Raw genomic sequence first — 72,089 nt, forward strand, 5'->3', positions numbered from 1 at the left:
GCTGTTGTTGTTGTTGTTGGTATAAATATAAATGTAAATTGTGTAAATTGCGTAAATTATGTTAATAACAATGGCAACAATAATTTACATAATTTACATAAGTATTAAAATTGTTGTTGTTCTTCTCCTTATTAGTATTAGTAGTATTAGTATTAGTATTAGTATTGATATCGCTGTACCAGGAGATGCCAGAGTCGAAGAAAAAGAAGAACTGGAAAAAATTATGAAATATTGCAACCTGGCCAGTGAAACTACTTGGCTATGGATGAAACATGTAACAGTGATACCTACTGTCATTGGTGCGCTTGGTACCATGTCCAAGAATTCTACTAAACACAATCAAGAAATTGTAGCTTCCTGAAATAACACCAGTGGAACTGCAAAAAACTGCACTACTCGGAACATCATATATTTTAAGAAGATACTAAAAGAGATAGTAATAGTAATAGCAATAGTAGTAATAGTAGTAGTAGTAGTAGTAGTAGTAGTAGTAATAATAATAATAATAATAATAAATAATAATAATAATAAAAATAATAAAAATAATAAAAATAATAAAAATAAAAATAATGATCACCCCACTGGTGATGAAATATGAAATCCAGCATAGTGATCTTGTTTGCTGTGTTGTATTGATAATAATGATGATGATGATGATGATGATGATGATGATAATAATAATAATAATAGTAATGGCAATGCTACATTTTCCATGAAATATCCTTCAATGTATATCATTTTTCTGAATATTTAAAGCAAAACTATTAGAACAGGTGTGTCAAACTGGCAGCCCCCGCAGGCCACGCCCACTCCAGCTCCATGAATGGGAAAAATGTTGCGAAATGTCATGTGACAGCAAAGTGACGCCACAAGTTTAACATCTGTGGCTTAGAACATCAAGATGGCCTCATGTCTTAAAGGCTTCTCTAGTCATTGCTTGCTTGCTTACTTACCAGTTTTCTTATATATGAGGCAAAATCAGCTGACTGGCACTCACATGCACAATGGAACTGAGCTAGGGCAACGGCTCGCGTGACAACATATATGGCTCTGCGTGCCACCTGTGGTACCCGTGCCATAGGTTCGCCATCACTGCCCTAGTACATTGTTAAGTGCTATTTTACCTCTGAGATTAAAAACGAACTGTTCAGAAAACATGTGGTTCGAGTTTTAATTGTTCTGTATCTTCTGCCAGAAGGCAGCAGTACCAAAAGATGGTAAACAGGATGAGAGGAGTCTCTGAGAATAGAGATGATAGTATGGAGGTGATTGGCCACTGTCGTCTTCTTAGGTGTTTTTTCCCCTCTTCCAGTGACAGACATAAGTTGTTCTTCCTCTAAATCCCAAGTGAGACTGACCCTGTTTCATTCTCGGGGGGGGGGGGGGTTGACCTGTGTAGGCATATTAAAGAAAACCAGAGCTCTGCAAATGCTTCACATCAGATATTTTGCAATCTATACCATATATTAATAATTTGTTAATTTGTTAATTTGTTAATTTGTTAGTTAGTTAGTTTGTTTGTTTATTTTATTTTATTTTGTTTTATATTTTATTTTATTTTATTTTATTTTATTATCATTATTATTTATTAGATTTGTATGCCACCCCTTTCCGCAGATACAAAATATGTCTTTGATTTTTTTTAAAAATCAGCCAGATTTTTCTTCCCCAGTCTTGGGTGTGGCTGTTTCAGACCCTTCTCCCAGCAGCTGCACCAACTTAGAAAAAGATGTGGCTGGCTTTAACAATTGGGAGGAAAACAACACAAAAGTGTTTTGTATGCTTCATGTTCTAAAGCAGTGATGGCAAACCTTTTTCCCTCATATGCACATACTATTACGCAGTAATGGGCAGCCAAAATTTTTACTGCCACACTGTGGGTGTGGCTTATTTTGTGGGTGTGGCTTAATGGTCATGTGACCGGGTGGGAGTGGCTTGAGCAATCATCACCGTTCAAGTGAACTGTTAAGTCCTCGACTTACAACCTTACCAGTGTCGCTCACAGCAGTGACAATTTGCTTCGCGTTTCCCATGCTCTCCTTCCTGGGTTGCCCCCCTCCACCTCAGGCTGGGTAGCTAGGTGAACTGGTGCTGCCAGAAGCATAAATGCTGCCAGCACCGCTTCTACCCACGCCTTCTGTTTGCAACTCATGTGGAAGGTGGCCGTGTGAAGCTGGAGGGAAGTCAGGCAGGAGAGAGGGAAGCTCGTCCAAGGCCAGGAAGGAGGAAAGAGGAAAAAAACAAGGAGCGCAGACGCAGCAGCAGCAGCAGGGAGAAAAAAGGAGAGCCGAGCCGAACCCAGTAATCCCGGAAGTGACAGCTTCCAATTAGCTGGAACTGCGCACGCATCTTCATTTCTGCTGATGGAACTGCGTTTCACCCCATCCTGCCTGCTGCCCACCCCTGCCCACACCCATAATTCAATGCCTGGGGAGGGTGAAAATTGCCTCTTCTGCCCCTCTGGAGGCCAGAAACAGCCCATTTCCCAACTTCTGGTGGCCACGGTAGGCCCATTTTTCACCCTCCCTAAGCTCCAGAGGCTTCCCAATCCCCGAAGACCCTCCAGAAGCATAAAATGCCCTCCCAGAGCCTCTGTGTGAGCCAAAAATCAGCTGGCTGGTGTGCACATGTGTGCTGGAGCCTAATTAGCTAGGACAACGGCTCATGTGCCGGCAGATATGGCTCCTCGTACCACCTATGGCACCCATGCCATAGGTTCGCCATCCCTGTTCCTATTTTGTAGACTTTGCATAGTGATCTAGTACGGTACTTGAAATCAACCACTAACTTTTTAATTGCTACATTATTGATTCCAATGGGTTGCTATACAGAGAATTCTGCCTGAATCTGCATCGTTCCTATTCTACATCACGCTGGCCTGAATTTTGACTTGAACCCTTGCTCCTTTAAGCCTACCAGCACGTCCATGAAAGCTCAGCTTTAAAAATGGTTAGATTCCAGATGGCAATCACTAATGATAGTGTTGAAAAAAAACATCTGTGTCCATGAGAACCACTTCAGAATATTGTAGTCACTTTGATTATTGTGTGTCTATGACTAAGAAGCGGGTTTATTTATAGCAATATGTGCTCAAAGTCTGCATCTTCATAGAGAAACTTTAATATTCCAAGCAGTAAGGTTTACACGGTTCCACATATGCTCATAGTTTACATCAGAAATCAACTTGTATTATGAAGCAATGATAAGCAATTAGTGACTTTCATGTGTGCCTGAGTGGGATGTGGGCAGGAATTGGCAGCAGGCAGGATGGGGTGGAATGCATTTCCACTGGCGGAAATGAAGATGCGTGCACAGCCTCCAGCTGATCGGCAGGTTCGTAAGGTGAAAAAAGTTCGTAAGAAGAGGCAAAAAGATTCCAAATCCTGGGTTCGTATCTCAAAAAGTTTGTATGATGAGGGGTTCGTATCACGAGGTACTACTGTATTTTGAGTGTTCGGTAATAGTAAATAGATAGTACAGTGATACCTTGTCTTACAAACTTAATTGGTTCCAGGAGGAGGTTCGTAAGGTGAAAAGTTCTTAAGATGAAACATTGTTACATAGAAACATAGAAGACTGACGGCAGAAAAAGACCCCAAGGTCCATCTAGTCTGCCCTTATACTATTTCCTGTATTTTATCTTACAATGGATATATGTTTATCCCAGGCATGTTTAAATTCAGTTACTGTGGATTTACCAACCACGTCTGCTGGAAGTTTGTTCCAAGGATCTACTACTCTTTCAGTAAAATAATATTTTCTCATGTTGCTTTTGATCTTTCCTCCAACTAACTTCAGATTGTGTCCCCTTGTTCTTGTGTTCACTTTCCTATTAAAAACACTTCCCTCCTGAACCTTATTTAACCCTTTGACATATTTAAATGTTTCAATCATGTCCCCCCTTTTCCTTCTGTCCTCCGCCTTTGTGTTTTCGGCTGGGGGGGCAGGAGGGCCGGCCTGACACCCCGCCCCCCCAGCTCTTCGCCTTCCGCCGGCCAGAAGGAGGAGGAAGGGGGGCATCTTGGCCAACCGCTGGAAAGCCAGGGGGAAACCCCAGGCGCTTCAGCTGGCAGTTGGGAGGCGGGGAATCTCAGAGGGAGCGGGAAACAAATGGGAAATCCCATCGGGTGTAGTCACAAAGCAGGGCAATCCCTACATCAGTAAGTGAGCGCAGGGACCCGGGCTCGTGTTTGTAAGATGGAAAGGGTTTCTAAGACGAGGCAAAGAAATCTTAACCCCTGGGTTCGTATCTCGAAAAGTTCGTATGACAAGGGGTTCGTAAGACAAGGTATCACTGTATCTCTTTGAAGCAATGAGAGGCCAGGCAGATTTTTTAAATGTACAATTGCTATTTTAGATTTTAAATTATTAGATTTGTCAATACATATTGTTTTTCATCACTGTTGTGAGCTGCCCCGAGTCTGCGGAGAGGGGCGGCATACAAATCAAATCAAATCAAATAAATAAATAAATAAAGTTAGTTGAGAAGGTTTCTGTGCATACACATGGTTAGCATTAAAAATCAGTTTAATTTGACCTTTACATGTGGACCCGATCTGTAGTGCCTGACCACACAATTGTAATAATTTCAGTTACTATTGGGAGTATCAGAACAATAAGGAACAATGATCAGAAAAATGGGTTTTCTACATTGTGGTGATTCGAATGGTATGAGATATTTTACTAGTGCTACAATTTGAGCAGAGGGACCTGATTTCGAAACATCTTCCAGAGGAGAAATACATTTAACTAAAAATATCTCATGGTGGGAGTATGTGGGTTTCTTTTGGGTTGGGGGCAGGTGGCAAAGTGCTGCGAACAATTTGTCTTTCGTTGCACAAATTACCTGGGAAGTTTCAGGCATCCCAGGAGGCTTCAGAGCGATGAAAAGATATATAACAGAAAATACGATTATCAGTAGGAGCATATTCAGTATCTCCCATAATAACATAAGCTCAAGAAGACCTGCCAAGAAAAACATAAAATCTCAAGCACTAACCTAGAAAATGAAAAATGTATGTGGCAAGAGGAGAAAACTTTTGAAAAATTGAAAAACCAATTTCAGCACTACATTAAAACTCCCTTCCTATCTTTATGTAGGACATAAAGTTTCATAACAGGCCAAAAGCCAGAATTATGTAATGGCTTCCTTTGTTTCTCAAGCTAGTATAGATTAATATATAGAAGCCATAAGAAATATTCACAAATCAAATCCGCAAATACCTGAAGACAATGAGATCATCAAGAAAATATACGACTGTGCAGAGATGGACAGATTGACAATGGAACTTAATAATCAAAAAGAATCGGACTATTATGAAACCTGGACAAAATGGTACCAATGGACAAAAAAAAAGAAACTTAAAAGAAGCATTGAAATAAAACATCAAGAAATCTAAAAGTAATTAGAAGACAATATCGATAGGAATGTATATACGATGTAGATTCATCTGTAAATATGACTATGTACTTTTAAAAAAAGGAAAAAATTAATAAATACATATTTTAAAAAAGAAATATGCACAAATCTAAGAAGGGGAAAAATAATTTTCATGTTCATACTTTTTATATATAAAGAAAGGAGGAGAAAGACATCAAGACGTTTTATGCTTAGCCAGATTTCAATTATTTATTAAATCAGTCTTGTGAAAAATTTAAACCTATTTTTCCTGTGATTAAAAGAGAAACACCAGAATGCTGTTGCCGATAATCTTCATGCCTGGGTCACAGGTGGACTCTTCCATGCTTGATTTATTTTATTGCCCAAAAGAGTAGGAAGACCTGAAAGAACGGATATCGTAAATAGTTTATTGCCAGCCTAGGTTTTAAAGAAAACAAACTCTAAATTGAAAATTTGACCTTAAAATTCATCACCCGTAACTTTAGTTTAGTTTCAGTCACCGAGTACGTTTGTCAAGATCAAATTCCTTCCAATCTGCTTATGTATTTTCAGAATTGCCCCAAAAGAATGAGAGCTGCTTTTGCAGGCACTTGGTTTTGCATTGCGATAATAAATTATTCAGAATTCAGAATACAATTGGTCAGTCTTCTCAAAAACTATCCCTCGTGTAATTCAGTTCTGTTCTTAAAACACATCTCTAAAAGAACACCACCCTACCTCAAAACTTGCTCAGTCTAGAAACAAACAACAAAAGACATTAAATGAATTAGTATGTTTTTTTCTCAGCAAAGTTGATAGCTTCAAGGCAGGATTATACAGATTCATGTATGCCAAGTGTTCTGGTACAAGCTCAACTTTTCCCAGTCAGATAACTCAGCACAATAAGATATCCCAAATCATTTTATTACAGGAATTCTCACACTAGCTCACAGTTATGATGCGATTCTTCTGCAGTATAATCTTTCCCATTGTGCAGGTAAAAAGAGGTTGAATTGACCCAGGCTCTATGTGGAGCATCTACATGCTGGCTGACTTAGTGAAAGAGTGAAGACAAAGACCCTCTGGAATGTTCTCTCCAATTACCCGCCATCCCGAGTCAGAGCCAATAGGAATATACAAATGTGGTCACATGTAGAACTACATTACCCAGAGTGCAATTTCACTACATTTTCCCTAATGCAATATCTTAAAGAGACATGCCTAAATACAGTCCAACTATCTCTGTCTCTGGGGACAGCACACCAAGTGTATCAGTGGTTATTGAAACGGATGTCCAATTGCCGCCTCTATGTTGGTTGAGGCAGGCAGGATTCCCTTGAGTACCATTTGTTGCGGGTCAAGGAAAAGGGAGGGGTTTGCCTTTTCTTTCTGCTCAAGATCCCCATGTACAATTAGTGGGCCACTGTGTGACACAGAATGCTGGACTCAATGGGTTTTGGCCTGATTCAGCATGGCTCTTCTTCTGTTCTTCTGTTCTTAAGTTCCCTTATTGGCTCAGATCCTGGCTAAAAAGAGGCTGGTTGTTTGCAGTAATGGGCCGTGCCCCCATGGGGGAGATGCAGTGAAGATACTAAGCCTATGCACTATTTATTGTATACGTAATAATTTTTTAATTGTCCTTTCTTCTCTAGTACCTTAGTATGATCCTTAGTTACTTTTAAAATAGGAAATAATTAAATAGTATGTTTTTACCCATGAATGCTTTAATCATTTTAATTATTATCTAGAACCGAACTTTTATAGCAATTAAAGAAAATTGAGCTTCTTGCCTAATCTGTTATCATACTGAACCTTGGGGCTTCAGTACAAAACCTTAAAATGTTGCTATGCTCTTCAACAAATAATATGTCTTGTCCTTTTTGTGGTTATTCAAATAATGTGACTTAATCAACTGGAAAAGAATCCAAGCACCTATTTGAAAACTTATCTTGATTGATAGGCCACTACCACCCGGTCACATGAACTTTAAGCTACCCCGATCACCTGATTGTCAAGCCACTCCCACCTAATCACATGGTCGGCAAGCCACTCCTACCCCATCACATGACCATCAAGCTACATCCACAAATAAGCCACGCCCACAGCGTGGTAGTCAAATATTTTGCAGCCCTTCATTGATTGTTTGTGACTATTTTTCTTGGTGGCTGCAGTTGGCAGGGGTTGCAGAATTTTTCTCTTTTATTCTACAGATCTATTAAGTCTAGCCACGGTTCAATATATCCAGCGTTGTTTGCTTTTTTCTATAAACATCATCAAGAAATTGATTATGATTGCTCAGTGGATTTTGCCATTATCTCAGCAGCTGTCTGAGTTCTTGAATGGGGAGAAGAGGGGGAAAAAACAATATTTGGGCACTAGATGCAACCCATCAGTAGTTCATCCACTAGCTAAATTAGGAAATGGAAATTAATCTGCCTGAAAGACCATCTGAAGGGGCAAAGGTAAGCATTTACAGAAAACACTAGAAATGTGGGAAATTTAAGGTAAAGTTAAGGTAAAAATGTTTGGCTCAGCTACTGGATATCCCATGCAGTGAAGGGCTACAAAATATTTTACTACCACACTGTGGGCATGGCATTATTTTGTGGGTGTGGTTTGCCAGCCATGTGACCAGGTGGGAGTGGCTTGACGATCATGTGACCAGGGGGGTGGCTTAAAGATGATGTGACCGGGGGGTGGCTTAAAGGTCATGTGAATGGCTTAAAGGTGGCCAACTTGATGTCAAGGGTTTGGGTTAAGGTTAGGGTGCCTGGCCTCTACTCACATCAAAGAGATACAATTTCCCTATCTATTTACTATTACTGAACATCCAAAATATACTATTTCATTCTATGTATATATGCACTACGTGTACATACATATTCCGCACAGGCACACAAACATATACAATATCTACTATAAAAACTGTATGTGTATGTACACAAACATATGCACACACAGCTCTTCTAAAATTATACACATACTCATTTACTGCAATAGGAAAAACATAACCAGAACCCAGAAGGGAAAAAAAGGAAAAAAATTCATTTTTTTCTACCAGTTCTACGTGCCTGACCATACCGGTAGGATTCTTCGGAGAGGGGCGGCATACAAATCTATTTATTTATTTTTGATTTGATTTGATTTGATTTTGATTTTGATTTGATTTGATTTGTTTGCCACCCCTCTCTGTAGACTCCAGGCGGCTAACAACAATGATAAAAACAGCATGTAACAATCCAATAATAAAACAACTAAAAACCCTTATAAAACCAAACATACACACAAACATACCATGCATAACTTATAATGGCCTAGGGGGAAGGAATATCTCAACTCCCCCATGCCTGGCGGTATAAGTGAGTCTTGAGTAGTTTAGGAAAGACAGGGAGGGTGGGGGCAATTCTAATCTCCGGGGGGAGTTGGTTCCAGAGGGCTGGGGCCGCCAGAGAGAAGGCTCTTCCCCTGGGGGCCACCAAACAACATTGTTTAGTCGATGGGACCCGGAGAAGGCCAATATTATTATTATTATTATTATCACTGATCCCATACTACTAGCTCCCTACCCAATATCCAATATCACAGTAGCAATGTTTACAAATTAAAAGTTAAAGTAGCGCACACTTTCCACAGAATGAATCCTATTGCATATTGCAGAACTCACTTCTGGGTCAATATATCTCAAATTGACTCCTGAATGTCCTTAGAAAAGTGCAAAACTGGTTTTAAAATACCTAAAGGTTTTCCTTGTTTTAGTAAATGCACACATGCCCATATCTTTTAAAGATGTTTTTATGAATGAATGAATTAAAAACAATGTGTTTTTAAAAAAAAAACAACCCCTCAGAGCTATTAAAAAAAGAAAAAGAACGTGTCTTAAGAAACCACTGGCTATATCTTGGACCATTAAGTATCTTCTTCCATCTCTCATGTATGCAAAGTCTGTCTCTCATTAACAAGCTGAACATTGCCATTGAGACATGGCAGCATCTGGCGCTGAATCTGCGAATACTGTAGAATTATTCATTGCCATGGTTACAAGTGTTGGAAATACTCCCCTCTGTTATTAGTGTAAACACAGATCCTTTCAAGACAGACTGAAAATCAGAGCACTTTAAACAATTAATGAAAATTATACATTGTCTAGGAGTGAAATTCACACACATTGGAGCTACACAGCTTTCCAAGGGAGAAAGAGAGAAGATACCCAGAAACATCTTTCGGGATGAAAGCAAATCACGATTTTTGGAAGATCGATAACTGGTCGATAAATGATATGCTAAGCTGTCAATTTACTGTGGTGCAGAAATGAAACAAAAAATAATCAATCCAAATGAAACAAATGAGAGAGAAAATGGGGGGGGGGAGATACACAGAAATGAGAGAGACCTGGAGGGAGAGAATGAGAGACAGGGAAAAGAGAGATGATGAAGTGGAAAGAAAGAAAGAAAGAAGGAAGGAAAGAAGGAAGGAAAGAAAGAAAGAAAGAAAGAAAGAAAGAGGAAAGAGAGAGGGAGGGAAAGAGAGAAGTGGAGAGAAAGGAAGAATAGAGGGAGAAAGGGAAGGAAGGAAGGAAGGAAGGAAGGAAGGAAGGAAGGAAGGAAGGAAGGAAGGAAGTAATTTCCCACAGAAAACATTGATAGCCACAAACCCACCCCTTCGTGACTGGAGAGGTTACTATTACTATTACTATTTAATATTACACCATTTGGTTCAGAACACTTTTTTCCTTGTTTTTCTCCTCTAAAATCTGGGTGTGTCTTATATACCAGTGCGTCTTATACACCAAAAAATACAGTATCCACTAAGGCTGCATTACTATTACTGTATGATTGTAACTTGTTGCTTGTATCCTTATGATTTATATTGATAATGATTGTTCCCTGATTGCTTATTTGTACCCTATGACCACCATTAGGTGTTGTACCTTACCACTCTTGACGAATGTATCTTGTTCTTTTATGTACACTGAGAGCATTACACCAAAGATAAAGTCCTTGTGTGTCCAATCACACTTGGCCAATAAAGAATTCTATTCTATTCTATTCTATTCAAAGTTACCAAGGTTGGAAAACCCTGGACTACTGGCTCATTCATGTCCATTAGAGTTCTTTCTTTTGTCTGCCTTATTCTTAGACCTTGTCCTCCCAACGCCTGCTTTTTTTTTTGAATATTTTTTTTGATTTTTTTTTAAATGTAAGACAGACAGCACTAACAACATTTAACATATATAGGAGCTACCATTGCTCCTCTTATTATAGAAGTCTTCCTAACACAAAAATGAAAAACTAATTCTATTTTAGATCAATACAAAAAAGTAAAACTTATCGATGAAATATCTGTTTGTATACAATACTAATTTACAAAGAAAAATAAACCTAAAATTTCAAACATTTTCTGTTAATTATATTATTATGATTAAATAGTTAAACTCAGTTAATAGAAATAATAACATATATAGGAGCTACCATTGCTCCTCTTATAGAAGTCTTCCTAATACAAAAATGAAAAACTAATTCTATTTTAGATCAATACAGAAAAGTAAACTTATCGATGAAATATCTGTTTGTATACAATGCTAATATGCAAAGAAAAATAAACCTAAAATTTCAAACATTTTCTATTAATTATATAATTATGATTAAATAGTTAAACTCAGTTAATAGAAATAGTGTTATTCATTGAATTTCACTATGAGTTGCATTCAAAAATATACATTTTACTGTTTCATACTTTATTTTGTTGTCATCAATAATCTTTTTTTTTCAAATTCCACCATTTATACACTTTTTCCCAAATTTTATAAAATTCAGATTCTGCTTGATTATTTAACGCCTGCTTTCCTACTGTGCTTCCCCGAAAATAAGACACTGTCTTATATTAATTTTTGCTCCAAAAGTTGTGCTACATCTTATTTTCAGGGGGTGCCTTATATTTCTCAAATAAGACAAATTCACAGGCAGAAAAGCTGACACCCCCCAAAGAAAGTGTACCATACGGTACACTGATTATGGTATGGTACCTGTCAGTATGGCACCCACACACACAAACAACGGCACTTATATGGTACAACAGTATACTCCCGCTATTGCAGCTTCCGGCCACCAGAGGAACTAGTCTACGCAGTGTAGTGGAGACTGTAATGGTGGTGAGACACCAGCAGACTGTGTCTGCTGTACTGGATGGTACAAAGCGATGGAAGGGGCCAGCAGGGGACGCCACATTATTACGGTACCGCTATGAACAGCTTTGAATGGTACCGTATGTTTTTCCACCGTACCGTATGTAAACTTGACTACGCCTTATTTTCGGGGGGTGCCTTATATTAGCAAATTCTGCAAAACCTCTGACATGCCTTACTTTCGGGGTACGTCTTATTTTCAGGGAAACAGGATAGCAACACTTATACCCTTACCTGGCAGATTCTCCCAGCAAACCATATCCTGCAGGATCTCAAATGAATCTCAGCATGACCGAATGAGATTGCACCCTGTGAGCTTGCCCTTAGTCAAAGTCAACTCATCTTGACATCAACAGTTTTTATTTCTCACCTGAATGGTAACAGCAACTTTCAGGGAAAATTAAAAGTTAAACTGGAGAGGTTAAGCATGCCTTATTGAAGCCGATAATGCTTCCTGACTCTTCGAACCATAGCCCCAAATCATTATAAGGATGATTAAACATGATTGAATTGCTTGAGGGAAAGGATTCCACAGTACAGGCAATTCTTCCCTTATAGAAAATCCTGTCTGAAGCCGAGCTCTTCCAACATGGAAACTGTTTCACATTGTCTAGATATCTTATTTAACCCTTTAACATGTTTAAATGATCGAAACATTTAAATATGTTAAAGGGTTAAATAAGGTCCAGGAGGGAAATGTTTTTAATAGGAAAGTGAACACAAGAACAAGGGGACACAATCTGAAGTTAGTTGGGGGAAAGATCAAAAGCAACATGAGAAAATATTATTTTACTGAAAGAGTAGTAGATCCTTGGAACAAACTTCCAGCAGACGTGGTAGATAAATCCACAGTAACTGAATTTAAACATGCCTGGGATAAACATATATCCATCCTAAGATAAAATACAGAAAATAGTATAAGGGCAGACTAGATGGACCATGAGGTCTTTTTCTGCCGTCAGACTTCTATGTTTCTATGCTTCTATATGCATATCACGCTAATCTGCTCAATTTTCTCTTGGTTTAGCCATTCGTAATCCATGTTTTATTGCTTTGATGTAAAATGGACCACTCTAGGTTTTCCAAGAAAATAACATTAAAACAAACCATGATTTGACAAAATGTGTGAATCCAGATGGCAATTCAGAGCTGGCAGGAAGGCCTCAGAAGGAAGGAAATACTGTATTTTTGGAATAAAGACGCACTGTATTTTTTGAATATAAGAGGCTGATAATTTGGTGCATCTTATACTCCGAATGTATCCCCTCCCCCACAGCCCTAAGTAGCTGCTAACAATCTTCCCAGCTCTTACCTTGCAGGCTCTTTTATTGTTTCTCTCTGAGAAGAATGTTTTCCAATCTCTAAGTCTTGGTAGGGCTTTTTTCATTGCTCTAACTTGCTCCGAATAAGTTTCTTTCCATCCCTAACCAGGAGGTAACAATGTTCCCAGCTCTTACCAGCTTGCAAGCTCTTTCATTGTTACTCTCTGTGAAGAATATTTTCTAAGCCCTCTTTGCAGATTTTTTTCCCATTGGTCTAACTTGCTCCAAATGTTTCTTTCCAGCCCTAACCAGGTGGTAACAATGTTCAAAGCTCTTACCGGCTTGCAAGCCCTTTCATTGTTACTCTCTGTGAAAATGTTTTTCAAGCCGTAAGTCTTCGCAGGATTTTTTCCATTGTTCTACTCGCTCCGATTGTTTCTTTCCAGGTGCTAATAATGTTCCCAGCTCTTACTGGCTTGCAAGCCCTTTCATTATTACTCTCTTTGAATAAAGTTTTTTTAAATTCCTAACCAGGGGATAAAATAATGTGCTAGCAAAGGACGCTAACCAGATGAATACCTGGTAAGCAGATTCTTTTCCCTATTTTCCTCCCCCAAAACTCTCCAAAAGTGTGTCTTATACTCCGGTGCATCTTATACTCTGAAAAATACGGCATATTACAGAGGTGGAAAATAAGTTGTTAAAATATGATGTAGGGGGAAAACAGAATCCTTCCAGGTTTCTATGACCTGAACTGGCTGGGTTAAAGTGATGAAATCTAGGAGAAACAATACCTTCTATTTTCCATCTCTAAATCAAATCACCATCTTGGAAAAAACCAAATGTGACAAGATAAGGTTGAAATCAAATCCTCGAAAGAAAAGCTTGTTTAAAAAAATCCTGCTGCCATCTGGGAAGCAGTTAAGAGACATAGATTGGAAGAAATTAACCTTCCCAAGGGACACACCAAGATGTTAGCAGCTGTCCTAACAAGAGCAGTTGTGCAGGCGCCTGATACCTGTATATTCCCCAGGGGCTTTTGAGCAGCAATGTGGATTAATTTTGAATGGATTGTGGTCGCAGGTGACTCCCCAAACCGAATGCTGTTCCCAGTTTAATTAGAAGGGTAGAACTACTTTTTTGTGCTTCATTGAACGCTGCCCCATTAATGAAGGGAGCAGGGGGGGGGGCAGGTGGAAGTAGAAGGAAGTGAATACAAATGGGTAAAGTCAGTGGTGATATCCATTTTTTTTTTACTACTGCTTTTGAGGGCATGGCTTGGTGGGCATGGCAGGGGAAGGATACTGCAAAACCTCTATGCCCTCCCCACTCCAGGGGAAGGATACTGCAAAATCTCTATTCCCTCCCCACTCCAGGGGAAGGATACTGCAAAACCTCTATGCCCTCCCCACTCCAGGGGAAGCATACTGCAAAATCTCTATTCCCTCCCCACTCCAGGGGAAGGATACTGCAAAACCTCTATGCCCTCCCCACTCCAGGGGAAGGATACTGCAAAATCTCTATTCCCTCCCCACTCCAGGGGAAGGATACTGCAAAATCTCTATTCCCTCCCCACTCCAGGGGAAGGATACTGCAAAACCTCTATGCCCTCCCCACTCTAGGGGAAGGATACTACAAAATCTCTATTCCCTCCCCACTCCAGGGGAAGGATACTGCAAAACCTCTATGCCCTCCCCACTCCAGGGGAAGGATACTGCAAAATCTCTATTCCCTCCCCACTCCAGGGGAAGGATACTGCAAAATCTCTATTCGCTCCCCACTCCAGGGGAAGGATACTGCAAAATCTCTATTCCCTCCCCACTCCAGGGGAAGGATACTGCAAAATCTCTATTCCCTCCCCACTCCAGGGGAAGAATACTGCAAAATCTCTATTCCCTCCCCACTCCAGGGGAAGAATACTGCAAAATCTCTATTCCCTCCCCACTCCAGGGGAAGAATACTGCAAAATCTCTATTCCCTCCCCACTCTAGGGGAAGGATACTACAAAATCTCTATTCCCTCCCCACTCCAGGGGAAGGATACTGCAAAATATCTATTCTCTCCCCACTCCAGGGGAAGGATACTGTAAAATCTCTATTCCCTCCCCACTCCAGGGGAAGGATACTGCAAAATCTCTATTCCCTCCCCACTCCAGGGGAAGGATACTGCAAAATCTCTATTCGCTCCCCACTCCAGGGGAAGGATACTATAAAATCTCTATTCCCTCCCCACTCCAGGGGAAGGATACTGCAAAATCTCTATTCCCTCCCCACTCCAGGGGAAGGATACTGCAAAATCTCTATTCCCTCCCCACTCCAATGGAAGGATACTGCAAAATCTCTATTCCCTCCCCACTCCAGGGGAAGGATACTGCAAAATCTCTATTCCCTCCCCACTCCAGGGGAAGGATACTGCAAAATCTCTATTCCCTCCCCACTCCAGGGGAAGGATACTGCAAAATCTCTATTCCCTCCCCACTCCAGGGGAAAGATACTGCAAAATCTCTATTCCCTCCCCACTCCAGGGGAAGGATACTGCAAAATCTCTATTCCCTCCCCACTCCAGGGGAAGGATACTGCAAAATCTCTATTCCCTCCCCACTCCAGGGGAAAGATACTGCAAAATCTCTATTCCCTCCCCACTCCAGGGGAAGGATACTACAAAATCTCTATTCCCTCCCCACTCCAGGGGAAGAATACTGCAAAATCTCTATTCCCTCCCCACTCTAGGGGAAGGATACTGCAAAATATCTATTCTCTCCCTACTCCTGGGGAAGGATACTGCAAAATCTCTATTCCCTCCCCACTCCAGGGGAAGGATACTGCAAAATCTCTATTCCCTCCCCACTCCAGGGGAAGGATACTGCAAAATCTCTATTCCCTCCCCACTCCAGGGGAAGGATACTGCAAAATCTCTATTCTCTCCCCACTCCAGGGGAAGGATACTGCAAAATCTCTATTCTCTCCCCACTCCAGGGGAAGGATACTGCAAAATCTCTATTCCCTCCCACTCCAGGGGAAAGATACTGCAAAATCTCTATTCCCTCCCCACTCCAAGGCAAAGATACTGCAAAATCTCTATTCCCTCCCCACTCCAGGGGAAGGATACTGCAAAATCTCCATTCCCTCCCCACTCCAGGGGAAGGATACTGCAAAATCTCTATTCCCTCCCCACTCCTGGGGAAGGATACTGCAAAATCTAATGTAATGTAATCTGTAGTGCAAAGGCAGATGACTACATTTCTTAGTGATTTGTGCAAACTAAGGAAGATGAAACACACTGTCTCATAGGTAAATGTGTTACCCACTTCTACCCACTTCTAGGAAGCAAAATCTTGTGCAGGTTTGGGCGCACACGTGCAAGATATTGCCAATTTTTAGCTTCTGCACAAAAAATTTCAAACTGGTTTGCATTTTGACAATTGAGACACTGCGTCCTCACAAGAGCCTTAAGACCCATCTATGTTACCAGGCACGGGGCAGTTAGATCTTGCCCCCTTTTCTCTGACCATTAAATGTTATGTGTGGATGTGATTGAGTGAGTAAATTGACTGCTTTTAATGTAATGGGATTTTAGATTATAGTTTTCACTATTGGATTTGTATGCGTATTGTCTTTTGGTACTGAATTTTGTGAGCCGCCCCAGGTCTTCGGAGAGGGGCGGCATACAAATCTAATAAATAACAACAACAACAATTATTGTTGTTGTTGTTGTTGTTAGATTTGTATGCCGCCCCTCTCCAAAGACTCTGAGCGGCTCACAACAGCAAAGCACAGTTCAAATCCAATGATTAAAAAACAGTTAAAACCCTTAATATAAAAACAGTCATGCACCCCAAACAAACCATACATAAAACGGAACGGCCAGGGGGAATCAATTTCCCCATGCCTGGCGGCAGAGGTGGGTTTTTAGTAGTTTGTGAAAGGCAAGGAGGGTGGGGGCAGTCCTGATCTCCAGGGGGAGTTGATTCCAGAGGGTCAGGGCCACCACAGAGAAGGCTCTTCCCCTGGGTCCCACTATACGACATTGTTTCAGCGACGGGACTCAGAGAAGGCCAACTCTGTGGGACCTAATCGGTCGCTGGGATTTGTGCAGCAGAAGGCGTTCCCGAAGGCGTTCCTGAATAATAATAATAATAATAATAATAACAACAACAACAACAACAATAATAACAATAATAGTTCTGACCACTCAAATCTAATCAGATCATTAAACCAGGAAGGCAGCAAGGAGAGAGAAAGGAAATAAACCTCGCAGCCTCTCACTAAGTATTTGGGACCCCATCTCTCTCTCTCTGTCTCTCTCTCTCTCTGTGTCTCTCTCTCTCTGTCTCTGTCTCTCTGTGTGTCTCTCTCTCTGTGTCTCTGTCTCTGTCTCTCTCTCGCTCTCAAATCGCTTTCAGCTGCTACCGCCTCCCTTAAACTTCTGGGTCAGAGGAAACTGCCAGTCCCCTTCCAGCTGCTGTTCTCAATAGGGCCTTGGTAGTAAAAAATTTACAACCTACCACTTGGTTCTAACTTACCTTGCCACTGGTTCACTTCCTCCATGCCGCATGGCCGTGCCACATGGGTGCACAAGCGTTTTGTGCGGATGTACATGCAGTGCCAAAAATTTGCAAAATTTCCCCCCAAATAAGCCAAAAACAAGACGGCAGTGCATGCGCTGTGCTAGGATCTGGCTTCTGCGCATGCGCAGAAGAAAAAAAAAAGCATTTTTTTTGGAAAAAAATAAACAATTTTTTAAAAAAATAAATAAACAATTAAAAAAAAAAAAGATGGTGACATCCATGGACTGGAACCGACCAAACTGGCTTCAGGATGTCACCAGCAGTTTGCTACTGGTTCGGGCGAACCAGGAAGAACCCACTTCTGAACGGGAAGGTGGCATACATCGAATCTAATAATTAAATGCTGTTAGAATGATTTGCATGCTAATAATTAAATGCTGTTAGAATGATGTGCATGCTAATAAATGGTGGACAAAAGCAAAAAGTGGCAGAGTCAAAAATGTGTGGAGACAACCACAATCTCTGCCCTCCCATTTCCCCCTATTTTTCTAACGCCTTCTTCTATCAGCTTGTCTCTCCCTATACAATAAGACAAATTGCTCTTGGCAGTTTATGAAATTAGACCCAGGGCCTGATCAAATTAAGCTGAGAGCTGCTGATGGTCCAATCCCATTCCAGGCAGTGGCTCGCCTAGTATTTCTAAATAGGTCTCTTACTCTCAGCTTCTTCTCCGTCTTTTCTTACAGATAATATCTTTCTTTTTCCAAGTGTTGCTCACTATGCTCCCTAGTGTCAGGGTCCCAAAAAGCATTGAAAATTAAATCAGAGTCCGAGGCAAAGAACAGTGGTACCTCTACCTAAGGATGCCTCTACTTAAGAACTTTTCAAGACAAGAACCGGGTGTTCAAGATTTTTTTCCCTCTTCTTAAGAACCATTTTCTACTTAAGAACCTGAGCCCAGAAAAATTTCCCAGGATATTTGAGAGCGGCATGAAGGCCCGGCCAGTTTCCTGACATTCTCCCTTTAATCCTGGCTTTAATCTCGGGCTTTTCTGCGCTGCCAGAGGAGCCTTTCGGTGGCGCTTAAGGAGGCTTTGGCAGCCCAGAGCAAATGGAGGGAGGCGCGTGCTCCTCCTCGCTATCTCAGAGTCCCTCTTTTTTTCTTTCAAGCCTTAAAGCTTTGGATTTTTTTGATTCCCCTCACCTTACCTTCTTCCTTCGGCAATGACTATCCTCCTCCTCTTCTTCTTCCTCTTCCTCCTCCCACCCAAATTCTGAGCTTTTATTTCTTTCCTAATGCGTTTGCACACATTATTTGCTTTTACATTGATTCATATGGGGAAAATTGCTTCTACATGCAAACTTTTCTATTTAAGAGGTTTTTGTCCTCCCCTGGACCCCAGAATTACTCTGCAAGCCTCCAAAACCCTCTGGTGTGCCCCATTTTTTTGCATAAACAGATCAGTTTTTCACCCGTTTTTGCAAAAAATGGGGTACACAGAGGGTGTGGGAAGTCTGCAGAGTGCTCCTGGGGGCTGGGAAAAGGCAGAAACACCCCCATTTTGCAAAAGCCAGGCTGTTTTTCACCCTTTTTTCAAAAATGGGGTGTGCAAAGGTTCTGGTAAGTCTGCAGAGTGCTCGGGGGGGCTGGGGAAGGCAAAAATGCCATTTTTGAAAAAATGTCCCATTTTTACACTTTTGTTTTGCAAAAACAGGGGTGTTTTGCCTTCCCCCAACCCCCAGGAGGACTCTGCAGGTCTCCCAAACCCTCTGCACACCCATTTTGTGCAAAAATGGGGTGCAGGGCCAGCGCTTTGGAAGGTAAAAAATGTGCCAAAATATCCACCCTCTTTTAGGAGGGGAAAGGGTGTGTCTTGTACTCCGAGAAATAGGGTACTTTAAAAATAGAATCAACAAGTAAAATGCTGGATGATAAAGGTTTGTTTTAAAAGCTGATAAAAACGGTAGCCTTCAACTCTCTAAAGAGGGATTTCCAAAGAAGATGTGAGTAATGGAGGAGTGGGGGGAGATTTCCCAGAAAGTTTGACGATCTTTAGCATTTATAAGCAAACCTACTCAGATGGTTTAATTGAAGAGATTTCGAAAGAGGCATTCTCTCGTGGAATGCTGCCAAGCCATAGAGAGCTTTAAAGATTATACGGTGGTACCTCTACCTAAGAACAACTCTACTTACAAACTTTTCTAGATAAGAACCGGGTGTTCAAGATTTTCCCCCCCTCTTCTCAAGAACCATTTTCTACTTACAAACCTGAGCATCCGAAACTGTAACCGGAAAAGGTGGGGAGAAGCCTCCATGGGGCCTCTCTAGTAATCTCCTGGGAGGAAACAGGGCCGGAAAAAGTGGGGAAAAGCCTCTGTGGGGCCTCTCTAGGAATCTCCTAGGAGGAAACAGGGATGGAAAAGGCGGGGAGAAGCCTCCATGGGGCCTCTCTAGGAATCTCCTGGGAGGAAACAGGGATGGAAAAGGCGGGGAGAAGCCTCCATGGGGCCTCTCTAGGAATCTCCTGGGAGGAAACAGGGCCGGAAAAGGTGGAGAGAAGCCTCCATGGGGCCTCTGTGGGGCCTCCTGGGAGGAAAAAGGGCCTCCACCCTCCCTGTGGTTTCCCCAATCGCACACATTATTTGCTTTTACATTGATTCCTATGGGAAAAATTGCTTCTTCTTACAAACTTTTCTACTTAAGAACCTGCTCACAGAACGAATTAATTTCGTAAGTAGAGGTACCACTGTAATTTCTTTGTATTTCATTCATATTTGCAGCCGATGCAATGCTTTCAGCAGAAGGGCGTGGGAATATTTCCCCCTTCCCCAGGGACCAACCTGATTGATGAATTTAGCAACAGTAAATTAGACAAATGCAGCCCTATGTCAAGGGTGTTTTGTAGATTACCAACATACACACATTTAATAACAAACTGCTGTGGGTAACATCATCGGTGCTCATCATTAGCACTGGTCATTTTACCTAGCTCGGTAATGAAACATCTGCATGAAAACAACTAATCTCAGAGAACACCAAAAACCCCAGAAATTCAACCCTGAGCTACAAATATAGACATCTATCAATATACGAAGGCTATCCAGAAAGTAAGGTCACAAGATTTTTTTAAAAATATAAATAATGAATATATTGTAACAAAAGTTACATGGATTATAGCATAGGTATTACATTATTTTTCCACATAATCACCATTCAGTTCAATACATTTTATCATCCGTGGGATGAGTTTTTTGATGCCTATGGGCTGCTAAGGTGGAACGGTGATGTGTACTCACCCCCGTGGCTCTGAGTGCTAGCGGAGTCCAGCGCAATTCTGCTACTGCATCTGGGCAGGTAGCAAAACTGTGCACCTGCGTGTCCGTGCGTGATTTTGCTACCTGCCCAGGTATAGTAGCAGAATTGCACTGGACTCCACTAGCACTGAGCCACGGGGGCAAGCACATGTCACTGTTCCACCTTAGCAGCCCACCTCTGCTTGTGTCATAGAAGTCTCCCGTCACCTTTTTCAGCCAGTTTGTCACTTCGATTTTCAGCTTGTTGTCGTCAAAAAGTGTTTTCCGCCAAGGTGTTCCTTCAATTGAAATTCCACACCCATTTTGTCACATGCTGTCTTGACATTACATCCTCTCCATAAACTGAAATGATTTTGCGATGAATCGCAGCAGCATTCATGCCCTTAGCACTCAAGTAGCATATTACAACTTGCACTTCAAGCTTGGTGGGAAACGGATTAAGGACGCTCATCTCTAACCTTCACCACAACGCCAGTTGATGATCTACTGACCCCTTCACTGCTCGTTCGCTTCCGCTGGCTTCGCTCTACACAATAGTAATACCAACTTCCCGTGAACATTTCCCGTGAGAGCTACATGCAGTGCTGGGCCTGACCCTAAGCGGTGGAGAACGCAGATCGGGTGGTGGCCATGTAGCACATAGCCTAGCTCCAGTGGCGATGCCAGGCGTGCACGCATGTGCACGTGCCACTGGTGCTTCCCCGGACTTACGTCTGCCCTGCCCCGCCGTGAGCGCTGCCTTCCCCCGCCATGAACCCCTCGCTCGCTTCTTGCACTGGCTTCCTCCACTGCCCATGATGCCGCCATTCACCCCAAGAGCAAGAGGCGAGCAAGGCGAACGGCGGCAAGCGGGTGGTCGGGGGGCAAATGGCAGCAGGCAGCAGCGAGTGGGCACTTACTTGTTTGCCCATTTCCAGGTTTTTTCGCTTCTGTGCATGTGCAGAAGCAAAAAACCCCAGAAATCGCGCTCACGCACACGCATGCACTCACAACAGGGGAAAAGCAAGGGCGTGCTCCCAGCCTGTTCTGGTAGGGCCGGGAATGGTAGCCCGCTCCTGGCTACATGCCTTGTAATCTTATTTTCCGGATAATCCTTGTACATAACACCTTACAGTTACTTCCTTTCAGAAAGGCAAACAATGGCATATCAACTAAAAGTGGTGAAAAGTTCTCCCAATCTTCTTTGCAAGCTTGGGAATCAGAGAATTAAATTAAGAAGGATTCTTAAACACACTCATTCTGGGAGACTCTGACCACTGAACAATAGGGAAAATTATCACTCTCAGGAATCATCAGCCATAACACTGGACATACAACCTTTGTTGTTATGTTGATAGCTATACTGACACTATTGTGTTGATTCTGTTATATTAAATGTTCACGCTGTTAATTATTTGGGGCTTGTTTTAGAAAAGTAGGTTTTAAATTCAAGAAAAGAAGAAAAATAAATAAGCCTGTTTGAACAAGAGCATGATAGAAGCAAACAGCACAAAAATAGGGTTGCTACTTAGGAAAATTAGTATTGGAGAAGACTCCTGAGAATACCATGGAAAGCCAGGAAAACAAACAGATGAATCATTAAAGAAATCAATGAAGAGTTCTTACTGGAGGTACAAATGACCAGGCTCAGAATATCCTACTTTGGATGCGTTATACGAAGATCCAGCTCTCTAGAGAAGGCTGTAATATTAGAGAAGGTGCAGGCAAAGAGAAGCTGTCCAGTAGCAAGTTGTATGGTCTCAGTTAAAGTGGCAATTAATGCACTGTTGGAAGATCTGAAAATTAGGTATAAATCATCCTGCAGGAAATCTATGTGGCCAACAAGAATTAATACCAATTTGATGGCACACAATCAATTGACCAATCAATTACTGCTCAATAGTGGAAAAGGCACACTGTATTTAGTTCTGGAGGACAGAAGGAAAAGGGGGGACATGATCGAAACATTTAAATATATTAAAGGGTTAAATAAGGTCCAGGAGGGAAGTGTTTTTAATAGGAAAGTGAACACAAGAACAAGGGGACACAATCTGAAGTTAGTTGGGGGAAAGATCAAAAGCAACATGAGAAAATATTATTTTACTGAAAGAGTAGTAGACGTGGTAGATAAACCCACAATAACTGAATTTAAACATGCCTGGGATAAACATATATCCATCCTAAGATAAAATACAGGAAATGGTATAAGGGCAGACTAGATGGACCATGAGGTCTTTTTCTGCCGTCAGATTTCTATGTTTCTATGTTTCTAAGTTAGTTACAACACACAGATAGATACTATTCCGAACAATAACATATAACCATTATAGGTGGTGTTGCATTTCCCTTTTGAGGTTGGGTGGAGAGATTTGCTTTTGGAGGAGGAAATTCAAACTTGCAAAATGTTCTCCAATCTTCCCCCAACATTTCAAAGGCTGGTGATTTGGAGCTGAAGAAAGAAAGACTTTTAGAGGCATCTTAGGAGTAAACCTGAAAAGTTAATCATTTGACAGAATTCATTGTCCTCTTAGTCGTCACTAAATTTCCAAATCACTTTCAGATTTCTGTTAACCCTCTAGCTGGTATACATTACTCTTTCCTACTGCAACCAGAGGGAAAACATGTTTTAATGGTCAAAACCATGTGTTCATGCCTGCATGGAAAAAATGTAGCTATTCCTTTCTTTCCACCCTAAGTGTAAGCACATGCGGCTTTAAGAAAGACAAATTCTACCCCTCCTTAGATTTTGCCATTTGTCTCCAATAGAATCACTTTGTTAGTGTTTGGATCAGATGCAGAACTTAGCCCATTCTTAGTTCTTTTCTTGGTGTGCACTTAATCTTGGCACAAAATGGCTGTAATACAGGTAAGTACCTCTACCTAAGAATGCCTCTACTTACAAACTTTTCTAGATAAGAACCGGGTGTTCAAGATTTTTTTGCCTCTTCTCAAGAACCATTTTCCAATTACAAACCCAGGCCTCCGAAACTGTAACTGGAAAAGGCAGGAAGAAGCCTCCGTGGGCCTCGCTAGGAATCTCCTGGGAGGAAACAGGGCCAGAAAAGGAGGAGAGAAGCCTCCGTGGGGCCTCTCTAGGAATCTCCTGGGAGGAAACAGGGCCTGAAAAACCGGGGGGAAGCCTCTGTGGGGCCTCTCTAGGAATGTCCTGGGAGGAAACAGGGCCAGAAAAGGAGGAGAGAAGCCTCCGTGGGGCCTCTCTAGGAATCTCCTGGGAGGAAACAGGGCCTGAAAAAGCAGGGGGAAGCCTCCGCGGGGTCTCTCTAGGAATGTCCTGGGAGGAAACAGGGCCGGAAAAGGAGGAGAGAAGCCTCCATGGGGCCTCTCTAGGAATCTCCGGGGAGGAAACAGGGCCTCCACCCTCCCTGTGGTTTCCCCAATCACACACATTATTGCTTTTACATTGATTCCTATGGGAAAAATTGCTTCTTACAAACTTTTAAGAACCTGGTCACGGAACGAATTAAGTTTTTAAGTAGACGTACCACTGTATTTTCTTTCTGCCTTCCCATGGTTTTTCCACGTAAGAGGAGACAAGCTTAAGACATCTTCTGCAGAAGTAGCATTTTCTCCCTTAATCTCATACTATCTAAGAGCAGCCTCAAGGTGTATATACCCTGATATCAGCCAGTGTCAGAGAAGTCAGGTGATCGTAGTGACATGAAACAGAAACAGGAGTTGGCAGTGGAGAAAGGAAATTTCCTGATGGCACAATTTTCTGCATAGTCCAGGATGGGTGGAAATACTTCAGTTCGGCAGTGGGAAATGTTCCTTAAACCCTATGAAAACTTAGCAACACTCTCAGCCCACAAACCAGCATATAAGCAGTGTAAAAGTTACAAGTAAAATGGGTGTGTAGCATGGACTGCTTAACTCCCATAATAAAAACTATTTTCTGTTCTATTCCACCAGTGTGACTGCAGGATCGTTGAATCAGGTTGCTAAAAATAACCACTTGTGAAGACCGTGAAACCTACGCGCAATGACCAAATTTGTATGCCGCCCCGAGTCTATGAAGAGGGGCTGCATACAAATCTGGGGCCTGGATGGGTATCAACAAACTCAAACTCAACCCAGACAAGACGGAGTGGCTGTGGGGCCTGCCTCCCAAGGACAATTCCATCTGTCCGTCCATTACCCTGGGGAGAGAATCATTGACCCCCTCAGAGAGGGTTCGCAACTTGGGCGTCCTCCTCGATCCACAGCTCACATTAGAGAAACATCTTTCAGCTGTGGCGAGGGGGGCGTTCACCCAGGTTCGCCTGGTGCACCAGTTGCGGCCCTATTTGGATGGGGAGTCACTGCTCACAGTCACTCATGGCCTCATCACCTCGAGGCTCGACTACTGTAACGCTCTCTACATGGGGCTACCTTTGAAAAATGTTCGGAAACTTCAGATCGTGCAGAATGCAGCTGCGAGAGCAATCATGGGCTTCTCTAAATATGCCCATGTCACACCAACACTCCGCAGTCTGCATTGGTTGCTGATCAGTTTCCGGTCACAATTCAAAGTGTTGGTTATGACCTATAAAGCCCTTCATGGCACCAGACCAGATTACCTCAGGGACCGCCTTCTTCCGCACGAATTCCAGCGGCCAGTTAGGTCCCACAGAGTGGGTCTTCTCCGGGTCCCGTCAACTAAACAATGCCGCTTGGCGGGACCCAGGGGAAGAGCCTTCTCTGTGGCGGCCCCGGCCCTCTGGAACCAACTCCCCCCAGAGATTAGAATTGCCCCCACCCTCCTTGCCTTTCGTAAGCTACTTAAAACCCACCTATGCCACCAGGCATGGGGGAATTAAGACTTCTTCTCCCCCTAGGCCATTACAATTGTATGCATGGTATGTTTGTATGTATGTTTGGTTTTATATATTAAGGGGTTTTAATTCGCTTTTAGTATTGGATTATTATTGTATATTGTTTATGATTGTTGTTAGCCGCCCCGAGTTTTCGGAGAGGGGCGGCATATAAATCCAATAAAACTTGAAACTTGAAACTAATAAATAAATAAAGTTCATCCATCACTTGGATAGGCTCTGGAGAAATTAAGAATTTGATCGAAACCTAGTTTTGTTTTCCAAGTTATTAAATAAAAGTTTCCAGTGCTGCCTGCTGATTAGGAAAGAGAACCTGGAGGGAGAGAAAGTGGAGGTGAGACACCTAAAAATATGTGGGAGATATCTTCTCCAGAAAGCCACTCAATCCTAGCAGCACCGTTACTGTATCTACACATACCTTTCCCCACTGTACACTATGTTTATTCCCTATCAACATGGAATGTATTAGCTTGTAGGTTCACCATTGTGGTCCTCTTGTTAGGGTTATTCATGAAGTGCTATGTTTTGAGCAATGAAGCATCTCTGTTCACGTAAAGCACACTTAAATTAAGTTCTACATAGATATGTAGGTTACATTTATATATATTTTTTAAAAAAGCGTTAAAAGAAAGTATAACTGCTGATAGATCTTTCAGAAATTTCTTGTGTCCCTTTTGAGTAGGTGCACACTGCTCAAGAGTACTTCCTTCTACTGCTACCGTATTTTACTCTTGCAAGTAAATTGTGCTCACAGAGTTTTACTTTTAATACACATGCGTACATAGATGTCTTGGGATAAATGATAAAATGGGCATCATGACACAAACTGATTCTGTAATTGTATGTAAGGTCAATAGATTGCACTATGACATCACATTGTACATTTTGTTATTTTTTTTCATCACATTTTGTACCAGACACCTATGCATATGTACCCAAAATAGTGGTAGCATTTATTACATTAAATATTTAACTGTTAAATAAAAACCCTCATTAAAGCAAAACTATGTCCAATTTTTAATGGCATCAAACAATTATACAAATAATCATGTGTTAAAGCAACATAGTTTGTACAGTTGGGTGTCTTATAGTTTTTATTACTCACAACACACAGCATATTTGATTTCTGAGCAAGGTGAAGAGAGGAGAAATTCCGGATTTATTTTTAAAGCTACTGCACTGGTAACAAGCTGAGCAGAAATAACACAACAGGGAAAAATGAACTGTCAGTTGCAATATGCTGGGTGCAATTTACCAAATCAATATTTCATAACAATACAAATCTATCTTAGTCAGCTTGTATCAAGTCTGTTCTGGATCTTTCAAAAGTAAGCATTGTATTTCCCTTCGTGGCTGTTTAAAGGACGTAGAAAGAAACATCAAAAGCGCCTTTAGAATCCATCTAAGTCTATGTTGTTCTCACAGGCTAGCTGATTTATCTCCCAGCTGCTTCTTAGATTCACCTGAAGATACTCAAGTTTGAACTTGGAAATGACACTGCCATTTTTATTGTCAATCAACTGACATTATTGACAGGCCTATTGTGCATGGCATGTTATAATAATCTCAGCAGCTGCAGAGGTTGAAATAACTCTTTGGACAAAACACTTACCGGCATGCTGGAAGGTACCACAAACAACACATAGATCTTCTAGGTCAGTGATGGCGAACCTTTTTTCCCTCGGGTGCCAAAAGTGCACGCATGCACACTATTGCACATGCTCGAGTGCCCACACCCATAATTCAGTGCTGCCCCACCACGCCTGCATGTGCGCATGATTCCCCCACCTCCATTTCTTGACTTTGCGTGGGCCCAGGAAGTCGGTCCTTTGCCCACTCCAGAGGCTTCTCTAGAGCCTGGGGAGGGTGAAGACGCCCTATCCCACCCTCCCAGAGGCCCTCCAGAGGCCCAAAATGCCCTCCCAGAGCCTCCATGAGAGCTGAAAATCAGCTGGATTGTATGCACATGCGTGCTGGAGCTTTGCTAAGGCCACGGCTCATGTGCCGGCAGATATAGCTCTGCGTAGCACCTGTGGCACATTTGCCATAAATTCGCCATCACTGTTCTAGGTCATTGAGAATTACATGATGAATGCTACATCTATATTCAGATTAGAGGTTTCTGTTTTATTATGGAAGCTAGAAACCATGGCCCTGATGCAGCTATCATTGAAGACAAGTACATATACGCAGTAATTACCATCCATGGGTATAATTCTATTCTTCGGTGCAAGCGCCACAAACAAAAGGCTAGTTTTAGACATGGATTTGCTTTACTGAATCAGGAGAAACATGATACCAGAAACACATTTGCATCCTAAACCTTCCTTTGTACCCCATGGTAACTACTTTTTATAGGATTCATGACTGCTCAGTCAACATCCATTCATATTAAGTACCATAACTTTGGCTAGGCTGCAATTGCAAATAGCATCAATGTCATAAACCCAAAATTAAATAATTACCCAAACAGCAAAAACTACTTTTAGTTCTGTACTTACTTTACTTTTGGAGGAATAAAATAGGTTGAACTGTTCAGATACTTCAATGACTTCTTTAATTTTTTAAAAAAATTCACAAAAACGGGGGGGGGGGCGTGCATTATATCCGCAAAATAAACCAATAAGATTTACTTTTTTCATTTCAATTTTCATATCATTGTGTGCAGAAATGTTCAGACTACTTTCCAAGTGAAAAAAGCTTTCAAAAAGACCAAACATAAGCACTGCAAATGAAGAGTTTTCGGTCTGGGTCAGGGTGACCCGGGAACAGAAGATTTGTAACTTTTTTTGCCCAGCAAAAACTAAGCCCCCCACCCCCCAAAAAAAATTCTCATAGAGAGAACCCCTGAAATGATGAGCAGTCATGAAATTTCAAGTTTCAGATATGCAGGGAAAATTTTTTACAGGGACTCAAACTTGGCTTCGGGTCAAATAGACCCGAAACAGAACAGCAGGGTTAATGAAACACAGAAACTCATTATTATCATCTTTATGATACCAAACCAGAATTATCAACTTGCTAAACCATTTTTTTAAATTCAAATTCAAATTATAGAGAAAAAAGCATATAATAAACCACAAAATGAGAGGCAGATAGCACAGTAGACAGCACATTCAATTTACTGTACTTGAAAGGATCTGATCCCTTTTGTACTATCACAAACTAAATAAAATTTGGTATTGATTGTATTAATTTTAAATTGCACAGGTCAAACACCAAGTTTTAGTCCTGGATTGAATTGCTGGTAGTATTACTGGTAGAAGAAAGCAACAGCAATACATGTAGTTTGCACATAAATCTGATGAAAAAGATCCTCAAAATATGGAAAACAATAGGTTTTCCAACTGCTAATAAAAAAAGCCTTTAAAAAGAAGTGAGGGTGCCTATTCAGGTATTGTTCAGCTTTTACTGACATGTTATATAGACTTGTTTTCACTTCAATTGACTGATACTCAAAATCAAAGCTTTTCATTTTGCATGAATTGCTATGAAATAAATATCCAGCTTTTGAGAAGGGTAGGAATGATCACAAAGTCTTTTAAATTTTTTCTGCACATTCAAACATAACAAAGAAGGTGTTGGCATATATTTTATTATTTAATTATATTTATACCATGCATGATTGAAGCTTATGATGTAATATCTGTTCTGTGTTAGCTGGAAACATCCACCTTTCCTTAAAACAATGTCTGCATTAGTTTTAGTCAAAATGATAGCGCAAAATGATAGGACAAATTCCCCTTCTCCATATCTTGTATACTTTTAATTGTTGCAAGTTGCATGAAAAATGAAGGAAACAACAGCTCTCTATCAGAAAGGCAATATTTTTTACAAAGCACACTTACACCTAGTACAAAGCAAAGGGTTCTTTAAAACGGTACCGTTGATCAGCAAACCCCATTTATTTTTTTAAACGAACTACTGTATATCATTTGTCAATTAAACTTTGTCTATTTTGAAGGATGCAGTAATGAAATTCTGACAAGGTAGCAGAATGGAGTGGGCTGTTCATAAAAAATGCACCAATGAAGATGTTCACCGAAATGTATGACTGATGCTATGTGACATGCTTATAAACAATGCATATGCACCCTGCAGTGTGCTTAGACTGCAGGAGAAGAGATATTTGGCAAGGAAAAAGGAAAATTTGTCTGAAAAATGCACTTCTGGTTGAGTGAAAGGGGATGGGTACAGAGAAAATATTGCTGGCCAAAAGCAAACTGAATGATGAAAGATAACTCGGATGTCATTATTGCTGGCATTAGGGCAAAATAAATAAGCATGGAATAGACAGCGTAAGCAGAGACAAAATGTAGAATAGCAATGTAAGAAAGTCATGCCAAAAGCAATCTGATCAGCTATGAAAGATGAACAGAATACACAAGAAGAAATGCAGTATCAAAGCAGAGAGCATTACATTTAGAATGCATTCAAAATGGGAAGCAGGTTAGTGACTATATATGAACGGAAGTGAAAAACAGATTTGCGATACATAATACAAATCCACTTTGAACAAGTGATACAAGCAATAATACTCACAACCTATCGCTGAGTAACACATCAGGTGTGAAGGGATTTTGTATAAATGTATAGAATACAGAGATGCAGGGCCACTGGGATTTTGATACGCTCTAACATGTTAAGATTTTGTGTGCTTCATTCAAATGGGGGATATTAGTAAGGTCGCTCCAAAATATGGGATATTAAAAAAGCAGTTTAATGCAAACTTTGGGATCATCTTAACTCATGGCTTTGAGAGAACTTAAATGGTATCAATGATGGAAGTGGATTAAATTTTAATTGAGAGTCCCAGGTTTGTTTTAATTCTCTGAACTCAATAACAAATGTGAATGAAATATTACTATATTCTAGAATTCCATATTTTCCCACCATTTTAACTTCTACTGCTACATAGGCATGGTTCCTAATGATATGCAGCCCCTGAGTTCAATATTTAAGAAATAACTTGCATTGTTTTATTTTATTCCTATCAGTTTAGTTATATTAATTACTGATTCTATATCTCTTCAAAAAATATTACTGCTACTTTGCCTAAAGATTCAACACAGAATGTCCTAGATGTCAAGCAAAATTAGGAAAATACAACAAATAAGACGATTAAAAACAATTTTAAAGCACAAGAGATGTTTTGCACATTCAGTAAGTGCACTATTGCTTATGACAAAGAACTCAGGTCACCGTAACTGTTGTGCCTGTAGCTTTGCGTGATAATACAACGCTCCTGTTGTTGATAGATATATATTTTCATATTTCAGGTTATAATAAAATCAGATTTGCCACCAAATTTGTTTGACAGGGAGTTCCACCTTGGCTCTTTGGTAATCTCGGGGGGGGGGGGGTTGAAACATGTATTACATGAAACATGTAATAACATCAAACACATATTGAACCCACTTGAAGTGACCAAATTGGATTTTTTTTAAAAAAAACTAGAAGCTCTGTTATTAGAGTAACTAAGGGGATTGGGCTGGATGAAATGGTGGTACTTTCTTCACATCTATTTGAGAATGTGAGTACCAGAATCAGACTTCATATATCAGAGTTATGGTATCCTACATTTGCCAAGTATTATATTTGTAAAATTTTGGAGTTTCAGCTATAATATTTGATTTTCTCCCCTCTCTTACAGTTAAAGTAGGGATGGATGGATTGCCACACATCACACAAGATGAAAGTTAAATCCCCCATGTCCACATTCAGAATCATGCTGTCCATAAACAGGTATTTTTTTTTACAACAAAACTGGAACTCCATGCAATTTACTCCCAAATTTTAGCGTCAAGTTTCATTGTATCCACCATCTGGTTTCAAATCATATTGTTCCATTGTAGCAGAATATATTCCATAAATATTTAAAAGACCTTATGATTATGATCTCCTCTTCAGAATGAGAATACGGTGAATAAAATTACACATGAACGCATATGTGGTGTCTGTTTACAAAAGGAGAAATTTGGAACATATTGTTGCACTATTTAGTGTATAAATATATCTATTTCTACTCTACCACACCCAAGACAAAAGCAATATAACTTTCTATCAGTAACAATGCAGTTCCTCATACATCCTATTTTCTTACAAAACATAGCCTCTCTACTATATTGTGGAATCAAACCTTTATTCACAAGCATTATCCAAAACAAAACAAACATGTTTTTGAGACCATGCTGTTAACAGCACAAAAAGCTTCAGAGTGAAGTCAGGTTCGGAATCTGACAGCTCCCTTGTATTTTGGCAATCTCATAAATTTCCAGATTAACTAGTAGTTTTGCTTCACCAGGCAAAACCATGGCAATTTGCTCTGATACAGAAGCATGCTGGAATTACCCTCGGAATCAGATATTTCAAAGACTTTGATGCAATATCATTTAAGTGTTCATAAATAATTCAGCAAGAGGGCATGAAAAATTAAGCAGAAATGGAATCTCCCAAGGATAAATTTATAAACAAAAATACTACCAATTCTGTGTGCTTTTTCTTCATTGCTAAACTAGTCAGGATGTTTACAGGGTAATCAGTTTGCTTCTTCAGTAACACCAATCATGCATTTGCTTTGTAATGGCAGGGCCTGTTTTAAATCTATTCCATGTGCTTTATTCCCATGACTGCAGATGGCTACAATCCACATCCCATTTATCCCAGACTAAAGTCAATTGAATTGCTGAAGTGGGTTGTGGATTTGTGCCAATAAAGAGCAATGCATGTACACTGAAATGAGAATGAACTCTTTGTGTCAAATGCAGACCACATTTTCAGCACAAATTTTGTATCCATGAGAGTAAACTAGGGGTGCACGAGGCAGTTCATACTACCAAGAGAAAAAAGTACCTCCTTCTGAAAATAGTTTCCTAAAAACATGTGATAGAAAATACTAGAGCTATACTAGAGTATGCATTTTCTAAAAACATATAAAATGTACTAGGTGAACAGTAAGTGCAAAGGGGTTAAAATGCCTGCTCTAATATAGGCTTTATATGTTAAATACAGGATAACAGTATAAGCATCATCCCTAATAGAATTTTAATAAAGTCTTCTTTAACAAATAAAAGTAGTGACAATTATTAAAGGATACAGCATCTTTGGGACTTGAAAAATCAATTAGCCAATTAAGGCTGCAGAAATACAGGAATCTCTGATTCACCTGCACAACTCTAAAGAATGCCTCCTTTTGTTTCCTTCCTGAATGTCTAAGTTAGGTTTGGCCCCCCATGTAGCATTAATTATTAAGAGGGGTATACAGCATACCAACCAAACTTTGTTTAGCATGCTTTTCAGTGTACAGTCTTAGGTATTGTTTATTTTTCTAAAATACAAATATATATATATATATTTAAAAATAAAAGTAACCTGGCAAAAATTAGCCGCATTTACAAGTTGCAAAATTAAACATTTGAAAATAATTAACTAGTTAATACTATGCGTGGAAATAAGGCCACTGAGCAGTAGGAATTACTTTAGGGTAAACAGGAATAAATTGAATTGCCTGAAATGATGGTTTAATCAATAATTAAGGACCACTTTTAAAAACACTGGTTGTAGCAGCATGTAGATGGAGTGTAATTGCAGATAGGGTCAAGATTTGACAGAGGTACTTCTAATTCAAAGGCAGCTCCAAAATTTTTAATTTTCATGTCACCAGAACAATATGACATTTCCCCATGCTAGCTTCTGCAGTTTTCCATTGCTTCTTTTCCCCACACAAGTTTCACGTTTGCTTGATTCCTTAAGGTGCCCTAGTCTTAAAATTCTAGCAACAGCTTGGCAAATTTACAAGTCTTATGTAAGGACAGATATTTGTTCATTATAGTCCTCTAAGACCTGCAGGAACCTTATTACTATGGCATCTGGCTGTAATATGGATTCAAATATGGACTGCAAAACTTCAGATAATCACCAAACAGTTTATAAGGGGCTATTATCTATAACTACTTGTTATTAACCAATGTTCTAGATTTCAACCAGCCAAGATCTGAACAATACACATAGGGCCTTTTAAATAAATATTACTTTCATGGCAACTATATTTTGTCTTGCAAAAACATAGAATCACCTTATGGCTTTTACATGATTTAGAAAGATTCTGTGTTATTATGGTAAGGAATAAATACTTGGCTTCAATTAATCTTTTTCAAGCTATGATTGTCATCAACTTATAAATACTGCTAGCAGATAAATGAGTTGCTACTGTACTGGGTCGTATCAACTGATACAAGAACAGATTCCTTCTTAACTTCCTTTTGCCAGATGCCAGTCATTTTAACTTCACAGCCATATGTTGAGACATCTACCTTAATACAGTGGTACCTTTACCAAAGAATGCCACTGCTTACAAACTTTTCTAGATAAGAATTGGTATTCAAGATTTTTTTGTCTCTTCTCAAGAACCATTTTCCACTTACAAACCCAAGCCTCCGAAACTGAAACTGGAAAAGGCAGGAAGAAGCCTCCATGGGGCCCCTCTAGGAATCTCCTGGGAGGAAAAGGTGGGGAGAAGCCTCCGTGGATCCCCTCTAGGAATCTCCTGGGAGGTAAAAGGGCCTCCACCCTCCCTATGGTTTCCCCAATCGCACGCATTATTTGCTTTTACATTGATTCCTATGGGAAAAATTGCTTCTTCTTACAAATTTATCTACTTAAGAACCTGGTCACGGAATGAATTAAGTTCATAAGTAGAGGTGCCACTGTATTTTCCTTATTAGCATTGTGCCTTTCCAATAGAATAAACAGAGAAAAATACTAACCTCATCCTGACATTACAAAAAAAACTATTACTGATAGGTTATCAGTATGTTTGTCAGAACCACATAGAAGTAGTCCTCAACTTACAACTGAAATCGCCCACAATTTCAGCAAGTCACCACATGGCTGTGCTGTTTTATAACCTTTCTGGCAGCAGTCGTTAAGTGAATACTACAATCACTAAGTGAATCAACTGTTCGCTAAAGAGCAATTTTTGCAAGAAATCAAAAATAAATGTCAGTTTCATGCAAATTGTCATAAATCGCAATCATTTGACAATGGGACACTGGCAAAAGGCCGTAAGTGCAGGCTGGTTGCTGAGCATCCAAAACATGGCCACATGACTGCAGAGGGTAATCAACATTACAACTCTGAATCTGGATCTTAAGCCCCATTTTGAAACTCTATCGTAACTTTGAAGAGTCACTAAGCAACCCTTCATAAGTCAAAAGCTACTTAAATATATTTCTGATTAATCATGAATACTTCAATCATAAATTATTCCTTGAGCTGTATTTATTAATTTTCAGAAACAGGACAAGATGTAGATGAAAAATTTAAAAAAGGGGAAAAACAAGACATGTTTAATTTCTTCAGTTATTCATAGAAAGGGGAACTTATCTATAGTTAAATCTATTATTTCTTCTTATAAATATGCTACAGATAAACAAAACATGTACCATGAAAATTCGCAAGAAAAATAAGGAAATTTAATTATTAATACTTTAACTGGGTCACCACTGTTTTGTTCTGTAATTAACTCAGATCACAAATGACAACTTTCTCTTTCCATTGCAACTTTAGCTCCCTGAGCTCTTATGTATGCACTATTTTTATAATAAAACAAGGACCATGGTGATAGACAGCATGCAAAAGGAGAGCATGCCTTTCAATGATATAAAACAGAAGAAACGTTTCTTATATATTTACTAGCATTAAAGTTCTGTGTCCTTTACAAGTTTCTTTCCAAAATATTGGTTACAGTACAAATAAAAATGGTTTCATCTGATGTAATTGCAGAATTGCCAATGAAAGGGCCTACATTAAAGTGAGCCACTCACTATCTTCATCCTATTTTTTAAAGCAAAATCAGGCAAAATACCAATCCCTTTCTCACCAAAAGGTGATTAACTGTCAAAATGATTTGAACAGAATTGCTCTGTATATCCTTGATCTTATCCTTTGGAAATTAATATACATGCCATTTAGCACTTTGCAGAAATGTGTGCATGTATGGTATGTGTATCCATGGGAATATACATGCATATATACATTAGGTTTGCATAAGAAGTGCACCTGCAACAACCCACAAATACATTTTGAGACAATACCATATATAAAGTATACCACCACCAGATAGTGCCTTCACATTCTAATAAGCATGCATTTTACATGGGAGATCTCATTTATTATGACAAAACCTATTGCCAATGTTTAAGCATGTTTAGAATGGATATTTCAGGCTTGAATATACAGCCACATAACAAATATAGAAAGGCTTTGATTTTTGCTTCTTTCACAGGATAATGGATGACATGACCCACCTCAAGTTTCTGACACATTATCTACAAACCATTAGAAACAGTTTTCTTACATTCTAGAACTTAGTGGTTGAGAATCAGAACCTATATATGTAATATTACAATCAGATACATTATTAGCTGAATCCAAAGATCACCCTTGCTTTAATCTCATATTTGTTTTTCTTAACTGGACATATTACAAATTCCCTTTGAAAATTTCAAAAACAGTTTACCGTAATCCAAGGGAGCAGCTATTTGGGATAATAAATCTAAAGTTCACTTAGAGCACAGAACATCCATACTTCAGAGCATGACCCATGAGTAGAAAAACCTGGCTAAGATCCCAAAAACATCCTTAACTAGTTCCACGTGCCTCAGGCAGAAAGGAAGAGGCTGTGTTTGATCCTCCATTTCTACTCTGCATAACAATTGATTTATGAAAGTGAAATTACTTGGAAAAAATAGCTTGTAATATCATTTTGATACACTATGGATTTAGTAAGGGAGGAAAAAGAGGGGGGAATCCCAAATGGCCCATTCTCAGGTATCTAAATTCACTTTTTGGAGCTTGAGCTTTACAAATAAACAAATCCTTTGTTTTTGCACCGCTATAGATAAAGTATTTCAATATAATTTAAATAATATAAGCAATTAAATTGTTACTATATTCCAAATTTGTATTTTTAACTTTTCTTCATTATGGCGTCTACTCCTTTCATGTGTTTTAGAATACCTATCTTTATTACTGTAAATACTAAAAAGGTAAAACAAATGACTAATGACTAAAATGTTGGTCATGTAAGTAATTTGTTATTTCTTAGTTAATTATACCAGTTCTAAAAGCAAATTTTAATTATAAATGCAGTAATTTCCAAAGGGAAATAAGTCTTTATGTATATAATAAGATACATTATGGAAAATTTGTATTGTTAGCACTGTACAATAACTACTTCAGTAGTACTCATATATTCTGTGGCCCTCAATATGTTTATTGTTGCCTGAGATTAAACAAAAACAAAAAAACATGATGGACTAAGAGTTTGTCAGTTGTTTTATTTAATAACTATAGAGATTAAAATTTAGGGAAGCAACTACTGTATTTTAAATATATCCCAAATTAAATGTTATTTCTGAAAATATTAATAAGTTGGCAGTGACAGCCTTAATAAGCTAAACATATTCTATCTTAGAAATTTCTAGGAATTAGGTTTGTAAAAAGAAAACACCACTGGAACTTTGGCTCTGATGCATGCATCATCTTGCAGGATCATTACAATAGAGTTTTTATTCTGGGGTGGTACAGCCTATATAAATTTTTAATTCTAGTTTACAGTATTATAGGGAGGCCCACACATTTAGAACCATAAAATTACCAAGCTATAAAAACTAATTTTGCTTCAACTCTAGTAAATACAGAAAGACATTTTAATTATTAAAAATTGTATCACTAGGAGTAACATATGCACCTATTTATACATGAAGTACAATTTATTGTATAAATGTTGAAGTTGCCTCTATTTTGACATGTAGGGAAGTACCCCAGAACCTGATTATTTTACGCATTGGAAAAATATTGATGTAAACATCTGAAAGTTCACTGGATGTCTTGAACATCTATTTATATTAGTTCAGATCCAAAGCAGACAGAAAAGCAAGCAAAAATATCTTTTCCCATTATAGAAACCCACCTAATTTGTTAATCAGCTACCTTTAATGAACTGAATCAGCTAACAGTAGATAGCACTCTCTATATATCAAATTAAATATCTGACGTTTTACTGCTGTTACTATTTTATTATTTTTGACACTTTCTCACAGTATTGGAGCAAGCATTTTCAATATAAGCCAAAAACATTTTAAAAAGCTCATATATATGGAATAACTTCATTTGGTCCTCTCTCTTCCACAGCTGTCTTAATACAAGTTTGCATTATTAATTCTATTCCTAATCAAATTTCTGCTTGCACAAAACGCATGGAAAAGTGGCCTTCAATGTATTTTAGCAAATGAGGAAAAACAGATACAAATGTTAAAAAAGTGCTCAAAAAGATATATATACACATATACATATACATGTACATATACATGTACATATACATACATATATATATACACATACATTTTTTCCACATACACACACATCGTATTTCAAGATGGAATTGAGAAGCATTTGTCCCTTGCATTCATCATTCATAAAAGGGGCACATGGAAGTGTCTTCCTTTAGATGAGGTCAAGGCCAAACTGCTTATTAGAGGGTTCCTGAAAAGACTGGGATGCCCATTATTATTTCCTTTTATTTTTTGGCACTTTCATGATATGTGGCTGTTTTACCTGTTGTCCCTGCTAAACTTCGGTAACTGGCTCGGTGTACAAGCACTTTTGAAACAGGGATTTTTGTTCTAGGGATTTCGCTTTTGGTAGCCTGGTGGTGTACAATGTGATGGCTATTACTGGAATCCTGGCCATGGCTACCATGTGGCGATGTAAAATGCTTGATACTGATAGGTATCTTGGAATCCTTGAGCGAAGTTGTATGGGTTTTGACTGGACAAGTCGTTGTAATCGGAGATAATGGCTTGCAACAAGTCACTGTGGTGGTATTTTCTGCAGAAGTCACAGCTGCTGTGTTTTCATCTGGATCAGTGTACAGATCATAGAGAGCATCCCCGCTGTAGCTGTCCCTGGGAATGACCTCTTTCTGAATACTATTAGTATTGTCTTCTTCAGGTCCAGGTGTAGTAGAATCCCAATAGCCCTCATCACCGCTGGGGACGGCTTCTTGCTGCTCCTTTTCTCTATTTTTCTGGTCTTCTTTTTGGTGATGAACTGGAATCTGGCTAAGACCAATGTGCTTTCCATTTGCTGACCCATCCTGAACTCGCCTGACAATCTTATCACCTTTGGAGGTCTCAGGGGATTCCTTCCTTCCTGATGTCCCCTGTGATTTCTCTTCAGTGTGCGACAATAAATCCCAGAACTCCTGAGTACCTCCCACCTGTTCGGGGCTGGCCATCTCCTCTCCTCCTCCCTGGTAAGTCACTACACCGGTAGGCTTCTTGGAGGGCCCAGCTTTGCCAATCCCAGGCGCGCTCCTCTCACTTCCACCTCCACCACTGCCACCGCCGCTGCCCGTGTCTTCCTCCTGGTCGGCAATAATGTCCCCACAGCCTGTAAGAGAGTCAAAGCTTTTCAATGAAGTCACGTCAGCAAACATCAAACAAATACGGTCAATAGACGGCTCAGAGGGTGGATCGAGAGAGGAAGGGTCAGGGGCTGCCGCTGCCGTCTCTTGGCTGCGCTCACACTTGGGTTCAACAGGGGGGGAAGACTTGACGGGGAGGTCACCTGTTTTAGCCGAGTCCTCCTGGATCTCTTGGCCATCATTAGTGGTGGATTCAGGAGGGACTTCTTTCTCCTGGGGCAGGATCCCGGGAAGCTCTTCTCCTCCAGAGCCACAGGGGGACGGCTGCGGCTGCGGTACCAGGTCCAGGGTGGGCATCACCTCAGTGGCCAGGGGACTAGTAGGTGGTTCTCCATCCTTGGTGACCAGTGGGGTCCAGACGGTGTCAGCTGGAGCTGCTGCTGGCCGTGCTGCTGCTTCCTCTTTGACGCACTCTAGGCTGGCCGTGAGGGAGCCCGTATTGAGGATGCTGGGGCTGGCCTGGCCCTCGTCGTCCTTCACCGCCTCGCCTCCGGGCTTCTCCCGGCGGGGCCACCTCATACTGCTGAAGAGCCCTTTGAGGACCCCGGGGCGCCCTTTGGCTCGCTCGCCTTTGGCGCCTTCGTCGGAGCGGCCGTTTTTGCGCAACAAGGAGAAGAAGCCGTGCTGTTTGTTGCCCGAGGCCGCCGAGCAGGAAGAAACGGCGGCCGGGGAAGCGGCCTCGCTGCCCGCCGCACGGCCGCTCTCGACGGTCCCCGACAGGCCCTCGCTCCGGCCGCTCTCCGCCTCCAGCACCTCGGCCAGGCCGTCGTGGGTCTTGCTCCTCACCATGCCCGTCCCCTGCCCGCCGCCTTCGCCGCCGCTTTTGCTTTTGCCGCCGCCGCTCCTCACCCCGAAGATACTCGGCATGGCGCCCCCGGATTTCCTCCGCTTAAATAATTTGAAGGCGGTTTTGTTCAGCTTGCCCGAGGGCGGCGGCGGTAGCGGCGGCTGCTCCCCCAGCGCGGTGGGTTCGCCACCATCGCAGTGCGCGTCCATGGCGGCGGCCGCGGCGGCGCTGCTGCTGCTGCCTCTCCCCTCCTGCAGCCCCCCGCGGACGCCTGCGCCTGGCTTCCGCCGCTCGCTCGCTCGCTCTGCTGGCTCTCACTGACAGCCTCGGCGCGGACGCCGCCGCGGCTGCTCTGCCTGCCGCCCGTCACCATGGCAACGCGGGCAGGGCTGAGCGGTAGCTTGCCTCTGCGCCGGGCCTGGGCCTGCGCCAGGCTCTCCGTGGCCGTCCATGGCGGCCGGCCGTGAGCCACAACGGACCCGGTCCGAGCCGCGAAGAGGGGCCGCGGAGAATTAAAAAGGGGGTGGCTCCTTTCGCTTGAACGAACAGTGTGGAGAGGTGGGGGCTGGTTTAACCTAATCCGTTTGCGGAGGCTGGGACTGCGCATGCTCATTCGCTCAGCCTCGGGGTCTTGCGTGAGGGACGCGGGTGATTTGGAGCATGCGAAGCTGTCGCTAACGAACCAGGCAGTGATGAGTTGCTGCTGGGGGGGGGGGGGGGGGAATACAGTGAGGGTAGAATAGAGTTGAATTGAATTGAATTCCTTTATTGGCCAAGTGTGATCATTGGACACAAGGAATTTGTCTTGGTGCATATGCTCTCAGTGTACATAAAAGAAAAAGATATATTTGTCAAGAATCATGGGGTACCACACTTAATTATTGTCATAGGGGTCAAACAAGAAATGAGGAAACAATATTAATAAAAATCTTAAAAATACAAGCAACAAGTTACAGTCATAAGTGGGAGGAAATGGGTGATAGGAAGGATGAGAAAAAACTAGTAGTAGTAAGTTTATGCACTATTTATTGAATACTTAATAGGTTTTTTAAAATTATCCTTCCTTCTCTAGTACCTTAGTATGATCCTTAATTACTTTTAAAATAGGAAATACAGTAATTAAATAGTATGTTTTTACCCATAATTTATATTTACGCTTTAATCATTTTAATCATTATCTAGAATTTATAGCAATTAAAATTGAGCTACTTGCCTTTTCTGTTGTCATACTGAACCTTGTGGGCTCAGTACAAAACCTTAAAATGTTCCTCTGCTCCTCAAGAAATAATGCTGTCTATCATTTGCCCTTTTTGTGGCTATTCAAATAATGTGACTTAATCAACTGAAAACCTATCTTGATCGGTAAGCCACTCCCACTCAGTCATATGAACTTTAAGCCACTCCCAGTCACATGATTGTCAAGCCACTCCCACTTGGTCACTTGGCTGGCAAGACATTCCTTCCCGGTCACATGACCATCAAGCCACACCCATACAATAAGCCACGCCAACAGTATGGTAGTAAAAAATTTTGCAGCCCTTCACTGACAACACTTAATGATAGTCCAGGTACAAACAAGCAATCCAATCATATTAGGAACCAGTCAATATAAATAGTAAGGATAGAAGCAACAAAGTTACGGTTATACAGTCATTTGTGGTAGGAGATGGGTGATGGGAACTATGAGAAGATTAATAGTAATGCAGACTTAAGAAATAGTTTGACAGTATTGAGGGAATTATTTGTTTAGCAGAGTGATGGCGTTCGGGAAAAACCTGTTCTTGTGTCTAGTTGTCTTGGTGTGCAGTAGTCTATAGTGTCATTTTGAGAGTAGGAGTTGAAACAATTGTCCAGGATGTGAAGGATTTGTAAATATTTTCACGGCCCACTTTTTGACTCATCCTCAATGGAAGGCAGGTTGGTAGCAATTGTTTTTTCTGCAGTTCTAATTATCTTCTGAAATCTCTGTATGTCTTCTTGGGTTGCAGAACCAAACCAGACAGACAAAAGTAGGAAATTGATTGTGTTAAGCTGATGCAAAATGAAAAAAAAAATGGTTTTGAGTCAATCTAATTTATTTTATTTTAGGAACAGCAGCTGAGCCATGTTTCTTGTATCAGAATTATCTAAAAGAAAGGAGTGGAACTATGCTCATCCTGAGCATCATTTGCTGCATTAAATCGTGATAGCTTTCCTCTGTCTTGGTGCTTTTAAGATAGAAACAAAAATCTCTGGAGATCCAATTAACATCTCCCATGTGTCACATAAGACTTCTCATTGCCCCCAAATCCTTTTAAGAACCAGGTATGTTTTGCATTCATTGGCTGTTGTCATGGGTGATTCTGCTTTTCTGCAAATATTTTATCCATGTCACTTTTTCAGAAATTATTTTGAGATCTGCAGTTAGACTTGTCACCATAATGCTACTTATATAACTCTAAAAATGCAAGTTTGGATAAATTAAATTACTATGTGTACCAATATGCCTATATTTAATACATGAGTTTTGCTTATGCTGTGCTTATGGACAATTACAAACATATTTTACATGTGCCGATGATATAAAAGACTGCTTTCTAGTTGAATATTTTATTGATAAATGTTAAAATAACACCATAATAACCCCTAGGCATGTTGTATTAAAGCTGGTAATTATTTTTGATTTTTTAAAAAGTCTTTGGATACTTACTTAAAAGCTCCACCATTTTTAACAGATTGCATGCACTTGCACTAATTCATTTTGGGTATAAGAGGTGTGCAGAATAGTGATTTTGCCTCTCGATAATCTGAACAATTGATAGGAAATGTTTGAGGAATATAACAAGAACAGAACAGGAAATGTTTGAGGAATATAACAAGAATAAAGAATAAGGCGGAGTAAAGCATACATGTTACATAAGCAAATCAAACAGAACATATTATACACAGCAAAAGTATATTTGTTTTAAAAGCTGAATGCTGACAAACATTTAATACAATTACATATGTAATGCACTATAAGAGGAAAAAAGAGAAAGAAAATTGAATGAATTTTAATCCAATAAACCTATACACCCAAGACTTAACTTGATTTGTTTCCTACAGTCCTAGTCCAATGTCTTAACAGCACACCACTCTGGCTGTACAGTATATCAATTTAAACCAGCTCTTTTCAAATTTGGCAACTTTAAGATGTGCGGAGTTCAACTCCCAAAATTCCCAGCCAGTATGATAGTTTAAAAAGAGATTAGTACAGGCAAGTTATGCTAGTTTTGAAACTATCTTCTTGAAAATTGCAAGCAATATATCTTAAAACCAGATAGGAGTGTATAATGTAGTTTTTCATGTGTGAGCTCATAGAGCTATTTATGCTCATTTGTTCCAATTAAAGTATTTAGAAAGTGGGATAGTGGTAAGTTTGAAGCAGAAAGTCTGACTGGTTTTGATCCCTGTGACATTCTAGAAGTTTTGCTGAGCTGTTTTGCATCAATCCTGCTTTGCCAGAAACAAAGGTTGGAACTTTTTGGTTGTTTGGGTTTGGGCCAAAATAAAATGTCAGAGTCATTTCATGGAGCTATTAGGAAAAAGCTGGTACACATCTCTACCTCTTTCCTTCTTTCTTGCATGCTCAGTGTCCTAGCCCCCTTTCCCACCCCCACCCTTTTCTATTTTCTTCTCTCTCTAAAGCGTTTGATAAGTTTTTTTAACAAGAGAAAAAAGAGAGTTATCTAATTTGTACAATGTGTTTCAGAGAGTGGGTGTCATAACTGAAGTTATGCTACCATGGTAATTATATTTTTTTTTAAAAACTTTTTATGTAAAGAAAAATGTATGATTTGCAAAAGGATCGTATCTTGGTAGTAGAACAATATGTACAAGGTGCCAGATTATAGCTCTGATATTTCCTGTAAAAGGGGTCAGATAGCAGGAAAAGGAAAGACAAAAAAAACCCTGTCTGATATGCTGAATTTGCTTTTCTGGTCAGGCTGGAAAGAATACTGATTCAATTGAACAAATATTTGCAGTAAGAGTGTACATAAAGGGGTTATTAGTGGAATATATCCTGTGCATGTGAGCAGTCATAAGATCTTTTAACATAGATTGCTTTTGTTGACATAATCAAAGTACTTTGAGAATGGAAGACCTACTCCATCCTATTAGCTAAGGAGCGCTGCAGTATTTAAAATCTGGGTCAGAGAGAAGGCTTTGTGAATGTGTTAAAGGGGCTTATTTTGTGGATTTTTTTCACTTTGGGGAAGAAAAAGCTTCTAATGTTTGGTCTAAAATCTAGTATGTAATACTCTGTACCAACAACCCAGCCACAGCTGCCACATTACATAAAGCAGATATTCAGACAACTATTATATCACAATCTGAGTAAACAGAAGCTTATGTTGAAGAAGCAAACAAAGGAAAATCCAGTTAGGAATCTAGTTGGAAATCACTACAGAACGTATACGAGTTTCCAAACAACAAAATGCTATGATGCAGCTGGTAGAATTAAATGCTTTTGTAAAGAGATTATCTCCTTGAACTACATCTCTCCATTTTATTGAGCCACCCAGCAAAGTATCTTGTAAAACCTCCAATTCTCTGTCTTTGCAGGTGAGCTTTCTCTATGGTAGTGGTGAATATTCAACTTTCCACAGCACCTTCTCCATATTATAATACAGTACTAACCTAGGCTAAAAAATTGATAGGCAGATAAGAGGCAGCTTAAAGATGAGTCCTATCAGGCAGGCAGTCTCTGACCACTGCTGTGGGATGCTAAGGCTCAGCCTTTATAACATGGATCTAATTATATTATCCACAATGACACAAAACTGTACTGAACAATATAGCTACGGAGTGTTATATTACTCTACTATAAGGATTTTGCCGTTGTCTGTGGTTCGGCTTTAGCAATAATTTAAAGGAACACAAATGCCAATATATCACAGAGAGAGAAAGAGAATACGCATACATATACACTACACAAAACATTCCTTTATTACCTTTTATCTCCTGTTTTGATTAGTTAAGTACAGAATGCTTCAAGACACAATTTGCACATCCTTGAGTTAAGAAGAAAAACAAAGAAGGGATTGTTTTCAAGCTGACTGAGAAGACTTGACTTTGTCCCACTTCTGCCATGAGTGCTGAATGGATCTATGGGTACATTATCTTTTAGCCCTTCTTAATAAAATGCTATTGATGTAGCATGACAAAAGGAGAGTTCAGAGTTGCATAATATTTACATTATGGGAATGCAAATGTAGAAATACATTGCTATGCTGCGAGTGGAGATAAGGCACCTTATTATAAGACGAATTGCAGCCAGGAGGACCATATGCCTGTTCAAATTTTGTGGATGAACGACTCCAGGATATTCCTTTCCATTTTTAACATTCTTTACATTAGAATTGGTCTATATAGCCCCTTAAATGCAATAGTTTTAGGCTAGCAGCTGTCAGTTTCCTATCAACATAGCTATTGGCCAGACAAGTAGGAATTCTGGGAGCTGCAGTCTCAATAAATCCTGATGATACTATATTAGGAAGGCTGAAATATAAGATGTCTTTCTCTATAATGCAGAACACCTAATTGCTAAAAATGGCAGTCAATCAGAGATCAATTAGATTTTCCAGGAAACCAAGTTCATGAACTCTATTTAGTTTTTACATCACTATCTAAAATGAAATAACTCCATATCCATAGTAGAGTGTCTGTTTACTGCACGTACAGGGGTACCTCTACCTAAGAACGTCTCTACTTAAGAACTTTTCTAGATAAGAACCGGGTGTTTAAGATTTTTTTGCCTCTTCTTAAGAACCATTTTCTATTTAAGAACCGAAGCACCGAAAAATTTCCCAGGAAATTTGAGAGAGGCACAAAGGCCTGGCCAGTTTCCTGCCATTCCCCATTAAATCCTGTTCTGCCTGCGTGTTTCAACCACCCATAATTACAGGGTAATTAGTCCAGGAAGACATACACCACATGATAAAAGGAAAATCCAAAGGTTTTTATAAACAGAAAAACAGAAACAGCTCCCTTTTTACATGTCAACTGGATTTTCTGGTACACAAAAGGCACAGGTTAAATGCAATCCAATTGCTCACCCAATAACTGGGAAATTGAGTCCAATTCTAAAGTCCAGAGAGTCCACACACAATCTTGAACAGCACAAAAACCACGATCTTGACAAAACAATGAATCAGATAAACTGACATGAGGCTAAAACACCAGGCTGCACTTTTATCTGTAGCACTAATTACAGCAGCCCCACCCAACCACAGGTGGCCTCATTTTCTCTTGTAATAATCCTTCAGTTGTTGTCTCCTATGCATCACTCTACGCATGCATGGATGTGTCATTAATTCTTATTCAGAATCCAGGGATGATACAGATGATTGATCTCCTCCTGGGCTGTCTGCCAAACTCCTCTCTTCCTTGTCATTCACGCTTCCTTGGTCAGAGGAGGCTTCGTCGGCAGATTCCATCGGGAGAAAAACAGGCCCGCGGCATGTGGATGTTTCCCCCACATCCACCTGCACATTCCTTGGGGCAGGAGCTGGGGCAGAGCTTACCACAACAAATCCTGGCCATCCAGGTTGCCTCCCGGAGCGTCTGGGCACAGAAAGGCAAAAGGGGGTGCTTCACCCCGGCCGGATCAACTTGGCCTCAGCCAAACCAAGGAGTCACCACAGTGAAGGAAAGGCAAGGCTACAAAACGAGCAAGCGGCCTTGGTGGGGCAAGGAGACAGTGGCACTTCCGGGATGGATGTTCTGGGTAGTGCAGACGATTGTCTTTTCACTTGTGGGGTGGATGGGCTGGAAGGAAGTACAACATTTAATAATTGTCATAGGGTACAAATGGGGGATGAAACAGCTACATGACTCTTAAATATCAAAAGCACAGAATCACCAGATGAGATGGAAGGAGAAAGAAAAGATCACTTCAATATGGGACCAACAGTTATGACTGTGAGAATTCCTGAACATGACAATGCCTATTTTCGATAGTAAGATCTCAATAGAAAAACAGCAAGACCAAATGCATTACGCACAAGGCATAAAATTTCTCCTGATGGTGATGCAATAACCAAAATCTGCCCTAACTTGTAATGCAAAAGCAATACAATTCAGGGAAATTTGATGTTCATTCTGCTCACATCAGACTGCACTACCTTTCTTGCAAAGAATGAACCAGTGGGTCTAGTAATAGATAACATAATGATTACTTTTACTGCAAGTGGCCTTTGTTTTATTTTTATGCCCGCTTTATGTAGAAATGGCACCTATTGTCCGACCCTTCAATGCTTGCAACTTTTTTCCTATCATTCTTCCCACCATCTCTGCTTCTATGAAAATCGGTTCTAGATTTCAACAAATATTTATTACAAGTTCTGCACTACTAGAGGTCATCACCTTGAAAGCTGTTTGCCTTCAAAGGGAGGGGAAACAATGATTGTAGAACAGAAAATAGGACAGTGGTGCTTTGAATTTCAGGAGGATGCAGTTGAGCGCCGCAGGAAAAAATATATACAGTTGTGGTAGTTGCTGATTCACTGCAGAGAGGAATACAAATACTGTAAACGTATAAAGGTCATATCCATAAAGTCTGAAATGTGCAGCCTGCCAGGAGTGAGATGGCTTACAACACCTTCAACTGTTGAATCCATCAACAGTTTTCCCTTCTGGAAAATCTGTGTGGGAATGAATGAACAAGGAAGAGCTATCACCAGACCATCGTGGATTTTTAAAAAATTAGAAAAGAATCTTAAGATTTACTTCCAGTCCATGGAAAAGCACTGGAAAGAAAGTAAAATACTGCGAAAGAATGTGTTCAGTTCTGGAGACCTCACCTACAAAAAGATATTGACAAAATTGAACGGGTCCAAAGACGGGCTACAAGAATGGTGGAAGGTCTTAAGCAAAAAACGTATCAGGAAAGACTTAATGAACTCAATCTGTATAATCTGGAGCAGTGTTTTTCAACCAGTGTGCCATGGCACACTAGTGTGCCGCGAGACATGGTCAGGTGTGCCGCGAAGCTCAGAGAGAGAGGAAGAAAACAAGAGAGAGAGAAAGAAAGAAAGAGAGAGAAGAGAGAGAAAGAGCAAGAGAGAGAGAAAGAAAACAAGAGAGAAAGCAAGCAAGAGAAAGAACGAAAGAGAGAGAGAAAGAACAAGAGAGAAAGAAAGCAAGAGAGAGCAAGAGAGAGAGAGAAAGAGAGGGAGGGAAGGTGGGAGAGAGAAAGACATAGAGGAAAGTAGGGAGGGAGAGAGAAAGAGAGCAAAAAAGAGGAAAGAAGGAAGAGAGAAAGAAAGAGGGATGGAGAGAGAGAAAAAAGAGGGAGAGAAAGTGGGAGAGAGAAATAGAGCGAAAGGGAGGAAGAGATAATTTTTTTGTTCAAACTTTTTTTAGCCCCCCCCCCCCCCCTTCAATGTGCCCCATGGTTTTGTAAATGTAAAAAATGTGCCGCGGCTCAAAAAAGGTTGAAAATCACTGGTCTGGAGGACAGAAGGGAAAGGGGGGACATAATCGAAACATTTAAATATCTTAAAGGGTTAAATAAGGTTCAGGAGGGAAGTGTTTTTAATAGGAAAGTGAACACAAGACCAAGGGGACACAATCTGAGGTTAGTTGGGGGGGAAATCAAAAGCAACGTGAGAAAATATCATTTCACTGAAAGAGTAGTAGATCCTTGGAACAAACTTCCAGCAGACGTGGTTGGTAAATCCACAGTAACTGTATTTAAACATGCCTGGGATAAACATATATCCATTGTAAGATAAAATACAGGAAATAGTATAAGGGCAGACTAGATGGACCATGAGGTCTTTTTCTGCCGTCAGTCTTCTATGTTTCTATGTTTCTATGTCTTGACTGTGCAGGTGATGTAGATGGGAGGATTTAATTTTTTTATTCATGGCCTGGGTTATCTGAATGATAGACATGAGAGATGGTGCATTCCACAAGAACTGGTATCTGTTTGACTGGTTCTAACAATTCTTGCAGGCTTTTGCCAATCCTTTTCTGCATAAAAAGACTTACTACACCACTTGGGAGGGAAACAGAGAAAAGACTGCCCTTGTCCATATACCAACTTCAGTATATAGAAAATGGATAGATTTTGACTTTGATAAATACGATTTAATTGGTGTAAAAGAAACCTAATTGGGATTATTTATATTATTGGGATATAAAAAACTGAAGGGCACAATTAAAAAGGAACAAAGGCATTAGAAAATAAGTAGTTAAAAGAACTGCAACATTGGTCAGAATGTTTGCTCAGAAATGTAAATGAATGAATTCGGCAATATACCAAGAATATATCAACTAAAAAGAGTGAAAAAGCAAATAAATGTAATACTGCTCTGTGTGTCTACTATTTTTAGACCAAGAAGAAAATGTGGGTGGTGCTTTTCAGAAGAGTTTTAAGATCTTTCAAAGAGAAGGGAAGACATTCATTTCCCAATTTTAGTTTGGAGACAAACTCTGTCAAGAGTAGACCTTCCAGGATAGTTCTGACTTGCCCTCCTTCTGTCCAATTGTGTTTGTTTGTTTGTTTGTTTGTTTGTTTGTTTGTTTGTTTAAATCCCTAACAAAATGGAAGAAGCGAGAACATTTGTGGAGAAATTATCATGCAATATTACAGTTCTTGAGATCTTAAAGGAAGTTTGTTTGTTTATTTATTTATTTATTCTTTTTAATTTTTTTATTTATTGTTAGAGTTGAAAGGGACCATGACGGTCATCGAGTTCAACCCCCTGCCCAAGCAGGAACCCTATAGTACACCAGTCAAGTGGCAGTTCAATCTTCTCTTCTCTGGTAGCTTGTTCCATTGGTTGCTCTGACCGTCAGGAAGTTCCTCCTTATCTCCATGTTGAATCTCTCCTTGGTCAGCTTCCAGCTGTTGTTCCTCGTCCGGCCCTCTGGTGCCCTGAAGAATAAAGTGATCCCCTCCTCTCTGTGACATCCCCTCGTATACTTGTAGACTGCTATCATGTCCGCTCTGGCCCTCCTTTTCTCTAGGCTATCCATGCCCAGTTCCCTCAGTCTCTCTTCGTAAGTCTTGGTTTCCAATCCCTTAATCATCTTGGTTGCTCTTTTTTGCACCTTCTCCAGAGTTTCAATGTCTCTTTTGAAGTGTGGTGACCAGAACTGAATACAGTATTCCAGGTGTGGTCGGACCAGGGCGTAGTAGAGTGGTATTAAGACTTCCCTGGTCTTAACACTGTATAGTATATAGAAACACTATAGCCAAATACATAACTTGAACTTCAAAAGAAACATATTTTCATGCTTACACAGCAATGATAGGTGGGATTCCAGAATGGAAGAATCTAATAAGAGCAGAATCTCAGTATGAGTTAGAATATAGATATAGATATACTGTAGATATAGATATGTAAATTAAAGCAGGGTTTCTTTAGATATATTCGGATTAAAATGAAAAGAAATATGCTTGTTATGCTCAGTAAAGATGGCAATATACATAACAAATGTTTAAAAAGCAGAGTTACTTACCTTGAAAGTAACATGAGAATAAATTTAATATTCTGGGAGTAAATTTACATCTCTAGGTCCTAATGAATTGCGACCTGGGGTACTGAAAAATAATAATAACCTATGTACTATTTCTGAGAAATCCTGAGGAATGGGGCAGCATACAAATCCAATTAAATAAATAAATAAATAAATAAATAAATAAAATGTCTCTTGGGGAAAAAAATCTAGTTAGAGATAACTCATTCTGACATCATTAGAGATAACTCATTCTAACATCAGTTTCTGGAAAGATTCTAGATGAGATCATGAAGAGATTAATTTACAAGCAGCTTGAAAACAATGTAGTTATCACCAAAGATCTATTTCAAAGGCAAGTACCAGACCAAATATACCTGACTTTTTTTTTTGGGGGGGGGGGGGGTTAATTTTTTTTTCTTCTCCAATCACATGCACAGAAAAAAAAGATACCATTAATTTACAAGATAACATTTTTACAATTTCAGTATGCACAGATTAAACCAATGCCATCTCCTGATGATTTAACATCTGGACCAAAAATAGTTATTCCAATTCCTCATATGATAAAAAAAAAGTTTAAAAAAAGAACTGTATACATTTTAGGCTGTTACTATTCTTAATCACATCGAATTAATTAGATCAAAATACCTGACTTTTTTTTAACCCAGTAACTTTCTCAGTGTAGATTAGGGTAATGTTGTAAAACATAATGTACAATGGAACCCCGACATAAGAGCTGCTCTACTTAAGAGCAACTCGAGATAAGAGCTGGGAGGGGAGAGATATTTTTGTTCTACTTACAAGCCCAAATTCGAGATACAAGCGCCAAGGAGCTGTCTCCTGAAGCCAAACGCTAACTTCCGCGTTCGGCTTCAGGAGACAGCTGCGAAGCGGCGTGCGTGTTTTAAAAGGTTGCAGCCGGCCTGGGGGGCTCGGGGGGGTGCTTGCAGCTTTCTTTCTTGCTCTTTTTCTTTCTCTCTTTTACCTTCCCTTCCTCTATTTCTTCTTTTCTTTCTCCTTCCCACCTTCTTCCCTCCCTCCCTCCCTTCACTCATTCCTCTCTTACTCTCCCCTTTCATAAGTTTCCTTGCTTCCTTCCTCTGTTCCTGTCCCTTCCCTCTTTCCTTCCTTCCTTCCCACCCTCCGTCCATTCATTCACCCATTCCTCTCTTGATCGCTTAAAGCCGGTCCCTGGTGCAAAAAGGGTTGGGGATCTCTGTCCTACAGGATTGGGTGGCAGAGAAGTTGAACATATGTAAATTTAAAAGTTTAAGAAAGTTTACAAGTTAAGTGAAAGAAACTTCATTATTCATTTATATGTACATGTACATTTCTTCATTAAAAACATGTCTTTCTGCATAATTTAGACTAACTTTGTGAGTTTTTTGAGGGCTGGAACCAATTAAAATTATTTACATTAATTCCTATGGGGAAAAGTCGTTCGAGATAAGAGCTGCTCGACTTAAGAGCCCAGGTCCGGAACGAATTAAACTCGTATCTCGAGGTACCACTGATTTCAATATAGTGTTTGACTAAATATTTTTCCACATCCCGAGTCTACGGAGAGGGGCGGCATACAAATCCAATAAATAAATATGAACTACGTACATGGCATAAAAATAAATTGATATATTAAATTCCTTGGAAATTATATTCAGAGAGTATTCGTTAATAACTTTTAATCATACTAGATTAAGAAACTGAGTGCCACAAGACTCAATCATGAGTGCTTAATATTTTTACAAATGACTTGGAAAATGAAAGAAAAGAAGTAATAATTTTGTAGATGATATAACATTATGATAGGTGATAAGTAATAAGTAATAGATGACAGTAGGAAATAAATAAAATTCAAAATGATATTGATAAATTAGAAAAATGAGTTGAAATAACAGTAAAAATGAATAGAGTTTTTCACTTGGAAATAGAAATAAAATGTAGGGATATAGAAAGATTATCTTGGAATAATAGTTAACTGCAGACTATATATGAATCAGGCCCAGTACTCTTCAACATCTTCATCAATGACTTGGACGAAGAGATAGATGGGGGACCCATCAAATTTTCAGATGACACCAAACGGGCAGAAACAGGCAACTCTCCAGAAGACAAGCTCAAGATACAGAAGGATCTTGACAGATTTGAACATTGAGAGTTAAATAGGCAAAGGGATTTTCAGGTTGTATAATTGAAATACAATTTTTCTATTGTGGAAAGCATTAGATCCTTTAGTTACTGTCTGAATTTTGTGTTCAGATCTGAAAACAACACTTGTTAAGAATATCATATTTATAATACAAATGGGGGAGAGTGGTTTGCCTAAGACAAAATGTTTAGTAAACTATCTGTATTAGAGATGTTATGTTATGTTACTCTGCTTTAATATACTTTAAATTAGGGGGAAAAAATGCAAGTACTGTATCGGAAGCATAGAAATTTGGCCTGGAAATCTAAACAGCATAGCACCTAAAATAATTATTATTCCAATCCGACCTCAATGCTCATGTCATGTAGATAAATTTGCCTTTGGTTGATGTACAAGTCTTTTTTAAAAACAATCTCCTCTTGTAGCATTCTTCCTTGCTTCCCCTTGTATCTTGAATCATTTAGTCATTTTTATGGAAGAGCTAAAATTTTATGTACATAGAAAACCAGGACTAATGCAAGTAGAACGTCTGCAATATAAATACTGCTGTTATTGCAATAAAATAGCAGACAGCATCGACAAGCTAATTGTAAAATTGTTTCTTCAAGCCAAAAAAGTTTCTGCTATAGAAAGTCATATGCCCATGATTACTAAAGAGTCTTTCCCCCGGGAATACTTAATGTAACCCAGTCCTCAATATGTTATCTTGCTGGCATAATGATATGCCATCCTGACTCTTGTTGCCCTAGTTGGCTAAGGTACAGTATATTATCTGTGTTTTCTCTCTCCTCCCTCCCATCCTCCCTCCCTCCCTCTCTCTTTTGAAGGCACATATAAATAGTCTGTGGCAGGTGTTTTAAGCACCAGGCCAAAAACACAGAGGACTTTGAGTTGTAATCCTTTTTTTTGGCATGAAAACAAAGGGTTTTCTCAGCCCAACTCATCTCATAGAGTTGTTGTTCTGTAGAGAACAGGAGGAGGCAGTAGTATTAGGTATGTTCACCACCTTAAGTTATTTATAAAAAGAAATAATGAAGGTGGGTGAAAAAATGCGTTAATAAAGTTACTTTTATCTAGGCTAGCATAATATGGACAAACTGCCAATGTTGAGATGGTCCAATAGAATTATGTTTTGAAAAACAAGGGGCAGAGTACGTAACCAAGTTTGTAGACTGTGACTCTATGGCAGTTTAGGACTGATATTTTGCAGAACACAAAACAGTGGGATAAAATAATTTTAAATTTTAAATCATGTTCTGAGAAAGGTCACATACAGCATCATATATGCGTGGGGAGTAAAACTGGTTTTGATAGTTCATTCAGGTGTTTCTGAACTTCAAATGAAGAAGCTTTAAAAGTTATAGCTTTGCATGGAACAACATGTTCTAGGATGAAAAATTGACTTCAAGTAAAGCTGCCTCTCACCACTTCTTATATAGAACAGACAAGCAGGAAATATAATTGGCTCCCAGTGTTTGCCATTCTCTGGCAGTGAAGGACAGAATTAAAACTGTTAATACTAAAAATGAGGCTACTGGTCATACTCAAATTAGAACCCTGAGAGAGATTACTCTTTCTCTCTCTGTCCAGCCAAATTTGCACAAGAAGTAGAATATCCTTTAGTCCACCTTGCCTGTCCAAAGAGGAATGTCAGAGTTGAGATACAAGTTATAGATTCTTATTTTTTTTTTTAAATCGTATTTTCAGGTAAAGATGTTGGCCATTGAATATTTCACAGAGTTCTTTGAAGGCCTCAATTCATTTCTATCTGTTCATTGGAGGAAATGGATTTTGGTGCTGTCCATGGTGCTGCGGCTGGGTGTTTATTACTAGACAAACTCCTGACCCAATGGCTGATTGATAACAGGCTTAGCTACCGTGCAGGACCAGGACCCATGGGAGACACCTCAATCAGCAAATATTCAAGGGGGGGAGCAATTAAATTCACCATCTAGCTCCCTGGGCTTTTCTTATGCCCACTCCTGGAAGAGGTCAATGAAGGCCAATACAGTATTCCCTCGCTACTTTGCGGTTCATCTTTCGCGGATTCGCTACTTCTTGGGTTTTTTCAAAGGGGGCTTATGGCCGCTATATTGCAGATAATGAAGGAAAATCCAGGAAAACCGTGAAAGATCCAATATAGTCCCTCCCCCTCCATCCCCATTCCCGGCAGAGGCCTCACACCTTAGAACGCTGGGGCAGGAATGGTTTGGGGGGGGGGCTGCAGCAATGCCTTCCTTCATCCTGTGCGTCATGGGGAAGACTTGTCTTGTCTTGTCCTCCAGTTCGTGGAAGTTTCTCAACTCTCTGAAGATCGTCCCCCACCGCCCGACTACAAGAAAGCCGCTACCACCACTGCTGACCGCTGAGAGAAGCTGGTCTCTCTCAGCAGTCAGCAGGGGTGGCTTGTTAACAATACAGGGAGGGTTTTAAAAGTCCAAATACTTATTAAATACATTAAAAATATCTTCTCTCTACTTCACGCAAATTTATTTTTCGCGTGTGGTCTTGGAAAGCATCTCCCACGAAAAGTGAGGGATCACTGTACTACCAGATCTAAAACAGCTAAGATCACACAAAAGGATGAATTTAGGCAGCACAAGGCCCTAAGAAACTGTGACAAAGCCTCTATTTCCCAAAGTGTTATCAGTGAAGAGATGTCCCCACCTCAGTTGCTAGACCTAGTTGATAACACACTTCTAAGGGCCTCAAGCGAGCCTCTGCATAGTTCATATATTTGGGACCTCCAATGCCAATTGTCCCTCCCGTGACGTCTCCTCCTGCTACACTTGCCTTTCCTTCTGTCTCTCCCCAGCTGGTCCACCTTTCAGGGACCCTCTCAGACTTTCCCACCTACAATGTATATGTAGGATCCCTCTGGCATTCAAGCGATGATAGCAGCTGGGATTAAGCAAGAGGTTAGTTCAAAGAAGATATTTTTTATAGTCCTCTTACACTGGACAATAAACTTATGAGCTAGATTTTTATAGCATTCAAGACTAAAAATGTGATTGGCTAGTTAGTAATTCAGTGTGTCACAAGAACATAGCCAATAGTTCTGCTTTTTTTCTTCTTTTGTACAAACGGGTGGGCAGCAGGCAGGATGGGGTGGAACACAGTTCCACCAGCGGAAATGAAGCAGCTCCATCTGATTGGCGGCGGTCACTTCCTGGATTACCGGGTTCGGCTCGGCTCTCCTTTTTTCCCCCTGCTGCTGCTACTGCGTCTGTGCTCCTTGCTTTTTTCCTCTTTCCTCCTTCCTGGCTTCAGAAAAGCTTCCCTCTCTCTTGCCCAGCTCCCCTCCAGCCTCACGCAGCCACCTCCTGTCTGAGGTGCAAGCAGAAAATGTGGGTGGAAGTGTTGCGGGCAGCATCTTTGCTTCTGGCAGCACCCGTTTGCCTACCTATCCAGCCTAAGGCAGGGGGGGCGACCCAGGAAGGAGAGCCTGGGAAACGCCAAACCAATTGTTACCCCAGCGAGCGACACTGGTAAGGTTGTAAGTCGATGATTTAACAGTTCACATGATGATGATCGTTCAAGCCACTCTCACCTGATCATATGGCCGGCAAGCCACTCCTAACTAGTCACATGACCATTAAGCCACACCCACAAAATAAGCCAAACCCACAATGTGGCAGTAAAAGTTTTGGCTGCCCATTACTGTGCACAAACATGTGTGCACATATAACTCTTCTCTTCTTGTTCCAGCTAGGGAGAAAATTCAAATGAATGCCTATAAATAAGTTTCTTATAAGTGTTTCTTATCGCTGTAGATTTCACTGAGTGAATATGCATGTGATGACCTGGGGCACGTCACAGAGATAACACAAACAGCTGGCAGTTCAAACCAGCTCTTTTAGTGCTCCAAATCTCCCTCAAACAAACCTCAAACAGCCTCTGGTTGCAATTAATCCAGCCCAGCACTGTCTGCACCAAGGCCACGTGGCAATAACTCCCAATTTTATCTAGCAAAACAAGAACAAAGCAAGGAGTTCAGGGAGTAAGAGATACAAATCAGTCCAGAATGCCACACAGGAATGCAAAGATTCTTGGTAAGTTCAAATGTTAGCACATAACGCTCCAGGAACTCAATATTTGTTCCTGACAAACACCCCTCCCAACTGCCTCTCCTTTAAACTCCATCCCCAGGTGTGCCGTGTGAAGTAACTTGGGCCCCTTTCCTTTCTTGTAAGCCATGCAACCCACATGGCTCTCTTCTGTGTTTTTCCCTGCACACCCTAGGACAGTGATGGTGAGCCTTTTTTCCCCTCGGGTAGCAAAAGCACATGCGCACATGCAATCGCACCTGCGCAAGTGCCTACACCCATAATTCAATGCCTGGGGAGGGTGAATATTGCCTCCCCTGCCCCCCCCGAAGTCTAATGGAGGCCAGAAACAGCCCATTTCCCAACTTCTAATTGGCCCAGTACGTCTGCTTTTCACCCTCCCCAGGCTCCAGAGGCTTCCCCTGAGCCTGGGGAGGGCAAAAACATAATCCCCCATCCCCCAGAGGCCCTCTGGAAGCCAAAATGCCCTCCCAAAGCCTCCATACAAGCCAAAAATTAGCTGGCTGGTGCACAGCTGCATGCTGTAGCTTAGCTAAGGCAACAGCTCGCGTGCCGGCAGATAGGGCTCTGTGTACCACCTCTGGCACCCGTGCCATAGGTTCACCATCACTGTCCTAGTATAAGGAGAGGGTGGCCCTTGGTCTTCATCTGAACCCCATCTCCCTTGTTCTACCTCTTCCCTGCTCTGCCCAGCCTGACTTTGCCCTTCCCCAGTTTCCTCCACAGCCAATGGAGCCACTTTACTGCACTCTGTCAGCTGTTCATCTTCCATCGCCAATTCAGACTCCGACAGTGACATGACAATTCAATTTTGGACTTATTCTAGAAGTAAATATCTTACTTGAGGTTTCTTCTCCGTTCAGACTTCAATTTACAGTATTGTCCACTATATAGTTTTTTCAAAGGTCTGTGAGGAATTTCCCATTGTTTCAAATATCACTATCCAGTGACATCAATATTTTAGTTTTTGGTGGTTTGCAATAATAAATGTGGCATTTATTTACCACATATAGTATGTTACTAAAAATGATAAGAAGTACCAGCTGGTTTGTAAAATCATAAATTTCATCTAAAAAGTCCAGACAAATGTATCCTGCATTTTTAGCTATTTATAAAGGACCTTTTGTGCCAACTATGAATTATCTTCATAGTTAATTTTTAATTAACTTGCAGAAGAAAAATATTTAAATGAAATTGTATAACATAGAGAGTTGCAATACAATTCTCCAAGTATTCATCCAGATCATCCCCCTAGATTTTCAAAAGAACCTTTCAAATTTAATGGATTTGTAAAACATTGAAGACATTATCTTGCTGTTATTAAGGAAATAGAATAAGAACATCCTCCAATTGTTGTTAATGGTCTTAATTGATGAAATCTGTACAGCTTTCAAAGAAATGTTTGAATATGACTCAACTGAAACATAAGTGGAACTTATGACTAATTTCTTGGTAATATATATTCAGAGATAACATTTTTTAATTCCACATTTCTTTATTGCACTACTGTATCCTTATACTTTAAAAAACCCATCAAGAAATGATGAGAGAAAGGAAAAATTAGGAACTATTAATTGCTTCCTATTTTTTCAACTTCTAATTAAGGTTAAAATAAAGATTTGAAGTGTAAATATTAATTTTTGAATGTCATGAAAAACAGAGAGGGAACCTAATTCTAATTTAATAGGAATTATTGAAAATCATTTGAACTTCTTATAATATAAATCAGTGTTTGTCAAACAGGGTTCCACAAGGGTCAGCCAGGGATTCCGTGACTTAATAAGAAGACAAGGCAAGGCAAGGAAGGTCCCCCCTTCAATCCGGCCCGCTTCTGCAGAAAGGCAGCCTCTTCCTCCGTCTCGATCAATCATGCTCAGCAGCAGCAGCCACCAAACAGGAGGAGGAGTGGCAGCGGCCGCGGCGCTGGGGCTGACAGCAGCAGCAATGCCCCTCTACTCCCTCACTGCAGCGGGGCCAAAGCCCGGGCTGCAGCAGCAGGAGGAGGAGGAAGAGGAGGAGGCGGAAGTAATTGCCTTTCCAGCATCTCATGCGGAGCTTCCCAGTCCAGGGCCGAGGCGCGCCAGGTGGCTCAAGGTTGTCTCGTGCTCCTCCTCATGCCTCCTTCCTGCACCTGCGTACACACCGCTGCGCTTGGCCAAGCGGCCAACTTGTTATCTCCCTTTTCCCTGCACAGGGCACTGTAAGAAAGCGTGCCCTATTACACCCTCGCACTCAGGGCCTGAGAGGACAGGAGGAGCGGAAGGTGGAGCGGAAGGCGTCCGCTCTGGCTTTGCCTTCACTCCGACCCTCCCGCCGGCCCCCACAGCCACCAAAAAATGGGGAGGCAAACATAGAAACATAGAAGACTGACGGCAGAAAAAGACCTCACGATTCATCTAGTCTGCCCTTATACTATTTCCTGTATTTTATCTTAGGATAGATATACAGTGATACCTCATCTTACAAACGCCTCGTCATACAAACTTTTCGAGATACAAACCTGGGGTTTAAGATTTTTTTGCCTCTTCTTACAAACTATTTTCACCTTACAAACCCACCGCCGCCACTGGGATGCCCCACCTCCGGATTTCCGTTGCCAGCGAAGCACCCATTTTTGCGCTGCTGGGATTACCCTGAGGCTCCCCTCCATGGAAAACCCCACCTCCGGACTTCTGTGTTTTTGTGATGCTGCAGGGAAATCCCAGCAGCAGTGCAAAAACAGGCGCTTCGCTGGCAACGGAAGTCCGGAGGTGGGGTTTCCCAGCGAGGGGAGCCTCAGTGAAATAGCAACATCACAAAAACACGGAAGTCCAGAGGTGGGGTTTCCCATGGAGGGGAGCCTCAGGGGAATCGCAGCAGTGCAAAATCGGGCGCTTCGGCTGGCAAAAGGGGTGAATTTTGGGCTTGCACGCATTAATCGCTTTTCCATTGATTCCTATGGGAAACATTGTTTCATCTTACAAACTTTTCACTTTAAGAACCTCATCCCGGAACCAATTAAGTTTGTAAGACAAGGTATCACTGTATGTTTATCCCAGGCACGTTTAAATTCAGTTACTATGGATTTACCAACCACGTCTGCTGGAAGTTTGTTCCAAGGATCTACTACTCTTTCAGTAAAATAATATTTTCTCATGTTGCTTTTGATCTTTCCCCCAACTAACTTCAGAGTGTGTGGAATGGAGCGAACGCCCTCTGCTTACTGCCCTACTCAGGCCCAACACTCCTGGTGAGGGTATACGCCGCAGCTTCTCTCTCTCTCTCTCTCTCTCTGCTACTCCGCAGCCACGGACCGCCACATGGTAGCAGCACTTGCTGATTCTGCCTCCATCCTCTAAAGCTGCATTACTATTACGATTAGTCTTCTCATCATTCCTATCACCGATCTCCCACTTATGACTATGACTGTAACTTGTTGCTTGTATCCTTATGATTTATATTGATTGTTTCTTGAGTGCTTATTTGACCCCTATGACAATCATTGTGTTGTACCACATGATTCTTGACAAATGTATCTTTTTTTTAATGTACACTGAGAGCATATGCACCAAAGACAAATTCCTTGTGTGTCCAATCACACTTGGCCAATAAAAGAATTCTATTTCAGCTTCAGGATGTAAATCTTAATGCAGTCTTTTTCAACCAGGGTTCCACCGGAAATCTGACGACACCAAAGGGTTCCCCTGAAGAAAAAAGGTTGAAAAACACTGATATAAATCAATTGAATTAAAGGCATCAAACAAACATGCACGTAGAACAAACCTGCCTGCCTCATTCATGTATAAATAAGAAGTATTTACATGAAGGAGGGAAACTGTTTTCTTCTTCTATACATTTCTTCTCTTCCTATATCTCTTCTTCTATTCTTTCATTGATATATTCTATTACTGTATCTTCTTTTCTATTCTTTCTTAGATATATTTTACTATGAGTATCTCCTCTATAACCTTCATCTATTTTATTGTGTGTGTGTGTGTGTGTGTGTGTGTATACACCCACTAAAACCCTCATTGTGCATTGGACTAAATGAATGAATGAATGAATGAATGAATGAATGAATGAATGAATGAATGAATGAATGAATAAATATGCACATAGTGGAGAAGAAGGATGGATATTCTCGTTCAATTTCCTTATGCATTGTCACTGTGTACATTTTTCACCCAGTCTAACATTGTTGCCAGAATTGAAATGCGCAAAGAATGTGAAGCCCTGAGCTTAGGGTAAGGGTGATATTCAGATCCTCTCATCCATGTGTAGATTTTCTTGTAGAAATCCAACTCATTTCTTTTCCCTTTTTAGTCCAGAGAAAAATATTAATATTATGTTGGCCTTTATAAATTTGTTCTACAGAAAATACAGGAAAAGTCCAGATGTATAGAGGTTCTCAACGTATGACTACAATTGAGCCCAAGATTTGTATTGCTCAGCAAGAGAGTTGATTTTGCCGCATTTGCTATCTTTCTTGCCACAGTTGTTAAGTGAATCACTGCAGTTGTTAAGTAAGTCAATGGTTGTTAAATGAAACTTTCCCATTGACTTTGCTTGTTAGGAAACAGCAAAATGTGATCACATGACCCTGGAAAACAGCAATTATCATAAATATGGGTCAGTTGCCAAAGCTCCGAATTTTGGTTGCATTATCATGAGGATGCTGCAACAATTCTAAGTGTGAAAAAAGTGTGAAAATTGTAACGTCAAATGGTCACTAAAGAAATTGAAAACAATCTCTATTGCCCTTAATTGCATGTGTGAAAACAGAATCGAAATATAAACAAAAAATACAAAAAAAGAAAAAATGTGTTATGAAGCAAAAAAAATCCCATTTTTTTGTTGTGAGAAATCACTGTGTGTTTCCCTTGCATTTAAATTTGACATTGACTTATCTGACACTAGAAAGTGTCACGTGTAATTAAATTAAATTAAATTAAATTTTCGTTTTAGGGGCCACCCAACTCCAGAAAATTAAATTACTTTGAATGATTACTTCTTTAGTTTGAACTTTGTAAATGTATTTACTACATTACAAATTTTGTCATCTTGATGTAATAACTAAGCATGGCATGAATTCATTATTCATTATCTGCCTCGTCCCCGAAAAGACAAGTTCTTCTAGATATTTCACTCTTACATTTTGAGGTTTATGCTTTTATAAAATAGATTTTAAAGTATTAAGTACACATTCACGTACTTTATGGGTACTTTGCTAGGGTGTCACTTGAAAACAATATCATGGAATGACACAGAAGCAACTACAGTCATAGACAGTTGTACTGATTTGTTACAGGAGGATAACACTTAAACAAAATGGGAAAAACAGCCAAAGAAATTAGCCTATCTTTCCTTTACTGTCTGTTAAAAAGTCTTAATAGTTGGAGCATCTATAAAAACATCCTTACTTCTTGAAAAATAAAAAAGGCGCCTATTCCATTGAGAACAGATTACTACTAAGCAGTCTTCCGAAGTCTTTATCTATACAAATTCAATTTGGGATTTCCCTAAAGAGACTAATACGGCCTGAGCAGTTTAATCCTTGTTCGCCTTATTTGTTTTCAGAACCTCTGAATAATTTTGCTGGTAACCCATATTTTAGCACATGCAGATTACTGACCTATTAACCTAATTACTTGAAATAAGGATTGGGGCGGGGGGGGGATGTTCCTTCAACTCTATATAATATTTTTAATTTAGGCGTTTTTTTCCCCCAAGCTAATACATTGAAAATCTTTTTTTTTCTCAAATACTTTAGTATAGAATATTAACTGTGTTCTAGACATATGCAATAAGAATGGGAAAAAACTAGAATGCATTTATTTATAGTACTATGTCTAAAAATATACAGTAGATGCTGACCCAGAGATAATTTTAGACCTTGTGATAAATTGTTAGTTATAAATAAAAAAATAGTATGCGGTGGTGCCAGTTGCTGAAAAGTTGTGAACTTTCATTTATAGAAGAGTGCATGTAGATACAATTTTGCAACTATAACTGGGTATTAGAAATGTCACTCAAAGCATGAACACAAGTTACTTCCTCTCCATTTAGATTCAGGATGTAGAATGGAATGAAGGAGAAAGATTTGAGAAATGTGAGTGGAAGATGGATTTGAGGGAAGTCCAGAGACCTAGAGTGCTTATTTATTAGAGGAATAGGTTAATGAAGATATGCAATATTTAATGTTGGAAATACCTAAGATTGACAGCCTATAAATTGCTTGTAAAAAGAGAGCCTGTTTCCAAGCCATTTTAGGTTATTGAGACAATGTTGATTTGATTCTTTGTTTAAATGTGCTTTAAATGATAAAATCTGTGCTGGTTGTGTATCTTTTCCATGCGCTATCTACTAAAATTATCTCAGATATACAAAGAAGAAGAAGAAAGAATTTGGAGATCAGGAAAATATGTGGAATGGCAGCAGAATCAAAAGGCTTTAAAAGTGGCTTAAGTTAATGAGGTTAGATTTTAGTTTGAAAGGAGAAAGAATAAAAAATAAAACATTTTAATTATTTTCTTGATTGGTATGGCTTTCCATTTGCTCTGAGTGGCATACAGGGATTAAAACAACAACTACAGCAAATAATCCTTGTCACCCAGGGAAACAATACATTCCAAATATGAATAACCAACAGCAGAAGAGCTCACATAATCTCCCACCCAAATACTTGGAGAAATAGGCAAGTCTTCAGAGCTTTGCAAAAGATTACTAGAGTCAAGATCATTCAGATCTTGATCATAATGTGTTCCATGATATATCTAGAATCATCATTTCAAATACTCCATCTTGCAGGGGGGGGGGGAATCTTTTTTCTTTCATTTCTTTTGCTCAAAAATAAAAATAATTAATGAATTTCTGTTCAAGAACTAAGTTTTGCTTTAAAAAAAGATCCGTTCTGCACTTTTCTTTCTAAAAAATATGTTCTACACTTTATGTTTTCTACGCAGAGAGAGACACACTGTCTTCAAAAATATGAGAGGTGCATAAAAACTAATTACTCCAATGTTATTACTTGCCAACAGATGGCAGTACTGATGCACTAGAAACTCTGACGTGTTCTTTAACATGTGTTTTTTTAATTTCATTAGGTCGGGCATAAAATGTGTGCTATTGCTAATGAAATGGAAGCCTGCAGTAAATATTCACTGGTGCCATTTAAGTAGCACATTGTAATTTAATTTTTGAATGTTGAATGAGTTTCTCAAATTGAAATGTATTGTTGAATGCAGGTGGTTTATGTGATGAGTAGGGAAAATCTCCTGGCAATGGTTTCTTATCCCATTTCCCAATATAGTAAGACAAACTTAGCACTATGCAATTTTCTTTTTTTCCTAAAATAAAGGAATATTTTGGGGGGCATCTGTTTTACCTAAGTGAAAAGATGGAAAAATCTGTCCATTCATAGTTGAAGAAATGAAGTGAGGAGTTTTTTTCACAATAGCTTTAAGAAGATTGTCAAACATGGAAAAAAGTGAATAGCAATTATATGGGTGTTCTGGTTTCTGGTAGAAATTTAGCAATTACAAATAACTCTTATTAAATGCATTATTCCATGAATAAAGAAACTCCATTTATTTCTCTGCTCTTCTGGAATTCAAACACATTTCATACAGGCAATTATCTGTTGGTCCGTTATCTCCCTTAACTGCATTTCTCACATTCCTTCTCCTTCTCCACTTAACAAGATTTATTTTCCTAACAGTATGATTTCTAAAACAGCAGCCCTGACTGTTAATCAACACAATACATTTGCTTACTTGGGAGCGGCAAGAAAAACCTCAATTTCTCTTCGCCAACGTTGAAACTCCACCCTTCTTGCACACTGACCCCTGACGTGCCAAATACATCACTACAATATTTAACCCATTCCTCCCCTTAATATCTTCTTCCAGACACCTGTTCTCTATGTTTTTGGGCCCTTCTGAATTTAGGGTTAACCCAACGAGCGTCTGATTCTCCCTCGCTAGATCCTGAACTCATAGCCCCATCCTGTGGCTGGACTCCCACCTGTTCTACTACCTGTAACCCCGGGCCCCCCACTAATTCATAAACACTATCTGAATCCGAGTCCTCAATATCTTCATCATCCTCCAACTGACCAGGAGTATGTACAACAATGGGTAAGTAAAGACAGGTTACCAAAGAGTTCTTTCAATGATTATTTTTCAGTTTTTTAATTTTAAAAACCCTTAGTTAAATTGAAGATATGGAGATGGAGACATTACTTTACATTCAACTATCATAATTTAGATTCCCAACACTAATTATACTCTACTCTCCAAATATTTTGAACAACTGTCAGAATTGTTGGAATTGGCAGAATTGTCTGGGAATCAATAAATTTAAGCTGCACTAACTACACATTGAAATACTTTATTCATTACAAAAGTCATTGTTTTCTCACAACTGCTGAAGTCTTGTCATAAAATATCTTATGCAAACTCAATAATATTGAAAAAAATGAGGATCAGTGGGTAAAGGTGGGTAGAGCAGAACCTGCAAACATCTGGATGGTCTTTAAAGGAAATCTAGGGTTACAATTCTTTTGTACCTTTTATTCTTTGACTCTTGAACTGTTGTTACTATTAGTCTTGCTGATGAGATTTTGTGCTGTAAGTGTCCTTGATTCTTCTTCGTTTTCTGATTATTGAATTTATCCAGAGTTTGTAATGAAGATGGGAATTTTCTTTTAAATACCTCTTTTTTATTTTTCCCTTTCTGAAAGTCTTTGTAATCACTGTTTGAAAAATAATAATAATGGCGTAGTATCTCTGATACTTAAGAGAAGCACAGCCCAGCCTGGACAGAAAGAAGAGATGCTCTCTACTAGTTATATGAAAAAAACACTTTGAAACAAAGCTTAGTATCCATTGATCTGTTTATATTGACAACGTGTTTTACCTGCGTATAACAGTTCTTGAAGAAATAGCTCCTCTTGTACATACTTTATTTCTCCCTTTCTTTCTCCATTATTCTTCTATTGAAAAATGTTGACCAGTGAAATACATTATTCTAATAATACAGTTAATAATTTCCCAACTAGCCAACACAATTCTAGGCTGCAATAGCAGGGGGATAGAATCAAGATCTCACAAAGTATTAATAGCATTTTATAAGACCTTGGTAAGGCCACATTTGGAATACTGCATTCAGTTTTGGTCGCCACGATGCAAAAAGGATGTTGAGATTCTAGAAAGAGTACAGAGAAAAGCAACAAAGATGATTAGGGGACTGGAAGCTAAAACATATGAAGAACGGTTGCTGGAACTGGGTATGTCTAGTTTGATGAAAAGAAGGAGCAGGGGATACATGATAGTAGTGTTCCAATATCCAATATCTTTGTTGCCACAAAGACGGGGGAGTCTAACTATTCTCCAAAGCACCTGAGGGTAGAACAAGAAGCAATGAGTGGAAACTAAATAAGGAGAGAAGTAACTTAGAACTAAGGAAAAATTTCCTGACAGTCACAACAATTAACCAGTGGAACAGCTTCCCTCCAGAAGTTATGAATACTCCAACATTAGAAGTTTTTAAGAAGAGGTTGGATAACCATTTATCTGAAGTAGTGCAGGGTTTTCTGCCTAAGCAGGGGGTTGGACTAGAAGACCTCAAAGGTCTCTTCCAACTCTGTTGTTGTTGCTGTTGTTGTTGTTATTATTTTTATTTTATTCAGAAAAAAACAGTAATACACAGCAAATGAGATAGCTATGCTGGATTTTGTATCACAATATCACAAGTCGAAGACTTCCCACTTGTGATATTGTGATACAAAATCCAGCATATCAATCTCATTTGCTGTGTATTACTGGTTTTGGGGAATAAAATAACAATAATAACAACAACAACAACAACAGAGTTGGAAGGGACCTTGGAGGTTAATAATTCTTAAATAATAATAATGATGATGATTATGATATTTATTTATTTATTTATTTATTTATTTAGATTTGTATGCCGCCCCTCTCCGCAGACTCGGGGCGGCTCACAACAAAGTGAAAAACAATTTATAACAAATCTAAATTTCTACTAAAAACATTTACTAAAAACATTTAATAGTAATGGTAATAATAATAATAATAATAATAATAATATAATCTCCGAGGCCGCCTTCCACCGCACGAATCCCAGCGACCAGTTGGGTCCCACAGAGTGGGCCTTCACCGGGTCCTGTCAACTAAACAATGTCGTTTGGTGGGACCCAGGGGAAGAGCCTTCTCTGTGGCGGCCCCGGCCCTCTGGAACCAACTCCCCCCAGAGATCATAATTGTCCCCAACCTCCTCGCCTTTCGTAAGCTCCTTAAAACCCACCTCTGTCGTCAGGCATGGGGGGGACTGAGATATTCCCTTCCCCCTAGGCCTATACAATTTATGCATGGTATGTTTGTGTGTATGTTTGGTTTTTAAATTAGGGTCTTTTAAATTATTTTAAATATTAGATTTGTTATATGCTGTTCTTCTTATTGTTGTTAGCCGCCCCGAGTCTACGGAGAGGGGCGGCATACAAATCTAATAAATAAATAAATGTAACTATGCTCGTTCACCTTCCATCTGAAGACATCTCATAGAACCTATGCTTTTGTTTCACACCCTCCATTTGTACAACAACATGTTCATGATAGCCCAGCTCCCTGCTTCCCACTTCCTGCTTCAGCTACCACTTTTAATTTGCTTATCTGGGCCTTTGATGTAGAACCTACCAGTTGTGACACAAAGGGTAAAAAAAAAAACAATAGCAAAAACCACTGTGTGGGCACAGCAACTTTGAGTGACAGTTGATGGAAGTTATTTTGAAGTCCTCCGTCAAATGATTACCATGGTAGGGGGTGGGTGTGTTGATATTCTAAGAAAAGAGGGGAAAACCTGCGCTCGTCCCTTTTGTAAGAGCAGAAACATTTTAGACTGTAAAAGGTGATGTAGGTCCCCAAAGTATGCAACTAGTTTTGCATGCCTAAGGAATGCTCAGAGATTGAGTTTTGAATCATGGTTCCTCCCCCATGCCATATGGCAAATCTCTCCTGAAACCAAAGGGAGTAAGCAGCTTTTTGTAGAATATGAGAGTCTGTTGTTCAAAGAGAAAATGTCAAAAATTCCCCTGGGCCTGGCAAAGGCTGAGGACGAATCTAACATTGCCCGCTGGATTCTGGCCAGTGAAACTAATTATATCAGTAAAGCAAACACGTTTAAGTCTGAGCAGTTACAATGTAGGGGTGGGTTCTAATTTACCTTGCTGCTGGTTCCCTCCCCCATCCCCCAAGAACTTACAAGCTGTTGAGCACAATTTAGCGTTCCAGCTCGTAGCCCATCGCTGTTCAAAAGTTAGTACAGTGGTACCTCGTGATACGAACACTTCGAGATACGAACGACCACGAAGGACGTCTTCGTGATGTCAAAGCTCCACCCATGGAATTCCCTATTGGGATTCCCCACCTCCTTTCCAGCCTCCAGATCGGCCGAAAACGCCGCTGCTGATCGCAAAAACGGCGCTCTGCTGAGCGGCGCCACCCAACAGTAACCTTCTGAAACAGCCGGGCGCTTCTCGGCAGCTTCCAGAACCTGAACCCGAACCCGAACCCGAACTTCTGGGTTCGGGAGAACGCCAAGAAGCCCCCCGGCTGTTTTAAAAGGTGACAGCCGGGCGGCGGTGCCCAGCGGAGCGCCATTTTGGGATTTCCCCCCCCTTGCACGCATTAATCGCTTTTACATTGTTTCCAATGGGAAACATTGTTTCGTGTTACGAACTTTTCGCCTTACGAATCTCCTTCTGGAACTAATTAGGTTTGTAAGACGAGGTATTACTGTAGTTTGTATTCTGGTGAGAGGTGATATAAACAGTGCTATACCAATAGTGGTTATGCTGCATTTCTAGATTCAAATCAAATTGGTTATTACCTATGTAAAATAAAATCCTTCATTTTAAATGTGGTTTGTTATGCGGCATGAGGACTAGGCTCAATTTTTCTTGTAAATATCCTATTGGGAAAGGATTTACACTTTAATCAAATTTAAATCAGCAAATTTAGATCGATGTTTGCATTTAAGCTTAACTAGTATTACAGAACAAATCCCTACTCTTGATCTCTCAACAAAGAGATCAAAAAAGAAAAGAAAATTTGATCCCAGATGTCTGCTGCTTCATCCCTTTCCTCTACTCAGAGTCTCAAAACTAAAGTAGCTCTCCTTGAGGATGTTTGGCTTCAGTTGCCACCTTTTCCTGTCTTTCTTTCTACTTAACCTTTATGATTCTGAGGCATGGAAAAATTACACATTTGGGTAATCGTTACTGAGAGTGTGTTTATGTGTTCAAATCAGAGGGGAGGGGGGTTGAACTTCAGTGACTGCCTGGACAGTTTTCTTGGCAAGATTTTTTGGGAAGATTTTTAAGGGGTGTACATGAGTGCACCAGTGTGCCTTTCGTCCCCTGTCCAATTGTCTCTTCTTTATCTCATATATCTTTTCTTCCTTTCATATATCTTCTCCTCTATTTTTATATCTTTTCTTCTATCCTTTTCTTTATATATATTACTACATGTCTATTCTCTTCAATATATATTGTGTATTGGACAAATAAATAAATAAAAATAAATAAAATAATTAAGTGATGTGCTCTTTCTTGGACTGAGAGAGAGTGGATAACCCAAGCTCATCCAACTGGCTTTGTTACTAAGGTTGAACTAGAATTCAGAGTCTTGCAAGTTTCTAGCCTGATGCCTTAATTGCAACACCAAATTGTTTCAAGCTACTGGTTTATAATTCCCAAATCTCTTTTTTTTTAACATACTTATTGTAAAGGTTCACGCTAGCATCTGAGAATTCAAAATCTAGAGACTATTACTATTTATTGTACCTATTTGGACAGGGAGTCTTTACTCACAGTCACTCCTGCCCTTATCACCTTGAGGTTCAACTACTGCAATACTCTCTACATGCTTAAATCAAACTTCCATATGATAAATATTCAGATTTTCCATTTAAAACGTATTTCATAAGTTAAAATCATTATTATTACGTATCTCAATAGATCAGTAAATAACAATTGGGGGTTACTCAATCATTAATTGTAAAATCTTTCTTCTACATGATATTTATCTTGCATAAGGAGTAACCATACTCTTTAAAAAAGGTAAATCTATTCATATTAATTATGTAGAACAAATGATTAATGACAAAATTCATACTATTATATTATCCTAACCTTTGTATTGTTTTAAACAAGTCAGCATTAACAATCCTCTTGGGTAGGATAAGTATAGTTGGAAGAAAAAGTTTAATTACTCTTTAAGCAACATTTTCTTACAAAATAACCTATCCTGTTAATCAAATTTAAATGGGTAACTTACATTTTACTTGTACATTTTATTTACTTGTAAAATATTGTTGCTGGCTTGATCAGAAGAGAAAGCCATGGTTTCTTCCTTCTGAAAGTCTCTTCAACCCTCCCGCCCTTTCCCCCAGTGCTTCCTGTAGAGGAGGAGCTGTGATTGGTACAGCCTGCTGCCAATCAGATAGCTCTCTCAGTGCCGCCTTTCTGTGTAGAGAAGGAGCTGTGATTGGTTCAGCCTGCTGCCAATCAGGCAGCTTAGGGGTAGCAAGAGCAGAAAGAAAAAAAACCATCCTGTTGCCAGCCATGAGGTTTCTTTCATCCCTGCCTTTCACATCCGAACTGCGGAGCTTTGGGACAGTTTTCAGGTCAGTGAAAGTCAGTGACTCTAGTATAAGTTGAGGTTGGATTTTTCAGCACATTTTTTGTGCTGAAAATATCGACTTATACTCGAGTATATACGGTATATGTGTGTGTGTATCACATGTATTTTGCTGAATATAGTTGTCGGCTATGAATAAATTAACTGCCTTGAAATGGCCCTGGGTTGGGCCTAGAGGCAAAAAGGAGCTGTGACGTTCCTTCAATACACCAGGATGATCCGATATTAAAAAAAAAACAAAAAACATATACAGTGTTCCCTCGATTTCCGCGGGGGATGCGTTCCGAGACCGCCTGCGAAAGTCGAATTTCCGCGAAGTAGAGATACGGAAGTAAATACACCATTTTTGGCTATGGACAGTATCCCAAGCCTTCCCTTAACACTTTAAACCCCTAAATTGCAATTTCCCATTCACTTAACAACCATTTACACACCATTATTACTGGTACTCACCATTGAATAACACACTTAGTGATCCTGATATTTATAAACATAATTATTTATTAACAATAATTATTTTTTTGGTTATTTATTTGCAAAAATTATTAGTTTGGCGATGACATATGACGTCATCAGGTGGGAAAAACCGTGGTATAGGAAAAAAACTGCAAAGTATTTTTTAATTAATATTTTTTGAAAACCCGTGGTAAAGGCTATTCGCGAAGTTCGAACCCGCAAAAATCGAGGGAACACTGTATATATATATGTAGATTGTTCTGAGTTCGGGTTTTGCCCCGTGTAATATTTAGAGTGTCTATGCGACGTTTTGGTGAAATCACATTCACCATCATCAGGCTGAAGTTGTAAGCTTCGTGCTGCTGTAGATATAGTTTGTTTGCAACTGCCATTTGTTCCTTATAAATAGTGGTGGGGATGGAGATTTGGTTTGAATGTAGCAAGTAGATTGGGTGGCTATGTTTTAATGATTTGATTGGTTGGTGGAATCACATTTAGTTGAAGGATTGACATGGTGATGATTATGATATGTTTTTTTGTTTAAGGCTGGTTTCCAAATTTCTGGTAGGCGGGACGTGTCATCACGTTTATTCATGCTGAGGGTGTGTTTTTGGAGAAGGGTTTTAATTTGTTTTTTTTTAAATATTGGATTTGTACATTGTGTATTGTGTTGTGAGCCACCCCAAGTTTTCGGAGAGGGGCGGCATACAAATCTAATAAATTATCATTATCATCATTATCATTATCAATTTGGGGCTAATTACTGGCCAGCTGCCGTACGAGACAGAACAGATGGGACAAGAAACAATGGATGAAAACTAATAAAGGAGATGACCAGCTTAGAACTCAGGAGAAATTTATTGATAGAGCAATAACCAGTGGAATGGCTTGCCTTCACAAGTTGTGAGTATTCCATCAGTGGAGGTTTTTAAGAAGTGATTGGATACACCAGTCAGCATATCGAGCTGCCCAAAGTCCTCGGAGAGGGGGTGGCAAAAACCCCCAATTAATAAATAAATATCACCCTCCAGCAATCTGGGTCCTCATTTTACCGACCTTGGAAGGATGGAAAGCTGAGTCAACCTTGAACAAGTCAGGATCAAACTCTAGGTTGAGGACTGAGTTAGCCTGCAATACTGCATTCAAACCTCTGTGACACCATGGATATTCAAATTCTGAATATTCCAGGTTTTCTTAAGATTCTGTGAGCCAAAACTCACCATCATTAGACTTCCATCTGCAGCTTTATACTTTTAGTTTCCTTATAATTTTAGTCCCATTTTCACCCACCTGCACGCAGACAATGGAGTCAGTGAAACATTCACAAGGCAGTTGAGAAGAACCAGTCAATAAAACCTTTAAAGAGATGTAATGGTGCAAGGCTACACCTAAAAGATTAGTGGAGGTCAAATAGTATTGGGTAGAACTGAGCTAATTATATTAGTCCAGCCCTCTAAAACCATCCCAATTTCTCATGCGGCTTTATGGCAAAATTAATTGTCC

General features: G+C 39.9%; 1 protein-coding gene and 1 long non-coding RNA gene across 2 annotated transcripts; one reads left to right on the top strand and one right to left on the bottom strand.

Moving 5' to 3' along the window:
• The first annotated feature begins 31,113 nt into the window (after nucleotides 1-31,113).
• LOC139166368 (uncharacterized) lies at nucleotides 31,114-44,874 on the top strand. The gene is made up of 3 exons (XR_011558939.1): nucleotides 31,114-31,201; nucleotides 41,821-42,036; nucleotides 44,729-44,874. It is a non-coding gene; the product is annotated as an uncharacterized lncRNA (long non-coding RNA).
• On the bottom strand, nucleotides 35,130-40,282 carry AMER2 (APC membrane recruitment protein 2). The gene is made up of 2 exons (XM_070749789.1): nucleotides 39,089-40,282; nucleotides 35,130-38,911 (listed from the first exon to the last, which is right to left on the bottom strand). Exons 1-2 carry the CDS (start codon nucleotides 39,939-39,941, stop codon nucleotides 38,037-38,039), a joined length of 1,728 nt encoding a protein of 575 aa, XP_070605890.1. The 5' UTR covers nucleotides 39,942-40,282; the 3' UTR covers nucleotides 35,130-38,036.
• Nucleotides 44,875-72,089: the final 27,215 nt, after the last annotated feature.

Source organism: Erythrolamprus reginae, chromosome 4 (assembly GCF_031021105.1).
Source record: "Erythrolamprus reginae isolate rEryReg1 chromosome 4, rEryReg1.hap1, whole genome shotgun sequence".
NCBI lineage: Eukaryota > Metazoa > Chordata > Lepidosauria > Squamata > Dipsadidae > Erythrolamprus > Erythrolamprus reginae.

What these genes read in the sequence shown, in the direction of transcription:
- AMER2 (XM_070749789.1), bottom strand. Translation starts at nt 39,941, where the DNA reads ATGGACGCGCACTGCGATGGTGGCGAACCCACCGCGCTGGGGGAGCAG. An exon ending in GGAGGACTCGGCTAAAACAG is followed by an intron (nt 38,912 to 39,088) that starts GTGACCTCCCCG and finishes ACTCTCTTACAG; the next exon opens with GCTGTGGGGACATTATTGCC.